A 72,089-nucleotide genomic window follows, 5' to 3' on the forward strand; every position below is an offset into this window, starting at 1 on the left:
TGTGATTACTGTCTGAAATGGGGAGCTAGTCTTTTCGGATTGAGCCCCTAAACTTAGGGCTGTGCTGACTTCAGGTGCTTAGTGCCAGAATCGAATTGAACTAAATGCCTGGGTGATATCCACAGAGAACTGGAGGATTACTTGGTGTGGAAAACCCACAGTTTGGTATTAGAAGTGTTGAGAGTAGAGAAGTAATTTAGCCTCATAGTCAGCAGTGGCCAAGGTTCTGGGACTCACCAAAACGACCCAGAAAGGAGGGGCAAGGAAGGAGAGAAGGAAGAAAAGAAAGAAAGAAGGAAGGACGGGGAAGAGGGAGGGAAGATGGGAATGATGTGTTTCTTGATTGTGGTTATGGTTACACAGATACACAAATTTATCAAAACTCATCAGTACGTATACTTAAAATGGATGCATTTTGTTGCATGCAAATTATACCTCAATAAAGTTGATTTTTTAAAAAAATTAACTCTTCTAGGGAGCCTCCTCTGACTTCCCAGACAGATCTAAGCATCACCTCCATAGAACTTCCAGTGGTCCCCACGTCTCTAGTATAGCATGGCTCATACTGCTATGATTATCTACTTGGCTGGCTGTCTCTCACACTATTTCTGTGAGTCTCTGAAAGGCATGAACTATGTCCCACTCAACCTTTGTATCTAGAATTGGTGCAGTGCTCAATGTATAGTAGACAATTTCGTTTTAGCTCTGTAAACTGGAAATTTCATGTGCAAGATTAGAATATGAATAAGTAGCATAAATTAAGAAAACTTTGAAACCTAAAGTTGTAGGTTATACTAATTGCAATATTCTGCCTCACTTCTCCCCACTCCTCTGAGGGTCGGTCAATACCCTGGGAATGGCTTTAGCTTCCTACAGGTCATGGAATATGAGGAAAAATTAACTTCACTCTGATTTTAAGGGGTAAAGAGATTCCAGTTGATAGCTGGGTAGTTAATTCGAAATCGAATTTAGTTCAAGGCAAAGGAGTGGAGCCCAAAGAGCAACACATTAACTTTATGTAAATGAAAATGGAAAGCTTCTTGGAAGAGGCAAAGGCTGAGCTGGAACAACCCCAGAACAGAGCAGAGAAAGGGGACTTCCAGGTATTGAGATCAAATAAGGAAGTTAATTCATTAATTGGCTTTAAAACGGCACAGTGTGGGTGGGAAACCACCATCAGTTTGGGGCTGCTGGAGGGTCAAGTGCAAGGAAGGACGTGGAGGAGGAACTGAGAAAATTATCACGAGGCACTTAATGAAGTTCGCGGTGCAGGTAGGAGCCTTGGGAATTCCTCAGGCTTGCAGCAAAGGCTCAGCCGTGGGAAGAAGGCGTGTCCAGCCCTCCTGCGTTCTTTCTTTCTTTCTTTCTGTGGGGCAGGAAGCCTGGACATGCTTTGCAGAAGAGCCAGCAGCCCTCAGACTCCCTCCCTCCCAATCCCACAGCATCATCCAGAGTCCTCAGTGGTGTCTCCAGCCGAATGCAGTAGCCAGGGATACGCCAGACTTCAGCTGATGGTTATTTTCCTAATAGTGTCATCTTACCAACTGCCTTGAAATATTTGAAGAGAAAGCCCTTCAGCTGCATTTTATCCTATGACCATATTGCCAGACTGACTTTAAAATCTTTCTCTAACAAAAAAAAGGAACTTTTCCCCAAATAAAATATCCACAAAACCTCGAAGCACCAAAAAAAAAAAAAAGATAAGATAAATAAAAATAAAAAAAGATAGCAGCTTTGCTGAATCCAGGTGGTGGGGCCTGGAGTTCATTCTACCCCCTCCTCCTCCAAAGCTGACCCCTTGTCCTTCCTCCCTGACTTTCACAAGGTCCCCGGAGACACCTCCAGAGAGCTCCAGGGCTCTACAGAGCACAGTCAAAAGCCATCAAACAGCGGTGACCTCCAGGACAAAGGGTCTGTGTCTTCGTGGTCCCCAGGACCTGGAGCCTGGGGGAGGCGCAATGAGGGGGACCTGTTACTAAGATCAACTGTGGGTTACCTGGCTTCTCAGGCTGCACACACATCCTCATCCTTGTCCTTCTCCCTGGGTTTCCCAATTGGGAAGTAAATTTCCTTGGTCCCTGTCTGCTCCTCTCTCCCTCCACATGTGGTTCCCTCCTTCCCCACAGAAGTCTCACCATTTTCAGTTTCTTCTATACTCAAGCCCTCTCCATCACCCCCAGCTGTCCTCTGTCACCCAGCCGGCTTTAGGAGTCTCCTGGACACCTTGTTATTTGAACCCATCCCTCCACTGGAGAGCCTGGGCGGTGGATGCATTTGTCCCCCAAGGTCCTCGTGTAATTAAGATAGGCATTGGCCGGGTGAGGCCAGCACAGTTGTGGGGAGGTAGGGTGATTGCCCTCAAGTGAGCCTGGGGACAGGGCACATCAGCCCCATCCGATGAACGGGCACATTTAGGAGCTCAGCCTCTCGCTCAAGTGAGAAAAAAGCCTGCTCCCGCAAGGCACTGCCTTCCCAAACCTGGGGCCCCAGGGATCACGGAGGAAAGAGTTAAGTGAGCCACATGGTTCTTCGTAAGGGATTTGCTTTCCGCATCTCTTCTTTTATGAAATGCAGATTGAAATTTTATTCCTCCTCTCTAAAGCTCATCATTCCTGGATTTTTCTTTTCCTCCTTCGCACACAGTAACACCGTATGTTGGAATAAGTGAAACGAGGGCGTGAGTCTCACTCTGCAGATTCAGGTGTGCAAGCTAGTTGCACAGTTTCCTTCTCTTTAAACCTGACTTCACCGGACTCCGGCCCTGAACACCGGCTTGCAGGAAATTCAGTCTTGGTCATTACTGCTGTCCCCTGCCCGGCCCCCAGGGTTTCCTGGGGGCTCCCCGGGGTTCCCAGGGTCCTACGCACTTATCGTAGGCTTGGCTTCCGATCCTCAGAAACCCTCTCCCTCTCCCTAAATCGAGAACCTGCACTCCTAGGGTCTCCTAGGCCCCTCCTGAGGACCCCAGGTCTAGTCCCATTTCTCTCTCTCCTCTATTATTATGAGATTTTTTTTTTTCTGGCCAAATAATAAAAATAGAGACCATTAGTAAAAAGCTCGTGTACCCTTCACTCACGACATTACCTCATTTACACTTCACAGCGGCCCCGGGCACTCCCAGGTTGGAACTGGGGTTTTCAAGTATTATCTGCTTCATTGTGTAGAAATGGAAGTGGAGACTGAAGAGGAGAAATAATTTGCTCAAGGCCATGCTGAGCACCCTGAAGACTTGCCTGCCTGTGACCATCCTCCACCCTCTCCAGCCTCGCTCCACCCTTTGATTTAAGGCCACATCACCCCATCCCTCTCAATGTCCCTCAGCATCCGGGCCATTTCTCTTGCTGTGGTTCAGTCCAAAATATTTTGGTACCTTCTTACTTCTCTCTCCTCTTTCCTTTCTGCCTACCCTCCCCTCTTTCTACTGAGTCCCTTCCCAGACCCCCTGCCCACTCGCTCCCAGCCTGTGCCATCTGACTATAATGCCAAGCCCCGCTTATTCTCCAAGACATTTATCCGCCACCATTCAAGCTGCACACTGTCTCCTTCCAAATCCGCCTGATGGAGCAGACAGCTTGCCCAGCTGGGCCAGGCTCTTCTGCAAATGAACACACAAACCCTAAGTTGTAGAGTTCGGGAAACATGTGAAATCAAGGATTCTAACCTTCTTGTTTCACAGAAAGTGAAATCAACTGAAGCTCAGAGAGGGGAAGGGAGGTACCCAACGTCATCTGGCCAGGAAGGGTCAATCGGGATGGAGCCCATGTCTGCACTCCCACCTGGGTGACCTTACTTTCCACTCCATGCTGGCCCTGGGGAGGGCGGCCAGATCCCCACTTGCCCACTAATGGGGCATCAGCCAAGGAAATGAGAACCAGGAATGCCCCCAGGACCTGGAAATGGGATGACAAATTGGAACCCCCAAAACATTTCCTCTTTACCAGTAAACACCCAAGTAGCCAGATCTATAACGATGTATCAAGTTAGCTCAGTTACTGCTGGGTGACAGTTCAGACCAGGAAAAAGAAAAAAAAAGAGCTTCATAACAAATTTGCAGAAATTCTAAAATTGGAATTGGTACACAATATCAAACTAATAACATTTCAACTAATCACAGAGACAAAGTCAGCACAAATTCTAGATGAAGCTGCCGTAGGATTGACACACATATAATTTATTTGACAAGCAGAGACTTTTTAAAAAGAGAAAACCACTATTAAATGTTACCAAAATCACTTTCGATTTGGAATATGACAGCCCACTCATCACTTTCGAGGCGCCAGCTACCCAGGGCCCCAGCACTGCCAGCTGCACTCCTTTTCCTGGGGCCCCCAAACCTTTCCCCTCCTGCAACCCCTCCCCGTCAGCCCTGACTCCCCTCCTCTGTCTGCCACAACGAGTACAAGGATGCACTGGGTTCTTCTGGCCGAGACTCAGCACTGGAGAGAGCCTTCAGTTACCGCATCCTTACGTGGTGATGTACATCTTGTTCAGTCCTCGCAGTAACACTATGTGGCAAGTTCTTCTGTTATTTTGTAAATGAGGAAGCCAAGACCCACAGAGGATGCACACCTGCCAAGGTTCCTCACCGAGCGGTGGGAGCCATCAGACTCCAGGATCTCCGGTCTTATTCACTTCCCCATAATACTTACTCCACATGGGTGGATGAGGGAGGATTGATTACAGGAGGCAATGCAGCCAAAAAGCCTGCTGCTTAATACATGTCAGCCCCCTTCCTGCTGCTGCTTCTTTTTCTTAAGCTCCTTTGTTTTGGGGTGGGGGAGGTAACCAGGTTTATTTCTTTTATTCATTTTTAGAGGAGACATTGGGGATTGAACCCAGGACTTCATGCATGCTAAGCATGAGCTCTACCATTTGAGCTATACCCTCCTCACCCCTTCCTGCTTCTGATTGACATATATATCAGAATATTTGTATCTCCCTCCCTTTCCCACTACACTGCCCTTATTTTTTCTATTAGATATATCTCTTGAAGTTTTTAAACAAGAGGGTTTTAATAATGCCAGGGATTTGTGCTTGCGCATTATCGCAAACTTATCAAACATTTTGAAATAACTACCAGAATTTAATGTCTCTCTTTGGTCCATTCTCTAGTGTCCTCAGGTCACCGTGAACACAAGTACAATCTATTTTGTGAATAGATTCAGGATTCAGGGTCCAGGAATACAAATATTTATGAAGATGGAATTCCATGCACCGGGAATGGTGACCTTGGTGGGGAGGATCTCAGCTCATCCTTTGTGGGACTCTGAGGATCCCTGGGCTTTGCCAGGGAAAGCCTCTGAGTAAATAAGAGGGTTAGGCCAGACTGAGTCATCATTAAAGTCCATTCGTCCATCTTTTCCATGAGCCCATGTGCACCAAAAGCCTCATGCAGGAGCCCAGGGGCTCTGGAAGGGAGCTGCCTGTGACGTTAGCATCATCTGGGCAAGTGAGTCAACCTCTCCAAGTTTCCTCATCTCTAAAACTGGGATAGGATAATAACACCCTCACCACAGGGTTACTGTAAAAATGAAATGGAACGATTCATTGAAGCCTTATCTCTGTGCCTTGTACACTGCCCTCTGTCAAGTCCAGCTCTGACTGTCATTAGTAGTAATATTATCAGCAGCTGCAGTTGCAGTGGTCACGGTTGTAGGAGAGGCATGTTCTCAGCAGGCACTGCCCAGCCACGCAGACAAGATGTGCAACAACCCAGCTGAATCCTGAGCAATGCTTTCAACTTGAATTGATCAAACAGCTTTCTGATATACCTTCTATTCATCATTCCATCCCAATTTACTCCTCACTAGCATTTAAGATGTTACAATGAGACACTGGTGAATTATAAATAGAAAATTGGAAATCATGTTGCAAAAGGAGAGAGGCAACATTAGAAACAATTGGGATTGAGCCTCACCTTCAGTTCTGACCTTCCTGGTAGCCAGGACAAAAGGGAAGCCAGATGGGCTATGACATACTCATTATCTGATGTTTTGTACGTATCAGTTTAGTGTGAATCCAGATTAGCAAAGTTATTTTTCTTAGAATTTGCTACACAGCAGTTGCTACTGACAGAAAGTGATTTCATCAGATAGCTTTGCACTGAGCATGTCTATTTCCCCCCACTGCTCTGTACATTCCTCCTTTGACAGGAGGAGCTGCTTTGAATTCACATTTGTATCTTCTGAGCACACTCCCTGTCTTTGGCAGGTGCTTTAAAAAAATCTGGACAGTGAAGTATTGTATATAAATTGCATAGCCCTCAGCCTTGTAACTTGATTAGTGTTTAAACAAAATCACAAGCAAAATCTGAGTCCTGGTCTTTCTGATCCTCAAAAACTGTACCTTTTTCTAACTCTCTACAGTTCTAGTTGTCAATTTCTAAATTACAGACTATGCCAAAACCAACTTGTTTCCCCAGTAACCATATGCTTAAAAGGGTGCTCAGTGTCATTAGTAGTCAGGGGTATGCAAATTAAAGCCCTAATGAGATAGCACAGCACACCTCCTAGGATGGCTAAAATGAAAAAGATAGATAATATCAAATATTGATTGATAGTATCAATTGATATTGATTGATTGAAAAAGATTGATAATATCAAATAAGTATGTGAAGCCATGGGAATCTTCATGTATTGCTGGTGGGAATATAAAATGGGTATAAAATGATTCAACCACATTAGAAAAACTTTTGGCAGCTTATTATAAAATGGACTGTCCTATGACCTAGAAACTCCACTTTTAAGCATTTATCTAGTAGAAATAAAAACACACTCTAACAAAAACACTTGTAGAAGAAAGTTAATAGCAGCTTTATTGATAATAACTCCAAATTGGGAACAAACCAAGTGTCCATCAATATGAGAATGGATAAACAAATTACAATGTAGTCATACAATGGGATGCTGTTCAGCCATAGAAACAAGCTACCAATACACATCAAACATGAATAAATCTCAAAAACATGATGTCAAGTGAAAGAAGCCAGACACAAGAGTATCATTCAAATGAATTCCAAAAGCAAGAAAAATTATGTTGATAGATTTTTTTGTTTGTTTTTAAGAAAGTTGCAGGTGGTACTGGGTGGAGGGAGGAGACTGGCTGGTAAGAGACATGAGGGAAATTTCTGGGTGATGGACGTATTGTCTGTCTTGATTAGGTAGAGATTATATGGGTGTAAACTATTGTGAAAATTCCATGGAATTGTAAACTTTAGATTTCAATGTTTTCTTTTTAATGTACCTTCAAAACCCTACCCTAACGTGGGCAAGAAAAAGAAAAAGAATAAAAAAAAGCTCAAAAGATAGATCAGGCAGAGAAATAGAAAGCATATGGTAAGACACTAAATTTAAACCCAAATCCAGCAGCCACTCTATTACATGTAAATATACCAGATGTTCCAATTAAGAGACAGAGATTTGTCAACTGGATTTTAAAAATTCCAATGATTTGCTGTTCATAAGAGACACATCTAAAACATAAGTTACAGGAAAGTTGAGAGTTAAAGGATGGGAAAAATTATCTATGCAAATGTTAACCAAAGAGAAGCTAGTGGAACTGAATTATTATCAGTCAGTGTGGACTTTAAGGCTAAAGAAGTTCCTAAGTGAAAAAAGAAAAAAAAATCATAATGATCAAGGTTTCAGTTCACCTGGTAGAAAACAGAAATTCTAAATACATACACATCTGGCCTCAAAATATTTAAAGCAAAAGTTAAAAAGAGAAATAGATAAATCACAATCATAGTTGAAGATATTAACTCATTTCTTTCAGTAGTTGACTGAAAAGCAGCCCCTCAAATCAGTAAGAGTATGAGATATTTTAACAACACAAAGTGTAGATTTGAACTAATGGACAAATAAAAACTGTACCCCTAAGCTGAAGAATACAAATGTATTCCAGTGTTTGTGAAACATTTGCAAAACTAATCATATATTGAGCTACAAGTCTCAATAAACTTCAAAAATCAAAATTGTGAATACATACTTGGACAACAGAGGAATTAAGCTAGAAATCAATTATTAAATGATAACAAAACTTGCTGTATGTGTCTTTAAAATATACATTCAAATAATCCATAGTTCAAAAATTAATCATACCAAAATGAGAAAATATTTTAATTGCAAGATAAGAATATGACATACTGAAACAGAATGCAGCTAAAGCATTGCTTAAAGGGAAATTTATACTTTAAATGCATTTAATAGAAATGAGAATTTTTTAAAAATCAGTGATAAAAGTAATCATTCCAACAGGTCCAACAGGTCAGAAACAAACCCCAACAAATTAAAACCTAAGAAAGTAAGAGGAGTAAGAGGGAGGAAGTAACAACTACAAAAAGATAAAGGCAGAAATTAATAAAATAGAAACAGACAGAAATGGACAGGAAAATCAGAGACAAAAGCTGGTTCTTTCAAAAGAGTTATAAACCTGATAAGTCCTCAACAAGGCTGATCAAGAAAAAAAGAAAGAGCAGGTACCAATGTCAGGACTGAGGGTCAATCCTTACATTTCATACAAACTTTAAGGAGAGACTAAGAGGATGAGTAGCCAATATATTTGAAAACATGATTCAAAGGGCGAAAGTCCTAGAAGAAACACAACTTACCAAAATTGACAAAATAAAATAATTGAAAATATAATTACATAATTATTTAAGAAAGTAAATAATTCATTGAAAATCTCCTCCAAGGAAAATGTTCCCAGACCCAAGTAGCTTCACTAATGAATTCTGTGAAATGTTTAAGAAAGAAAAAAAATGCCAATCTTACATAAATTCTTCCAGAGAAAAATGATTCTCAACTTATTCTATGAAGCTTATTCTACATAATTTAATACCAAACCTGACAAGAACATGCTGAGAAGGAAAACTGCAGGCCAAATGCACTCAGAACACAGAAGCACTAAAGATTAGCAAATGGAATTAGCAATGTATAAAAGAATAATGCATCAGATTGAACTGGATTTATTCCAGGAAAGCAAGGTTAGTTTAACATTAAAACTTCAGTCAACCTATAACTCAATAAAAAAAAAGTTTAAAAATAAATAAATAAAATAAAATAAATTTTAAAATAACTCAATAAAAAATGTTTAATAAAATAAAAACTTCAGTCGACCTAATTCACAATAGCAGAACGAAAGAGAATATTTGTATGATAATCTTAATAGATAAAGAGATAACAATCAAATTCAACATCCATTCTTCATGAAAATAAACAAAAATCCCTTAGTGAAGTAGGAATAGAAGAGACCTCATTAGCCTGATCAAGTAAATCTACAACAAGCCTATAACAAACGTCAGACATTTTTTTTGCCCCCTCCACCCGCCCCCAACCAACATCAGACTTAATGATGAAATGTGGAAAGCTTTCCTTTTGAAATAGAGAATGAAAGATTTGAACAGCACAATTAGTCAGCCAATTGCATCTCTAGCTAATATGAGCTGATGATTCTAGACAGAAGAGTGAGGCTAGGGGAAAAAAGGCATAGGAATGAGAAAGGAAGAAATAAGAGTTCTTGCATATCTAAAAAACCATAAAGAATCTGCAAATTGTATTTACAGATACAAGGTCAATATACAAAAATCAATTGATTTCTATCTAGTGAAAGGATGGAGTTCAAAAAAATTTTTTAAAAGTTAAGATCTATGATACCATGTACAATATCATTAAAAGAACCAAATATCAAGGAATAAAGCTAACAAAAGTTGTGCAAGACCTTTATGCAGAAATCTCTTCTAATATTATTGGAGGAAATGAAAAAAGACTTTTAAATAAGTAAATAGATGGGAATGGGTCATGAAGTAGAAGACTCAACATTCTAAAGATGTCCATTCTTTCCAAATTCATATGAAGAATCAGGGGAATCCCAATCAAAATTACAAAAATTTTTGTTTGTTTGTTTGTTTTTTGTGGATCTGACAAGCTGGTTTAAAAATTCATAGGAAAAAAGAAAGACCAAGACGCTTGTAGAAAAAAGAACAATGTGGAAAGAATTGCTCTGCCATAAAGCAAGACATATAAAATCCGACTGGTTAATAACAGTGAGGAATACAAGTGAGGTAGAAAGACAAGGAAATAGACCAATGGAATGAAATAGTCCTCTAGCCCCAAAACAGACCCACAGCTAGAGAGGCACTCCGCCTTTGACAAAGTCACCACTGCAGAGGGGAAAAGATGTTTTTGTCAAGAAATAATTTCCCCTATCAGTTGGATTTGGGAAAACATTTTAAACTTGACCCCTCCTTCACACTGTACACAACCAAATCATTATTAAAATAAGATAAAAGACATAAAATCTTAGATCTGAAACAAAAAACTGTAAGGCTTCTTGAAGAAAATATAGAATATTTTTGTAAACTTGTGGTGGTGAAAGATACCTTGCTAGAAAAAGACACACACAAAAAGGCACTAAATAAAGGAAAAGATTGATGGATTGGACAAATCAAGAACTTCTGTTCAGCAAAAGATAGCAATAAGAAAGTGAAAAAGCAAGCACACGTGGGGAAAGATTTCATAACACACGTAACTGACAAAGACCTCACATCCACAATGTAAGATGTCTTACAAATCAATAAGGAAAAGATGGACAACCTGATGACAAAATGAGGAAGAATCACCAATAAGAACATCACAAAAAGGATATTCAATTACCCAATAAACATACGAAGAGGGAGTCAAACTCATTAGCAATCAGTGAAACAGAAAAATAAGCAAATTGAAGCACAGAGCACAACCCGGAATGGCTAAAATGAAATGACCATAATAAATACTGGCAAAGAAGTGGAGCAAAGGAAACTCAGACAGAGCGGTGGGAGTGAACATTGTTATAACCCTTTGGGAGAACAATTTGGCATTTCTGCTAAAACTTGAAGCATGCGTAGACCCTCGAGACCCAGCGATTCCACAGGGACACCAAGAGATGTGTTTAATAATGGTTAGAACAGTTTGTTACAGCCCCAAACTAGAAGCAACCCAAAGGACCATCATGTGCAGTATTTCCATACAAAGGAAATTGATACAGCAGTGAAAATGAATGAACTCCAGCCACACTACGTGTGAATCTCATAAATAGAAGGCTGATCAAAACAAGCCCGACACAAAAAACTCTATAAACTAGAGTATTAAGAGATGCATGATTGGGGGGAAAAGGGGGTTAAATGTAAGTAAGTGATTACCGCAAACGTCTGATCACTGGTTATCTCTAGGAGGGCAGGAGGGAGAGGACCTGAAGGATGCCTGGGGAGGCATGGTCATCATGGCTCTCAGCCCAAGGTGAGCATGAAGAGCCACAGTGAAGGGGCACATTGTGCGGGGAGGACGGAGGAACAAGAGCAGGAGGAAGGGCCGGTGAGATGGGAGAATGGAGGCAGTGGGGCCAGAGCTCGCAGCTGGGTTCCTCCAGGTAGCACCTGCTTACAGGTCCATTTAAAGAGGCTGGGATCGAAACCGGAGCAAGAGGGTGAGGTAGGTTGGCTGCAGAAATGCCCACCGATAACCACCCCTCCCCCACCCTGTAGCTGTGGGCTGCTCTTCCGCTCAGGAAGCAGAGTCCAAATCCTCTTCCCTTAAATCTAGGCTCATCCTGTGACTTGCTCTGACCGACAGAGTACATCAGAAGAGATGCCGCATGACTTCCAAGACTCTTAAGCGGTCTTGCAGCTTCTGTTTTCACCCTCCTGGGGTCCAGACAACGTGTAGTGAAAGTCACATTAAACCGCTCAATGAAGAGAGGCCACGTGGGGAGTAAGAATGGCTCGGCCAGGCCCTGCTGTTCCAGCCACCCCCAGCTGAGGTACCAGGTGTGAGTGGAGCCACCGGGGCTGTTCCAGCCCATCCCAGCCCCCAGCAAACAGCAGCTGCATGAGGGACTCTGACCACGTGGAGTCGAACGGCCTGGCTGAGCCTGGCCAACTCTCAGGATCACAAAGATACAGTAAATCCTTGCTGTTTAAGCCACTAAGTTTGTCCAGCTTTTTATAAACCAATAAACTGAAACAGAAGGTGATTCACAGCAGCCGCTTCGAGATGGTAAAAGGCAGCTCAGTGAGCAGCACTGATTCGCTGGTTTCATAACCTAATGCTTATTGATCTTTGGCGCTTTTAATAAAACTTCTGTTTTAAATATACACTGCGGCCAGCATGCTTGCAAGTGGGAAATTGGTGCCAATAGCCGAGACTTCCCACATGTGTCTAATCAAAGATGAGCCAAGAAAAGTGGCATTAAGAGTGATGAACGTGATCACGTACTGAGCGCCTCCCAGGGGACAGACCCTAAATGGGGGGCTTTGCGGTCATTATGTCACTTCATCCTCTAGAGGTGGGAACCATAAGGTGTCTCAGCTTGCAGATGAGGAAACTTTGAAGGCTACAAAGTAGAAGTGCACGCCCAGGGCTGAAGCGCGTGCCCAGGGCTAAAGCACAAAGGAGTGGCAGAGCCAGGGCTTGAACTCGGGGCCCGGAGGACTTGATCTCCAAACTACAATGCCTTCCTTGCGCTAGGATATTCCAGCTGTTCCTCGATTCAGCTGCTCCTTCTGATTGTCGGCTGGGCGTTGGGAGCTCACCGAGATGATTTTTGGTCATTTCTCATTCTACCTCTGGGAGAGGTTACTGGTCCAGGAAGGCTGGCGTGGAGGCAGGGGTGAGTGTATTTTTTGGGGGGCCACTAGGAGACCTCGCATCTGAAGGCGCAAAGCCTCTCTCCCCAGAAGCAGCACAGTTAACATTATGCAGTTTGACAATCTGTCCTCATCATTTCTAAGAATGGAGCTTCCCCCTTTGAAATCCATGAGTAGCCCCAGGCCACTCAGAGCTGGCGCTCTGTGGACTTTGGACTTTCCCCTTGTCCTAAAAGGAAGGAGCTTCATTTCTGCCCCCCTTTAATCTTGGAAGCCTTCCTGGGAGAGTTTAGCTTTGAGCTCTGCTTTGGAAGAAGTGAAGGAGGCAGTTGGATGCATGCTAATTAGGACGTTTTTAGTTTGAACAGCAACTCTTGAGACACTGTGGTGAAAAATCTCTCAGAGTCTCATGGAGAGGGCAGACATAGTTCATATGTAGGGCAGCAAATGACAACTCAGAACCCGGTTGATGGGTTTCAATGATGGGCCACAAGCAACATGATAACCTTTAGCAGAAATAAATGCAAACTCCCAAATGTGGGTGCAAATGACCATTTTTAGAATTCTAGGGTGGGGAAGCAGACTTGAAAGCAGTCTATGGGAGACCTAATTGGGGGTTTGGTGGAACACATATAAACTCAGAATACTCCAACACTGCGATACAGAGATCTGCTAAGAGATCTAAAGCAACCTTTAGTTATATAAATACATGTTTATTGCGCCTTGACTCTAGGTTAAGAAAAAGTAAAAATGACCAAATATGAAGCCTGTGCACCGTTCCAGGTGACACTGTTTTAAGTAGAGTTTGGGAGAGGACTAGATTGCTGGGCCCTTGCTCCAAATGTCCCCCACCCCCAACTTGGATTGTCAGATTCAAGGGCACCTAATTGAGTCATGTTTTAACAGGATGAAACTTTCAAAAAATATTAGCATGTCCAGGCACATGAGTGTTGTCCCTCCCTTTTTGACTTCCGACTCTCTTGACCAGGGCCTGCCGCAGCCATCTCTCCCTCTGACTCTCCTCCTCCTCCTCCTCTTGTCTTGGGACTGATTTCGGGCCCAGGACCACTGGCGCAGCCTGAGAAGACCTGGGCCATGGGGCCAAGACCATTCTGCTCTTCACATCAGGAGAAACCACCTCTCTTGTGTCTCTGCTCCTTTTCTCCTGGTGCTGTGTTTTGGGTTGGAGCTGCCATTTCCCCTGTTGAAGGCTAAGACCTGAGGCTCAGTTGTGGCCACTGAGAAGGCCCAGAGCCAGGCAGACTGGGGGCTGCTCCAATTCTGGCTCTAGGTTGACTCTGACTGAGGCCTGGCCAAAGGAATTCTCTACTGTGTTGGCCCAGCTCTGTTGAGCTCTGCTCTGGGGTTTGGGGATAGTCCACTAACTAACAATAACTCTCCTCTTTGCTACACCTACATTTATATTTTCTTCTGGAAAATACTGTGGTTGGAATTGTGCCCTTTGCGAATTCATATGCTGAAGCCCTAACCACCCCCAAGGCCAATGTGATGGTATTTGGAGATGGGACTTTTGCAGCAATGAAATTTAGATGAGGTCATGAGGGTGGGGTCCTTACGATGGGATTAGTGCCTTATATGAAGAGAGCTTATAAAAAGACCCTTCTCTCTCTTCCTCTCCACCTCCTCCAACCCACCACCATGCAAAGACATAGCAAAAAACAGCCACCTGCAAGCTAGGAAGAGGGCCTTCACCAGGAACCAACTGGCTGGTATCTTGATCTTAGACTTCCCAGCCTCCAGACTCATGAGAAATAAATGTATTTGAGCCACCCCATCTATGATATTTTTCATTATGACAACCTGAGCTGACTAATACAGAAACCTATTATATCTCAATTTTTGCAAAAAAAAAAAGAGTTTAGTTTATTAAAAAAGGAAAAATAAGCAAACAAACCAACCTGTGGAGGTAAGAGACTGCTTGAAGGCAGGATTTGGGTATTGTTATGTGCTGGCTTAATCTGCCACAATAATGCCCTCCCAGAGCATCAATCCATTATTACTATTCCTGACACTGCTGGGCTGGAGAATGAGCAGAGGGAAGCTGCCGGGCTGGAGAAGGGACTTGAGACCTTGGCTTGTGAGAATGGTCTGGGGATCTGGGCTGCTAACCTCTCCTAAGAGGAGGGTGGGGCTACCGGGAAATCCCTGCAGTGATGCGATCCCTTAGAGATGAATGCAAGGGCTGGGTGCTTCCCCATTTAAAGCAGCTTGGAGAAGCCAACTGCCCACCTGAGACTACGGCACACCTAATAACAATATATTCCAGAGTGAGGCACCTAAGAAGGAAGAGTTAGAGGAAAGGGGAGTGTTACAAACCCCACCCTCAAGAAAGTAAAACCTAGTCCTCAATGAAGCTCTCAGTTATCATCTTGGCAAGAGAGGCAGCTACAGACAGGGGACCGTGATGTACAAAAAGATGATCAGATTCAACAAATTCATCATTTTTGGTTTCTTGGTCACCCCTGGTCAAGGAAGCAAAGTAACTCCTCCTTCCTTCTGCAGCCCTAGCAGTGGGGAAGGTACCTGAAACACAGCAAAGGGAGTTTGAGAGATTGGGTTCCCACTTCCTACTGACTGGATTTGGGGCAAGAACGTGCCATCTAGAGTGGGCAGAGGTCCTCTTGGAGAGGAGGGAACAGGCTGAAGCCTGGGACACAAGGGAAAGAAGGGATGAACTGCAGCATCCAAGAAATGGAAAGTGTCACCAGGGTAGAACAATCACTGGGGCGACAGAAAGACCCAGTATCATCCCATGTGTCTACAGGGCCATCTTCAGAAGGTGGTCCCAGCTGGGAGAGTCTAGACCAACAGATCAAGTCACAGGAAGGACTTTTTGGATTCCTCCTGGGAAAGACATTGTGATCCCCCCAGAGCTGTGCAGGACAGGAGGCTCTGCCTCTTGAGATGCTGTGTTCCTTGCCCCTGGAGGAATGGAGGGGCTGAGCACCCAGGAGGCTGGACGAGGTGCTCCCAACTAGCTTCTGCAGAGCCCCTCCCAGCCACGAGCAGGGGGAAACACCCTCACAAAAACCCAGCAGCCAACCCCGGCTCTCTGGAGCAGGTACGGGAAAGGAACTACTGTACAGCTGTAGGACAATGATAATAAATGCCAGAGAATATTCAATGGGCTGTGACTGTTGACAAAATCACTTTCTTTCCAGCTCATCTGGAGATGAAGTCACCTGGCAATTGGACACGCATGTGGGGCCCGCTACCTGCCTGGCCGGCTCTGCCTTCCTGGTTCTGGCCAATCCGATGGATTCCTCTGCAGGAATCAAGAGCAGGATGGCTCTGATACGGAATGAGAGGAACAATTTTGTTTATATGTAGATGGTGCCCGAGTCTTCTCTGCTCCGGGCGCCACACCGTGTGCTGGGCATGCAGAGAATAAAAAAGCCCCTGCCTTCAAGGAGCCCACAGTCCCTGTGCACATAGACAACTGGAATTCAGTTATCTTTTGAGAGATGTTGGTTGAGCGTGAGCTTCGTGCCAGGCACTGGAGATTCAGCAGAGACAAGAAAGACGTGGTCTCCACCCTTGGGGAACATTCCAGGACATGCCAGACAATAGGCAAGTCACACATAAAGGAGATCATGTCTTGTACAAAAGGCCATGAAGGAAATTAAAAATGTGAGGGAAAAGAGAATGAGAAGGGAGCACCTGCTGTAGAAAGGGTGGTCGAGGAGACCTCTCTGATAAGACAATTAGATTCCCACGGAAAGCTTGAGGGGCCAGCTGATGGGGAGTACAGAGCAGAGCATTCCAAGTCAAGGGAACAGTTTCCATGAAGGCAGGGAAGGTCCTGGGTTGTTCAGACAAGCAGAAATCACTGTGGCAGGTGATGGCATGGGATGAGGTTGGGAAAAGGGCAGGAGGACGCTTCAGAGGGCTCTGTGAGATTTAAAGGAGAATTTTATTCTAAATTCAGCTCAAGATCAATATTCCCAGTTTGGGGAATGCAGTAGTGAGGATTTTAAAAGGACCAGCGTCCAGATCGTCTAGGATCCCAGCTGCCAGGATTCATGCCCTCTTGTACATTTAATGGCCCCTCCTCTGCCCCATCTCCTGGCTCTGGCTTGCCTTCATGGAGGAGCAGAAAGAGGCAGAGTCTTCCAGGAGACAGAGGAGCATGGACACTCTGGAGACTGTCAGTAAGGGTCTCTGAAGGAATCAGAGGTGGCTCAGGAGACCAACAGTGAAAAAAAAGCAGAGACTCAGGGAGATGACGTCCAGGACTCTGTCATCTGGCTACATCCTCCTGAAAGTCACTGATGGGGCAATTTTCTCTCTGTCTCTCCTTCAACCTCTGGCCCCGCCAACCTCCCCAGAGGAAAGAGAGCTGCAGAATTCCTCCATGAAGGCTGCTTTCTTGGAAGACCTGGGCTTTTCAGAGCCAGAGCTCTTGCAGTAACATTTACCGCAGCAGTTCTGGAAAGGACGCACAGGAAGCTGGTCCAGGCAGAAGGCCGGAAACTTGGGAGCTTCTCTGGTTCAATCTTTTCTTCTCTGTTTTATTTTTAAAAATCCACTTTGCAAAGATCTATGGTCTTCAAGTTTCTGAAAAGGGAAGCAGCAAAGAAACTCCTTCTGGTGTGAATGAAAAGAATTACATAAACCACAGTAAATTTAGTATGAAATTACATCGCCAGCCCCAGAGGAGAAAGATGCTTTTCCATCCTGCATTAGCCATGTTCAAGGATCCATTATCCTGAGTTCCCAGTCGGCTGCACATAAAGAGACTCAATGGCATGTAGGTCTAGCTCATCCCTTAGGATGGAAGCTGCTAGAACATATAAATTATCAGATTTTCCTTAGGGCATGGAGTTTTTACAGAAGTCCCTCCTTGGGTTTATATTTGTCTCTTCTTTACTTTCTAAACTGGGACTCGGACTTCTGCTGATTCTTGAGCTCCGTTAAATCAGAATTTCTTTCCTCTTGGGGTTTTTCACAGTTTTAAGAGGTCCTGAAGTCCTGGGAGGCCCACCTCTAGGCTGAAAGGAGAGAGCTCAGGGCTTCAGGTGATGGTTTCAAGTCCAAGCCAACTTCCGGCTGTGTGATTTGGGTCAAGTGACTTAACGTCTCTGGGCCTGTTTCCTCGTCTGTAAAATGATGACAACAACAACAGAAACCTGCCCACTTACCTCAAAGATTTGCTTTGGAGTTCAGTTGAGGAAATGGCTTTGAAATGCTTTTGACACAGTACCTGACCCACAGTAATTTTTCAACAAAAGTTAGCTACTTTTAGAGTCAACTCCTCTTTCATCTGCTCTGGAAACATCTGTCGTCTCCCTCTGAGATGCTAATTTTCTTCAAAGGATGCTAAATGGCCTTCATAATACGCAGTCCCAGCCAAACAGGGTCAATTCATTCGTTCATTCATTCAATAAAAATGGACTGAGCTTTAACTATATGCCGGTGCTGAAACAGAGTCTGCTGATAAAAAGAAAAATAAGCCAATGCCTGCCCTTCAACATGTGATGACATTGGACAAGACAGACAGACAGACAAGCCGCCTTGCAGGTGGAACAGACCACAGCACGAGTGGGCAGAGGGAGACCCTAAAGTCGGGCTTTCCTGACTACCCTTGGCTCCTGGGTGGCAAAGACAAGACTTAGAAGGAGCCAAGCGTCCTCTGTGGAGTTTCCTGTAGCAGGTCACCATGGACATGAGGGACAGCTGTGGGTAGATTCTCAAAAATAGGAGTCACGACTTGACCTTGGGGAGTCCACAGCACCAACAGAACCTGAGTGCAGCCAGTGTGCCTGGGGAGGCAGGGAAGCATGGGTTCTGACCAAATCCAGAGAGACAAGCTCATAAATTACACAGATGCAGACTTGGCTTCTGACCGTGGGCCATGACTGGACAAAGACCAGCCATGAGGGGAAGAGGGTGGCTCTGGGGAGCTAAAGGAACTGGAGAAATTTGAAACTTCTCCTCCGCCAAAAGGTTGCATAAAGCCCCCTCCTTCCCTCCTCAATCTTAGGGGAGGAACGGGGAGAAAAAGGAACAGCATGAGAGATGGAGCACCTTTCGTTCAGGAGACCGGCACTTCCTAAAAGGACTACGGCGTTATTGGAGGAGCTCAGGCTCTAAACCAGACTGGACCTGTGGTTACTTTTTCCCACCCTTTCCCACTCTTTCTGGAAAAGAAGACTAGACTCGTTACAGATAACAGAGCTCATTTTGCCTCACACGTGAGTTGTCATATAATTAAAGTGTGTGACCCCTTCTCCCCCGTGTGTACACTCAGTACCCAGCACAGCGCCAAGCACCGAAGTGACACTGCATGGATACAGCAAGTCTGTGTGGGAAAAAAAGTTGAGGGACAACAGGTCCTATCTGGGGCTCTGGATCCCATTTCTGAAAGCTGTAATCAAGTCAATATATATTTAAAAAAAAAGAATACAACCCTGGACCCTTGGCCATTCATTCCTCATTCCTGATGCCCAGACCACACTCAGACCCCCACTGCTCCAGAGATCGGGGGGAAGGCCACAGGCTTACTTGGACCTGGTGCGAGTATCCATCCTGGGCCTGAGAACTTAGTTTATTTTAAACCAGTTTCCATTGATGGACCAATTCCATGTCTCCTACAGGTCTGCACCCTGGCCACACACACACACACACACACACAAACACACACACAAAGACACACATCCAGAGAAGCACACAGCTGAGTTAAGATGCCATGTGGGTGTGGGAGTTTTCAGCGTGGAAGGATCTCGGCTGGTTCTATAATGAAGAGGAGGCAGGGATGGGTTGAGAAAGAGTAGCATGTGAAGGCCTCACCTCACTCCTGGGGAGATGCTAAGCTGACACGTGCAGCCAGAATGGACTGTCCGCATTGGGAGGGCAGAGGCAGGTGGGAATGGATAGTTCCTGACCCTGATTGGAGAAAGATTTTTTTTCATGCATCTCATGATTAAAAATTGTCTTGGGGTGTGCAGCAGTCTGTGTCTCCTGCCTGGGCAGGTGGAAACTTGGGGGAGGGGAGGTTCTGGGGTGTGTGGATGATGTCACGGGAGGGGGAGCAGGAGCGCTGTGATATCACAGGCGTGTGGGAACTTCCTGGGTGAGAAGTCTGGAGGAGGACTGAAGCGCTCTGGATCCTATTTCTGGCTTTAATAACAGCCCTGGTGACAACCAACCACATGAAAAGGGTGCAGGCAGGCGGGTCTGTCAGCGAGCAGCAGCACCTCCTGCCTGGAACGAGGGTTTTCTCTGAGGTCCTGGTGGCCTTTAATGCAGGGGTAGGGTTGGGGGATGCAGGATGCATTTGGAGCTGTGAGAAGGCACAGATATCTGAGAAAGGATGCAAAGTGGTGGGAAATGGATGCCACAACAGGGCTTCAAAGGAGTCACTGAAATACATTTGAGGAGGCTGTGGCAACAGAGCAGAAGCCCTGCCACCTCCTCACTCATGTCCTTGACTGATCTCCTTAACCGCTCTGGGCCTCAGCTGCCTCTTCTGTAAAATGGGGATAGTCATAGCACCTTCCTTACAGGCTGTCAAGACTAAATAAGTTCATTCTGACTTGGAAAGATCTTAGGATGATACTTTGCATGTAGTATGTGCTCAGGAAGGTTAGTAGCTATTGCAGTGGAAGGAGCACTGGAGGAGGAAACAGAAGACTGAGTTTGAATGTTGACTCTGCCAGTGACCAAGTGAAGGCCTCTTTGGGCCTCAGTTTCTTCATTTGCAAAAAGAAGATGATGGACGAGATAAACTCAACCTTCTCTTCCAGCACTAACATTCTATGACGTTGATTCTAAGGCCATATGTACGCTCCATGTAGAGCTGATAAAGTCCACTTGCCCCAAGTTCTCTTGGGCAGGTCAGTGTCTACCACTCCACCACTGGGGAGGAAAGCTTTTGAGTTAGGCATGTTTTGAACTCTCTTCTCCCTTCTTCAGATAAAATAGGTCCTGGGAGTGATTGATGGGTATTAAGTCAGTAATACATGGAAATGAATTAATTCCTCCAAAAATAAATGGTCCCTGGGTAACATCAAGTCACACAGCACGGCTCAGAAAGAAGGGAGATGGAGGAATCATGGATCTAAACTTCTAGTGCACGATTTTGTCCTGTGTAGGTCCTGCCCTATAAGAAAAAATGAAGATAAAAGCAATTGTAAGATGAAAAATCTAGGTTAATTACAAGTACAAATCCAACTAATAGCACGTGAAGGGAATGAAAGCCTTGAATGGGAAACTGAGGGAGGTTGGGAGCAGGCAATGGACTAGGTGAGTTCGTGAGGTTCTGTCAATCACTCTGAGACAGGCAGGGGGTCCTAGACTACCTGGGGTCCTCTGGGAGTGCACCTCTGTGTGTCCCCTTTAGAACCTGTCCTTGCTGGGTGGGCATCTTGGAAATTCTGTGACTTCTGGAGTGAATGCTTCATTGGCCTTCCACAGAAAGCCCCGGGGAGGGATCTGTTGCATAAAGATTCGGTGAGGTGCTCACTGCTGGACACTGCAAATGGAGCTCAGAGGATGTTTGAAGTGATCTACAGTTATCTGGCAGAAATCGGAGAGACTCAGATGACAGAATTCTTGTCATGCAAGCCAGAGGCTGAGTACTTAGCAGCTGGTCCAGAGAGAGAGGAGAGGGGAGTGGGTGGGAGGGAGAGGGAGAGGAAGAATGTGGGAATTCCAAAGGGTTATCACTGGATGCCCCCTCATCACAACTCAAGCCCAAGAAGAGAAACCAGTGTGGAAGGGGATCCTGAGGTCACTGTTCAGATGACAGAGGTAGAAAGAAGTCAAGGGACCTGAGATTCTCTTAAGTATTCATGGTTTCCTATGAATGAAAAGAAATCTAGGGTATCGGAGGGTTTTCCCATGCCCACCTGCTGCCCTCCTGCAGTCTGGTGCTGGCCCCCATCAACGGATAAGGAGCTGTCCCACCGGAAGACTCTCAAAAGAGGGTAAAGGGGGAGGAGCGTTCATATGACCATTCATTCATTCATTCATTCATTTGTTCCAGGCTTCTTGAGATTCTACTACATGCCAGATGTCGTACCATCTGCTTAGGACACATAGAGAAATTGAATACTGTCCCTGCAGGGGATACGGCCACAAAGACGAATGGTCACAAGACAGCAGGGTAGCGTGGATGGACAGAGGAGGCAGCGAGTGTTGGCAGAGCACAGAGGAGGAGCGCCAGCCAGACCTGGGGCTCGGGAGACACCATGCTCATCAGAACCTTGAGGTGAGTAGGAGTAACCTAGTGGGCAAAGAAGCTGCGAGACAGCATTTTGGGCCCAGAGAACAGAAAGGAAAAGGGGTGGGGTGCAGAAGATCACAGTGTTCATGAAGAACTGGACACGTGGGGTGCAAGCAGAGTGCTGGGAGGTGAAGCTGGGAAGGTCTTAAAGGGCTTCGTGAAGGACCTGTGCGACATGAGGGAGAAGGGTCTGGGCAGGAGATGGAGTCGAGGTTCTGCTGCAGTACAGGGACTGGACAGGAGGGGGCAGACCAGAGACCCAGAGGAGGAGCTCAACTAGGGAGGTGGGGACAGAAAGATGGGGGATGGAGTCGCAGGAGAAGTGGGGGAGCAGTCAGCAGGACCTGGACCCATGGGATATGCGGATTGAGGGTCAGGGAGATGGGAAACATGGGCGGGACAAGGGAGTCGGGAGGGAATGCAAGGAAGTGAAAAAAAGTTTATGGAGGGGATCTTGTCCTCCTCTGCTGGGAAACGGTGCTCATCAGTTCTCAGAATCACTGCCTCACTGTCTGGATTGAAAGAGACTCTCAGGGTGACTTGTTCTAACCTCCCATCCGGTAGAGGCATCTCCTGTGGGGCCCCTGCTGGTGCTCTGTCATCCTGCTTCTTCACTCATTCCAAGATTCAGCACAGAACTGTGCACTTGCCACGTGCCTGGCGCTGGGCTGGGCCTTGGGGATGCGGTGGTGGAAGAAAGCTAGTGGGGAAGGACGAAGAGTGGCTAGAGAACAATGAAAGGATGAAGACATTTGGAAAACAAGGCCAACAAATGAAGGCTTAAGGAGCAAGAGTCACGGCCCACCTTCACGTGCTTTCCCCGGGAGCTGGGGCAAGGAGGCCAGGGGTCCATTCGCCACTCCCCTCCTACGTCAGTCAGTGGATTTGAGCTGCCCCTGGAAGGAAGTGTGACCTTGGCGAGGCCGTGTGCAAAGGGCTGACGGCTGCGCTCCCAGCAGCTGGGAAATGAGTCCTGTGCTACTAACGGGAAATCTGGGCGATGCAACCAGTGTCTAGCACAGAGTGTGTCTGGGTGTGCCCTGAGTGAACTGATGTGTGTCCATCAGTGTGTGTGTGGGTATCTTGTGCGTGCGAGCCCACATATATGCTGGTGTGTCTGTGTGTGGCATTGTTCTTTCTCGAATCAGGGACTGTGACAGCGCTACAGGAGGCTGGGAGTTAAGCCTTACCTTCTGCCGCCCGATTGCCCACACTGCTTTGGTGGGCCCTCCAATTTCTTCCTACCCCTTGTCCAACACGGGACAATTTGTGAAAAGGTGTGAAATATAGGATTCAGGGGTGAGGGTAAGAATCCATTTCAGTCCTAAGTTACAGACAGGAGGGGAGAGAGGGCTATCCTATAAGGCTCTCTTGTGCAAACTAGAAAAGGGCACCCCTGCTAGCAGACCGCATGTGAATGCACCACCTGGCAAGCAAATTAGATAGATTCAGCCCCACTAGGCCCCTCTGCTGGGCACCCTCAAAGTTGCCTCACCTGGGTTATATTTCCTGACCCGCAAGAGTGCGAACTGGGCCATGTCTCTCTGGGGAAAACTTTTCGATCTCCAGGACCTGACCCTTCTGTCACACTGTTGTCAGAAATTAGGATGACAGTACCTGCCATGAGGCCAGACTCCTGGGGCAGACTCCTCCCCAAAGACCCTTGGAAGTCTTGAGTCCCCAAATTCAGGGCAAAAGAGGACCTCAGGATGGCCTTGGGGAGAGCTGATGCAGGTAAGAAATGAAACATCTCCTGGAGGTCAGTACCCACATCTGTCTTCCTCATCAAGGGACATGTGTTCAGCACAGTGTTCGCACATAGCACATCCAATGAGCAAATGGGCTTTGGAATAGATGCCGGCAGGGATGAGGGTCTATGACCCAACCTTGCAGAAGTGGGAAAACCAGGTCACTGGATGCTCTGGACCTTCTGACATTAGATCCAGGGCGGATTCTATCCATGGGTCATCCAAACTTTGTAACTGGATGCTTCATCAAATACTTTCTCAAAGAGCGGGTGGGTCACCGTCATAGAAATAAAAACCCTCTGTTTTAAAGGTTTATGTTGTCATGTTATTTTATACATGTAGTTACCGGCTATGGCAGACTAATGCCACCGGGAACAGCTTAGGGCAGAGTGACAGAAGGTTTAGTGTCTTTGAATTCTGGAGTGCTGGAGGAACCTTGACAGCATCTCATCCAGCACCCACAGCTCACCGCCCGGGCAGAGTTCTGTCCATCACCTTGTTCGAATCAGTCCACAAAACGAACACTGAGGATACGTTTATACAGGGCATGCCCTCTCCAGCTTGTCTCCTGCGGCCAGCCTTCTGCGTTCCAGCACCAGCTGAAGCTCGCTGGGCGACGGTGACTCGCCCAAGATCACACAGCCGCTCGGAGGCAGGATCAGGACCACGCGCCCAGGCTGCCAGGGCAGAACAGGCTCTCTTAGGCCCACGAGTCTCTGGTTCTTTTGATCTTTGTGGACAGGAGATGCAAAGGAATAGGATGAACTTACTGGTTACCTCCATGAGGCCACAGCTTGCACAAGACCCCCATCCCCCCTTATGCATGCACACGCGAACGCACGCACGCATGCGCGCACATGGGCTCCTAGACGACCGGAAGTGTCTCAGTCTTACTCTTTCATCATTTTGAATTCTGCCGAGCTCGATGCCTAGCATGTTGGTGTTGCACAATAAATGCTTGCTTTAATGAATGATGAATATTAATAGATGTTTTCCATCCCAAGATTCCTGTGATCTTTACCTTGATTCAGAGTCCCAATTAGACTGTTTTCAGATGCGAGCGGAGAGAGCCAAGAAAAGAAAACAAAATATTTCTCGGTACTATGCCAGGCACTTGAGTGTATTTCATCTCATTTTAAAATGAAAAATCTTAAGGAAGCAGACATCGCCCCACAGAGGAGCGACCCCACCCTCCCCCGGTGCCCGCACATACCGGCTTTAAGAACGGGTGCCTGACACTTTTGCATCAATTTCTGCTTCTGCTTATCCCCAGAAGATCTGAAAAAGGAAACAACATCAGAACTTCTGAAGACCAAAAGCTCAGCATCCTAAGCTTGCAGCCTTCCCCCTTTGTGAGACAGAGAAGCGGAGAATATTAAGAGAAGTGAGAGCAGGAAGCTAAAAATATCTTCAAAGCTTATGTAAATCCAGCCAGCAGAGAGAGAGGCCTGGCCTTTGGGCTCCAGCTGCTCCCAGGACTGACTTAGATGCCCTTGACATGGAGAGCCAGACATTCTCAGAACCCGCCTACCGTTTGTAACCTTTTAAAAATCTTCCTAATTGTGTTCCGTGTTCTTTAAATTTATCACCCTTGGGAGTTGAGCTGCGCTATGCTAATGAGGCCATTGAAGAGCCCCAGACACCCCTCCTCCCCCAGCCTCTGGGGAGAACAGTGCGAGGTCAGAGACATCCATCGTAGGAAGAAGAGACGCCTTTGAGAGGGGCTGTACCCCGAACCATTAGCATGTTAATAAGGAGGGAATCAAAAGATCACTCAATCAACACCCAGTGAAGGCATCGTTTCAATCAGTAGCGCAGCTCATAAAAGTTCCCCGTTGCCACTGACACGGCATAAAAACAATCCCTAATTGAGAATTAAACGAACTTTCATTTGATGCAATTCCGAACTTCAGCCTTTAAAATAATGCCAAGTTCAGAAACACATTTGGCTTCATGATTCAGTCTGGCGGCTTGTACACATTTAATGGGTATTTTTCCCTCACAGCTGACACTTTCCCCTCCTGATTTGCATTGGGAAATGAGACGGGTGTCGCCTCCTCAAAGGCCACGGTGCTAAGTTAAGTGGCACTGGGTAGGAAGGGAGCTCTAACTGAGCACATTTTGCCCTTAGGTAACCGAGAGCGGGGCTGGGTCCTGTTTCCCTGTTTTGTAACCATCACCTACTAAGTTCACTCTTAGGTACTTAGGATGCTGGCTGCCAGACAAGGAGCCAAGTAGCTTTTAACGCACTGATCATACAGTCTTCTTGACATTAGAGGCATGGCCATGAACCAGGTGGCCAATTAGTCTCAGACAGAACAGCTCGATAGCAACTGTGCTAAATTCAAATCGTCATATTCGGCAGAAGCTATTGAGCATCCAGCTGGACATGAGTGCCTACCTCTACTCAAAAGGGCAATCCATTTCATTACTTTCAGAGCCCTCCTCTAGCCAGCTCATCCTGGTGGGCTGGGGAAGACCAGGTCCTGGCCAAAATTAAGTGTGTTCAGCAGGAATAGTGAAGTAAAAGCAGGAATTCAAAATTTCCAAGTCAACACCATCTCATCCTCCCATTAGATGGTTAGAACTCCTGAACTTTCCATTGAAAATTTGGTCAAGCTTATGAACAAATCCAAAGCAGTTTTGGGGACCAATCTTGGCTCCGCCTGTGAACAATCTGGGAACCTCCACCACGTTGCAGAGCCGGGATGAACTCCCCAGAGAAGACGGTGTGGTTTGACCCCCTTAATGCTCACAGCTGAACATCACCTTTGCCTCCTCTTCATTTGGTAGTTCACGAGTGCGGGGCTCCTCTTCACTGACCCCTGCAAGCATTTTCAGCTGCAGCACTCACCTCAATCCTTCTGCAAAATATGTAGGCAACACACGGGTAGGGGTTGTCCGAGGGCCATATTAACCACTGCTTCCAGACATCGCAAGTCAATTGCCAATTGGCTGAATTTAGCCACAGATGTGTGGGCAGGGTCTTCCCCACACCCATCTCACACACACACACACACACACATACAAACACATACTTCACTTTCCAGATCACCATAATCCCCGCCTCCAAGGGTTGCCACATACATGTTTGATTTCGCTCATTTACCTTATCTCCCTGGACCCCGAAAAAGTTGGAGTTTGTAAAATCCTGCCAGAGTCTACACATTTTAACCCATATTATGTCTTTTCACCCAGAAACATGTATATTGGAGGAACGGGTGCTTCCTTCAGGGGACACATGACGGTTATTAACCTCAGGCCACCCAGTTCCTTTCCTCTGGATCAAAAGGTTTGGGTGGAGCTGGAGGAGGTGTTCTAGGGGTAGTTGCAACTCTTATCGTTCTGCAGCTCTGTTCTGACAACGTAGACTGTCCCTGGGTACTTGATTCAGTACTGCATTCATCGCCTCCAGCTGCCAGAACAGAATACAGCAGACTGGCTGGCTTAAACAATGGAAATCTATTTCTCACGGTTCTGGAAGCCACAAGTCCAAGCAAGATCAAGTTGCCAGGGTTGGTTTCTAATGAAGCTTCCCTTCCCGGCTTGGAGACCACCACCTTCTCGCTGTGTCCTCACGTGGCCTTTTCTCCGTGTGGAGACAGAGAGCGAGCTCCCGTGTCTCTTCCTCATGTTCTGAGTCCCATCAGATTAGGATTTTCCTTGTCATCTTATTTAAGCTTAATTACCTCCTTAAAGTCCCTGTCTCCAGATGCAGCCACAGTGGAGGCTGGGGCTTTGACACATGAGTTTGGGACAAGGGAACACACTTAAGTCCATGAAAAGTACCCGTGTGCAATTGTTGCTGTTACATTAACATCAAGGCTGGCAAATATGTTAATATTCATTATACTGATTAATTGTATTTATGACCATTAATATATGAATGTGGATTATCACATTAATATTAAGTATAGGAATCGATTCTATCAATTATTCTGAGCCCACAGCTATGACAGACTTTTCTATTTAATAATGATACCTTTTCCTATTGGGCCTGGATGGGGCCTCAGAAACTTTCTGAACACGGTGTTGAGGGAGCCATTACCAACCGACTGAATTTGGTACGGGGGAGATGACCGACATTTCTGACGCTTGTACTCCATGGCCAGGCCTCCTCCACCTTGGGTGCGGGTCTGGAAACTAGAGGCAAATCAGGAGGGGCTGGGGCTCACTGTGTTGTGGAGCTGTGACTTCCCATGGTGCTCGCGTCTTGCCCAGAACACCTGACCTACAGGGACTTCTGACTGACGAACTCCTGGAAACTCCCTTTCCTTGATTCTATCTCAAGCAATCCATCCTCTCACAGCTTTTCCATTTTTAAATCTATTTTATTTTATTTTATTTTATTTTATTTTATTTTATTTTATTTTATTTTATTTTATTTTATTTTATTTTACAGAGCTGTAAGAAGCCCTAAGCAACAGCTAACCCTCGAAGTTATCAACTTTGCTTCCTGAGCCAGGGAGGGGCTGCTGTCTCATAATTTGTTGTTTTCTGTTTTTTTCAGCTTTTCCTTAAACACAATCTGAAAACGCTTTTTCTCCACTTTATCTGGAATTTGATTCTTCCCCACTAATCTGGACTGTTCCCCAAGGTCTGCTGTCCCTGGAGCTAAACTTCCCCATTTCTGTCAGTTGAATGGCTTTTCTGCAGAAGAGGCAAAAAGAGCGGATTAGCAAGGGGTAAATGATACCACACTGGATTTTTGCAGAAATGTCTTTAAAAAAATTATGAATTAGTTCATGAAAAATAAAAATGAATATCTAAGTGAGGAGATTATAAGCTTAGTTTTAATTAGAAATATGTTTATATTTCAGACTTTACTGTGTTAATATCTAATGGACATCGGCATTGTGCCATTTACTGTACCACGAACTTAGCTTTGAGCTTTGGGTTTTATGAGCTTAGCTTCAACCAGAGAACAACACAGAGAAGGATATTTGGTCTTTTACAAGGTGGGTCTTGAAGATGTTCTTCACATTATTGTTTCTTGAGTTTCTCCTTGAATTAAATGTAGGGAAACAGACTCTCCCTCCTGATAAGAGGGGCAATCTGCTTCCCTAGCATTTAATTCAAGGAATAATAATAAACCCATCATGTTTGCTTCCTTTCCTTGGCTGCCAGTAAACTCACAGCTGCGTTTTGTGCTCAGGGGTAGTTATTCTTATTAGCTGGGAGTTTCTGATAAATTATCTTTTCCTTTCATTACTGGACTCTGCTACTCATCCTTAATGTGCATGTATCTTTCGTATGAGACATCTCTTCCTTTAGGAAGTGAATGGGGGTACTTTTAATAAATAATACATCAGTGGCTCAGTCAGAGACATATCACTGGGGGACTGGCTTTAACTCCAATTCAATCCACCAGTCATCTGTTGATCCCTATTACCAGCTGGTCCCCAAGCCCTCTTCAAATGTTCTCCAAGAAGACATGTTGAATCTTTGGAAATGTTGAAAGAGTCCTGAGTTTAAAACTGAGCAAAGGCTTGTCAATAGCTGTCATGCTCACTTTTAGCACAGTAACAAATCCCAAGTCCCCAGACTTGCATAATTTAAAATATGAGAACCCCCACGATCTCAGCTTCCCCTTCAGTTTCAACCAGACCCATACTTCCAGTGATGCCATGGACATCCCTTTTTGAATATTCCAAAGGCACCACGCACCTAACTAACAGGCAGAACTGAACTCTACCTTTCCACCCTGTCCTTCTACAGATTCATTTTTTTCACTGTATTCTAATTTTTAATCAGTGATATCACTGTCCCCTGAGATTCCCAAGATAGAAGCCGTGATGATTTTGCTTCTCACAGCCAATCAGTCTCCAAATGCTCCAGAATAAGCCTCTGAACCTGCCCCCTTCCCTAAAACTCCACTGTCACTGTCTTGGAATAAGGCTTGCTTTTCTCTCCCCTGAAATATTGCATCAACTTCCCAAGCATTCTTTCTGCCACCTCGTCTTTTCCTTTTCTCTCACTGCCAGCAGGGTCATCTTCCTGATCATTTTGTGCTTAAGGACTTTTGATGGCCTCTCAATGCCTATAAAACAAACACTGAATTTCATAAAGTTGTGCACAAGGTCTACTGCCATCTAGCTCCAGCCTTCTCCAGCCTCATCTCTCACTTTCCATTAGGACTCTTATGTTCCAGTCAAATTGAATTCTCATCCTTTTTAAAACAAGCTAAGCCCTTTCATGACTCTATGCTTTTGCATTTGTTATTTCTCCCACCGAGAATGCTGTTTATATAGTCTACCTTTCTACCTGGAAATTAATTTTTATTTTTCATGAATTAACTCAGTTATCAACAATATGCCAGCCTCCTACCTTAGAGTTAAATCTTTCTTGACCTTTCTACCTTTCCTTAGCTGCTTAAAAACAAAAATCTTACCTAGAAATTATCCAGGTATATTAAAAATCTTTGTTCACAGATTTCTCTCTGGCCATCACTCTGGGCTAATTTAGGTCAAGAACCATATTTTTCATAGCCCGAGTACCAAGTACAGTAAATGGCACAATATTGATGTTTATTAGATATTAATAAAGTAAACATTGAAATATGAGCTTGTAGTAGGTGACAAACATGGGATGATAAAAGGTGTCCACTGAGCTCTTCTCCTAATGTAGGATCCTTTATTTAATGGCTGTGGACTCCTTGAGATACAAAGCAATGAAGAGAAAAGCGAAGTCTGTTCTAGCTCACGTTATTTTAGCAAATTCAGGAGCTCATGCTGAGGTGGGAAGCCCCATAAAAAAGACCAGCAGGAACCTCAGGCAGGGCCACTACTCTCCTGCCAGCACCATCCGGTTCCCTGGCCGAGCGACTCTGTCTCACTTTTTGCCTCTGAAACAGCTTACTTCTAGGAAAGTGGAACTTACCCCTAAAATTCTGTTGGTTCCCTGAGCTCACTCCTGATTGGTTATTTCCTTCACTCCTGATTGGTTATTTCCTTCACTCCTGATTGGTCCATTTCTACAAAGCTTGTTCCTAATTAGTCAACTTTTGTTATACCTTATTTGCATATGATGTTGCAAAGTGTAAACTGGCAGCCTATAAAAGCCCGTGCAAACCTACAGCCGGGCTCCAAAGCTTGGAATGTTAACTCCTCTGGGACCACTGGTGTAATAAACCTGAGTTCTCCAACTCTCTGAGTGCTGCTGCTTGGTGTCTCACCAGGATCCAAGTTGCTGTCACATCCGAGTTGTAACACCTAGCTGTAACACGTTTTTCTGCAACAATGTTACCTTCTACTTTTCACCATTTCCTTACAGTATTCCTCCTCTGCCTTCACCAAAACAACACTATCTTACAGTATCTTAATGTTATAAGATATTATCATTCTTAGAAGATGCAGGAGGGACAAGCCCAATCATTCAATTTTTGCTCCCAATATGGAGTCGATGTCACTAGTTTTATCTTATGAGAGTGTCTTCTCATGGGCCTTTTGTATCTGCTGGTAAACCTCACGTGCTCACAAGCACTGAAATTGTTATAGATGTGGTGGAGTGGTTATTCCAAAGGTGGCTGCCTCAGTACCTCCCATCTCCTTTGCTCTTCTATAGTGTGACCTTGCCTAATCCCCATCAAGACCTCCCTGCTCTCTTCCCCTCAAACTTGGGCAGGCCTGTGATTTCTTTGCTTGATAGAGATGAAACAGCCTTGAGGAGCTATTGAGGAAAAGGACAGGACTGGGAAAAAAAGATGACCCTTGCTATGTAGTGGTAGACAGTTTAGCAACATTTTGTTTGTTTTTTTGCAATGCAATTGTTTTTGCAATGACATGGAAAATAAAAAATAAACCTAACGCACTGGTGGATTTGGTCAAAGAGATTTCCAAGCAGAATGTTGTATAAAAGGAACCATTCAGTATTTACAGACAATTTAAAGGAAATATAAAGCATCCAGGACATGTTGGATTTGAAAATAAAACTATTTCTCATCTCCATTCTCTCACAGCAGAGCATTGTCAAAAACAAAAGACCTCAGGCTGAAGATCAAATCCAGGATGCCAAAATACGAAACTGAGATGAGAAAACATCTCAGGGTAAATATGGAGCCAGTGCTGTGGCTATAAAACTCTTTCTCAGGACCTTCGATAGATCAAAACTGATCTTCCAAAGAGACAAAAGAACTCCTAAGTATCTTAAGGGCATTCCTTGCAGATCTTCTGCTAAACAAATCTAAGTCACTTAAGAATGCTGTCTGATAGCAGTCTCAGAGACACCTCAAGGTAAAAAAGGGCTCATCTCAAAGAGATTTGTGGGTGTGGAGTTTAACTGACGAGATAATGTTATGTTAATATACAAAATGCCCATACATTTTTTAAACATTTTTACTGAGTTATAGTCATTTTACAATGTTGTGTCAAATTCCAGTGTACAGCACAATTTTTCAGTTATATATGAACATACATATATTCATTGTTGCATTTTTTTCGCTGTGAGCTACCACAAGATCTTGTATATATTTCCCTGTGCTATACAGTATAATCTTGTTTATCTATTGTACATATGCGTGTCAGTATCTACAAATTTTGGACTCGCAGTCCATCCCTTCCCACCCCCCCAACCCCTTAGCAACCACAAGTTTGTATCCTATGTCTATGAGTCTGTTTCTGTTTTGTATTTATATTCTTTTTTTTTCAGATTCCACATATGCGCAATCTCATATGGTATTTTTCTTTCTCTTTCTGGCTTACTTCACTTAGAATGACATTCTCCAGGAGCATCCATGCTGCTGCAAATGGCGTTATGTTGTCATTTTTATGGCTGAATAGTATTCCATTGTATAAATATACCACATCTTCTTTATCCAGTCATCTGTCGATGGACATCTAGGCTGTTTTCCATGTCCTGGCTATTGCAGGTGGTGCTACTATGAACACTGGGGAGCAGGTGTCTTTTTAAAGTAGGGATCCTTCTGGATGTATGCCCAGGAGCAGGATTCATGGGTCATATGGTAAGTCTATTCCCAGTCCCTTGAGGAATCTCCACACTGCCTTCCACAGTGGCTGCACCAAACCGCATTCCCACCAGCAGTGTAAGAGGGTTCCCTTTTCTCCGCAGCCTCTCCAGCATTTGTCATTTGTGGACTTTTGAATGATGGCCATTCTGACTGGAAAATGCCCATACATTTTTAAAAAGAATTGTAGCAGCCTAGACTGAAAGAGACAGAGAAAGTATAAAAAGAACAGGAAACTTTAAATCTGTAAACTTTTATGGGCACCAAGTAATCTGAATGGCTACTTAGTTGAAAACATGGAAGACTTCGTATAGAAATAAAGAATGACTCAGAGGATGGAAATAAGAGCCCAGAAGGCAAAGCCCAGAGTCCTGGAGGATGACTCCAGGGAGTAGGACTGAGTCCTAACTAAGAAACTGATCCTGTGTAATTGGCTGGATTTCTGAAAGTGACTAATATGTGCCTTTGATTTTTTCCTCTTTTCAAATAGGAAGACTATAGTGATTATTCTGTTTGTCTCACCTGGGGGCGGGGGGTGGAGAAGACAGATAACTTGTATTTTTTGTTCATAGATTTTTAGAACAAAAAGAACTATACTCAAAGAATTGGAGTAGAGAAGCCCCACTGTCACCTGGTCCTAATTTAGTTGACAAAATAGGTTTTGAACTGATGCCACAGTGGAGTGAAACTTTGAAAATCTTGGGGGAAGCAGTGACTGAATTTATGTGAAGGTAGATGTGAATTTTTGTGGCCAGAGGCAGACTGTGGCAGATTTTATTTTCCAAAGGTGACCCAGACAGCAGTATCCCACACCTCACATGCACTGCTATGATGTAACCTTGCTAGTGCACTGTTAAGAGATGGATCCTAATCTCTTTCCTTTGGATCTAAGTGGCCTTGTGACTATTTTAACCAGCAGAGTAAAATAGAAATAATGATGTGTGTCTTCCAAGGCTATGTCATTAAAGGTGGTCCAGTTCTGACCTTGTTCTCTGGGACATCATGTAAGAAGTCCAATCACCTGAGGTCACTGTGAGAAAACCTAAAGCTCAGGGAAAGACTGTGTGTAGATGTTCTAGTTGATGGCCTCAATGAGGTTACAGTTGACAGCTGGTATCAACTGATAAATATGTGAGTGATGAGGTCTCCGGATGATTCCAGTGCCCAGCCTTTGAGCCACAGCCAGCCCCTGAGACTTCCAAGCCCAGGTGCTGGACATCATGAAAGAGAGATAAGCCAACTCCACTGTGCTCTGTATGAATTCCTGACTCACATAGTCCATAAATATAATAAAAAGTTTTAAACCATTTAGTTTTCAAGTAATATGTTATGCAACAGTAGAAATTGGAATACATGGACATAGGCTCTCTTGAAATTTTATCACTTGTGATATTGCTTAAGTCCACCCCTTGCCCAACATCAATAGAACAGAAACAATGAAAAATTATATAAATCCTATACACAAACTAAAATAAAGGAGAAGGCAAAATTCTATAAAAGAATGAGAATGTGTATTATTATTTCTGGATATGTCTATTTATTAGATAAAGAAAATTAGAAGATAGTAAGTTATCCCGAGGACTAAGTTGAGTGAAATATTAACCTACACAGAATTGACTCCTGAATGCTGGCACCTTAGGTGGTATAATTTTCCTTTAGGCCTTCAATAGTTTTTCCTAAATTTAAAAAAAAAAAAACTGTCAAAAAGACTTCCACTTCTGGCAAAGATGGAGTAAAAAACACCAGAATTAGCAAAATTAATTCTAGACTAATTAATTCTGCAGCTCTGGTGCAGCCAAATAAATCTTAAAAACAAGACTAAAAAGGATCAAAGTGTTTCCAAGTAACTGAACTTTCTCCCACAAAAAAAGGTAAAGAATATTTGTAGGAATATATCAATAAATATCCACCAGCACTCACCAAGGTACAATTCACAATGTCTGGCATCCAACCAAAAACTAATAGACATTAGAAGAAGTAGGAAAATGTGACCCAGAATGAGAAAAATCAATCAATTGAAACCAACCCAGAACAGACACAGATGTTAGACTAGCAGAAAAGAACATTAAAACAGTTCTTGTAACTTACTTCCATATGTTCAGTAGGCTAAGTAGAGATATGGGAGATATTGAAAAGACTCCAATAAAACTTCTACAGATAAAAACTAAGATGCCTGAGATAAAAACTATACTGGATGGAATTAACAATGTATTAGAAATTGCAGAAGAAAAGATTAGTAAACATAAAGACATAGAAATAGATTCTATCCAAAATGAAACAAATAGAGAAAAAAAATTTATAAAATGAGCTGTGAGACAGTTTCAGGTAGTCTACTACGCATTTAACCAGAGTCCCTGAAGAAGAGAGATGGGAGACAAATATATTTGGGAAAACAGTAGCTAATTTTTTTCCAAATTTAATGAAAACTATTACAAGAAACTCAATAAACCCCAAGCAAAACAAACATGATGAAATGTACATTGAAGCACCTTGTAATCAAATTGCTTGAAGTCAATTTTGAAGAGAAAGTCTTAAAAGCAACCTGCAGGTGGGGGTTGGGGAGTCATATTACATACAAAGACCCAAAGACAAGGATGACAGAATATTTCTCATCAGAATCAACAAAAGTGAGAAGTGAGTGAAGCAACATCTTTAAAATCATGAAAGAAAAAAACTGCCACCTGGAATTCTATACCCAGTGAAACTATCTTTCAAAACCAAAGATAAAAATAAAGACATTTCTTAGAAATACAAAACTAGAAGAATGCATCAGCAGCAGACTCAGACTACAAAAAAATGTTAAAGAGAGTCCTTCAGGCAAAATGAAAATACTGCCAGATGGAAATCTTCACCTATAAAAAAAGAAGAGCACTGGAAATGGTAACTTCATAGGTAAATATGCAAAATTACTTTCTAATTATTTAAGTCTCCTTGGGAGATAATTGACTTTTTAAATGAAATTCATAACACTGTTATAAAATTTATAATAGATATACAAGTGAAATGTATGAGGACAACAGCCCGAAGAGTGGAAGAGGAGAAATGGAAGTACAGTTGACCCTGGGACAACCTGCGTTTGAACGACTTATATGTGGATTTTTTTCAATAGTAAATACTATTGTATTACTACATGACCCAAGGTTGGTTGAATCCACAGATAAAGAAACTTGGATATGGAAGAACTGCAGATATGAAGGAATCACATATACAGAGGCCCATATATAAGTTATACATGGATTTTTGGTTGTGTGGAGGATTCGTGCCCTAACCCCCACGTTTTTCAGGGGCCAACTGTGTATGTAGTACTTTAAAGTTCTTATACTGTAAGTGATGTCTTATAATATCACTTGAAGGTAGTCCATGATTAGCCAAAGGTACATATGATGAACCATAAGGCAAGAAATAAAATAACAAAACAATGATGACTGAGAGCTAATGAGCCAAACATAAGATATAATGTGATTACAAAAAAATACTCAATCCAAAAGAGGGCATAAAAAGTGGATAAAGGGAACAACAACAACAAAAACAGATGGGACAAGGAGAAAAAAACAGTGAGATGACAGATTTCTATCCTAACAATATCAGTAATCACACTGAATATAAGTGATCTAACCCCGAGATCAGCAAACTAAGATCCATGGGCCAAATCTGGCCTGCAGCCTTATTTCATATGGCCTTTGAAGAGGCAAAAATCATATAAGCTTGGCCCATAAAACTTTAAATATTTATTATCTGACCCTTTACAAAAAAGCTGGTTGACCCCTGTTCTAAACACAAATTAAAAGGCTGAGTATCAGATTAGATACAAACATTAGACCTGACTCTATACTGTTTATAGGAAACACGCTGTAAGAATACAACACACAAAAAAGTTAAAAGTGAAGGAATGAACATTAGTTATCACAGAAATGCAAATCAAAACTACAATGAAGTATCACCTCATACCGATCAGAATGGTCATCATTAAAAAGTCCACTAACAAGAAATGCTGGAGAGGGTGTGGGCAAAAGGGGACCCTCCTACACTGTTGGTGGGAATGTAGTTTGGTGCAGCCATTATGGAAAACAGTATGGAGATTCCTTAAAAAACTAAAAACAGACTTACCATATGATCCAGCAATCCCACCCCTGGGCATATATCCTGAGGAAGCTCTAATTTGAAAACATGCATGCACCCCAATGTTGATAGTAGCATTATTTACAATAGCCAAGACATAGAGCAACCTAAATATCCTTCAACAGATGACTGGATAAAGAAGTTTTATACATACACACACACACACACACACACACATACATATATACTACACTATGTATATATACTACAGACATAAAAAAGAATAAAATAATGCCATTTGTGGCAACATGGATCGACCTGAAGTTTGTCATACTAAGTGAAGTAAGCCAGAAAGAGAAAGAAAAATACCATATGACATCACTTAAATGTTTTACTCAAGTAGTACTGCTTTAGCTATGTCCCACAAATTTTAATATGTTGTGTGTTTTTTCCATTCATTTAAAAATAACTTTACTCAACCAATTTGACCTAATTGACATTTATAGAACATAGCATTCAACAAGAGCAAAATACACAGTCTCTTCAAATGAATACAGAATATTTACCAAAATAGACCATAATCTGGGTCATTAAACAGGTCTCAATAAATTTAAAATCTAAAAAGTATTCAAATCATACAAAGTATGTTCTTGGACCATAATATAATTAAATTTCAAGTCAATTACAGAAAGCTCTCTGGGAAAATCCCCAAATATTTGAAAACTAAATAATACACTGAGTCAGAAAAGAAAAATTTAAATTATTAAATTAAATTATATATAGACACTTGACTTTTTACAAAGATGCAAAGACAATTCGACAGAGAAAAAGATACTCTTTTCACCAAAAGGTACCAGACTAGTTGTATCTCTATGTGCCAAAAAAAAGTTTTGACTCATACTTTATATTTTAAAAAGTTGACTCTAAATGGATTGTAGACTCAATATAGAACCTTAAATTATAGAAGGAAACATAGGTGAAAATATTTGTGACCTTGAGTTAGACAAGGATTTCTTAGATGTAACATCAAAATCGTGATCCCAAATAGAAAAAGCTGATAAATTGAACTTCATCAAAAATTTTAAACTTCTGCTTTTCCAAAGGCACTGTTAAGAGAAGGAAAGGACAGATCACAGGGTGGGAGGAAATATTTGCAAAAAGGTATGCTTTTTTGCAAGTATTTGTATCCAGAGTATATAAAGATCTCTCAAAACTCAGAAATTAAGTAAGTAAGTAAATAAATAGATAAATGGCAAAAGAGTTGAATGGGCACTTCATCAAAGAACACACACAGATGACAAATATGCACACAGAAAGATGCTTGACATCATTATCCTTTAGAAAAATGCAAATTAAAACCAAATGACATGCACTATCCACCTACCAGGATGACTAATACTGAAAAGACTGATCGTATCAAGTGTGGGTGAAGATGTGGGGGGAGACTCTAACTCTGCTGGTGGGAATGTAAAATGGTGCGATCACTTTGGAAAAGAGTTTGGCAGTTTCTTTAAAAAGTTAAATATATACCTACCATATGACCCAGCCATTCCACTCCTAGGTATTTGTCCAATTTAAGTGAAAGCATTTGTACATGAATATTCATAACAGTTTTATTTATAACAACCTGGAACTGGAAACCCAAATATCCATGAGCATGTGACTGAATAATCAAATCCATATACCCATACAGTAGAATATCACTCAGCAACAAAAAAGAATTAACTCTTAATACATTCAATGACATAGATGAATTTCAAAATAATTGTGCTGAGTGAAAGAAGCTGGTTGGTAAAAAAGAATACATAGGGAACAGAAGTAACTTTGGGATGTGGTAGACAGGTTCGTTATCTTGATTTGTGGCTACAGTTACATATGTCAGAAGCTATCAATTGTACACTTTAAATATATGTAAATAATTATATATAATATATATATATATATATATACCTCAAGAAAAGTGCTTTACAACTTCGAATGTAAAAAAACTGTCAGAAACATATAATTTGCACCCCTCTGTGGACCTAGAAATGAAAGACTTAAACCAGAAAAGGCAGGCTGTTGAAACACAAGGTCCTTTCTAAAAGATGAAGGGAGATAACAGAAAACCTTGGTCTGTGAAGAAACTGCTGGGAGCAGAGATGGTGCTCAGTGTGTCAGGCATGTGGAGGTAATTAATGTACTTCCCTCCCACCCTCTTCTGCTCCTGTCACTCAGCTTAAATGGGGGCTACAGAATCTCCCAGGAAGAGCAACTGTAGGACCCCATCTATGTAGATAAGAGATCATCGGACACCCCATGAACCGGGGGTTTCTCAAGAGAAGTGGGAAAGAAGATGAGGTCCATGAGAGGAGGCTGTCTCTGGGAGCCAGGACTAAAGAAGGGAGGGGAACTGGTGACTCCAGATGCGTCTTGCAGCTGTTGTGGGAACCCAGCCCAGCCAGCAGCCAGGGTGCGATGCGTGCCCTCAGGGAGAAAAGGGGCAGTGTGTGTGCGCTGAAAGGACCGATTCACAGAAGTCAGTAGCACTTTGGGATCCGAGCCACCCAGCTGGGACGTGCTGTCAGGCTGAGTCACAGCATCCTCCCCACTGAGTGTAGCACCTCCTTAGAGGAGCTGCCATGTCCTGGAGAGCACTGAGGGCATCCTCTGCCTTCTGCAGATCTCCTTTAGGGGCCACCCTGTGGTGGAGCAAAGAAAACTCAGTCCAGCCCCATGAGATGGACAGCGGTGTCCTGAGCTGCAGAGCAGTGAAAGGGCGCATGTCAGAGAAGAGAGCTGGGCCAATGGGCTCTCACAGTGGGGCCCAAGCGACAACCCTGAGCCTGCCTCCAGCCACAGAAGCCCTCCCTTGGGAAAAATGTAGAGAAAACGAGTATTTCCCCTCTTTCTTCCCAAAAAAGCATTATGGCTCAGGGTAACCCAAAGGTGACCCGCCCTGTGATGGCCGTGACAGACTCACAGCTCTGCAGCACCAAGGCCCAGGGATCTGGAATGAGAAGCCACGGTGTGGATGATCAGAACACAGCATTGCTCTCACCAGCGGTTCAGCAAGTGAGGACCGAGACTAAATCTTGATGCATTTAAGGCAACCTCTGGAGAATTCCCGAAGACACGGAGAGGCAGGAAACTACAAATCTACCCATGCATTTGAGATACAAATATATGGTGACTATCAAATTAAAGTTTCAGTATTAATATGACGCATTTCTATTCATAGGCTAGGAAATAACTGAAATTAACCTAAATTAGTATCTCAGTTAATAGCAGTATATTTTCCTCCTACAGAAGAAAGGGATAAATAACAGCAAGAAAGCCCTCTCAGTATGGTGGTCCCTATTCAGAGATGTATGCCTGGAGATCAGAACAGATTCAGACCGATCTCCCACAGTGATAATTCTGCAAAATGTACCCCAGATCGGGTTATAATGCAACATCCGCAAAATCAAAGTTAACAGCACTGTTTAGACAAAGACATTTTCACAAGCATTTTCACTGTGTGTTTTTTAAGAAACGTTTTTCTCTTGGGTCCTCAGCACTTAAATGACCCAGCACTTCCCAGTGAGTAAAAGATCTTCTGTGCACGGATGTTGGTGACTGAGGCAGATCTGTCTCTCTTGATAAGAGAATAAGACGAAGCTGAATGGAACTTTAGCAGAAAGGATTTAGATTAGACAGCAGGAGGCATGGAGTCCTGGAGTTGATGTCCAAGTGACATTTTAAACTCCCTGATGCTCGGGAGTACCTGTCCGACAGGGACAGAACCATCTCCAGACATCCTGACAGTTCAAAGAAACATAAACAGCAAAAACTGACACAGTGATACATTATTCTTGTGCTGACTCTTTTATCCCTAAGGCTAAATATTTTCAAATATCCATTTGATGAGCTAACAAATGAAGGTAGAGTCCATTCTTTCCGTAAACAGATCATTTTATAAAGAATTTAAATCAGACATAGCAGAGTCTCCCCATCTGCCGATTGCTAATGCATCTTAACCATGACTTATATTCTTACATGTTCCAATTCAGCAACGTCTCCTTCTCTTAGCTGGAGATGCCAGGTTTGGACAGCGTCTGTTTAATCTAGCCAAGAGAACATATTTCCTCCCTGAAACGCGGGCTTGACAGCGAAGCAAAGTGTGATTAAGTTGTGTCACAAGTAGGTGTAGCGCAATCCATCTGGCAAAGGGGAGTCTGTGCTGCCTAATTAGGAAATTTAATGATCTGATCTGATCAAACATCCATTTACAGTTTTGATAAGTGAAATTACCCAGTTAGATGACTGCAAAGAGTGTGAGCTGGGTCTCCTAACAGAACCCCGGAGCTAGGAGTGTGGACCTGGGGATCGCGAGATTTGCATACATTTAGGTCAGCAACACGTTGTAGCAAAGGAATGCCACACGACTTTCTGAAGATTCTTGGCCAGTAACTTGTGAAACGCCGATCCCATTTGCTTGGAAATTTTTTAAATAATTGGCTCCTGCTGGCTGAGGCCCCATGCCAACACCGCATGGTAATTCATTCGTGACATTCCTAGAAGAGAGAATTTGCTGGAAGGGCAGCAGGAATGTGCTTAGGGAATAATCATGCCATCCTCCAAATAGGATGCAGAAAAGGAAGCAATCAGCAGGGAGGCCTCCATGTTTCCAGGGAAAAGATTCTCAATTTAAATGGAAATTGTAGGCCTCTTTCTCCTTTCTTCATCCCCAGGCTTCAAGTAAGAGAAGCCTGAACTGGCCGGGGCCATCTCAAGGGTACAGTCCCAGAGATGATTATTTAGGTCTCCTGGGCTTGAACTGATCAAAGCTCTAGAAATTGTGATGGTGACTTTGCAAAGAATCTACTTGAGGCGTCATTTTCTGGGCTTCTGTAGATGTCACTTGATTCTTGGGAAGCTTTTCAAGAAATACAGGCATGCTTGGGGGAGCAAAGGGAAGCACCAAGGTAATCTAACCCTTCTGGAAGTGGTAAGGGTCGTATGGTGGCTCCGAGCTAGAGTAAGGGACTGCAAAGAGGACATGCAACCAGCTCCAAGATCACGAGAAAGTAAGCAGTGGAATGAAGGTTGATCTCTCATAATTGTAAAAGAACGAAAGGAAGAAAGGAAGAGAAGGAGGGAGGGACAAAGCAAGTTTCAAGGGAAGATTCAAGGGAAGAGGCGCAAAGAGGCCACACCAGAAACTCTGAGCAACAGGACGGTCTAAGACGGAGCAAAGTTGTTCTGGTGCCACATCGAGTCCCAGGACACAGAAAAACAGCTCCATCCCTATTTGCCATGAACCCAGAATGGAGATGGCATTCTTCAGGAATTCATATGTCAGGGAAACCATAAGAGGCACAGTAGAGACATCTGGAGCCAGATACTGGTCTGGACACTCCGTGGTGTGAACAAGGCTTTCATGCCAGTTACTCTTAACAATTCACTGTTAGATGCCCATTTTTCAAATCCTGTCTCTTGGATTTTGCCGTGTGCACCAATGCAGAAAAATGGCATCAGTAACCAGTGGTCTAGGAGTATGCAAAGCAAGATGAAATTCCAAACCTAGGAACTGTCAACAAAACAGCCCACTCTGACAATGTCCTAAAATAAATGTGAGCCTGCTGGAAGACTAATACAAGGAGAACGAAGGGATGGTGATTGAGAATCTAGAAAAAGCTGGTAGGAACTGAGGGTTGAGTGGACTGGCCAGGACCAGCAATGACCTCCCAGTTGTAAGGGGATGCAATAAACGCCATCATCTGTTTCTCAGGGTCCAACCTAATGGGACAGATAGGTGCAGTGCCAGTGGCTTCCAGGAAGGGACAATTCTTGGGAGAGGTAGTTTAGATGACACGGATTCTGTCTGAGTTAGGGTAGATGTTGGGCTTCTCAAAAGGAGAACACAGCAATCGGGGAAGAGAAGTCCCCCAAAATTAGGTGACTGGAATTAGGGTCCAGGATTACCGACCTGGGATCAGAGCCCAGCTCTGAGACAAGGGCCTGGGAGGAAACTGGGCCCGTGCACAGTGATGTGGAAACGAGGGGCTAGAGCCGGTTGTTTATCTAGTGCTTGAAGCTCTGATAATTCCTTTTTGAAGCCAGGTGGTCTAACCTAGAAAATGGAATGCCTCCCCTCACCCCAGGGGAAAGCAGTTCTCAATACAACACGAAGCCTGGTTCTCACCGGTTGAAGGATTGGATAAGGCTGAACACGCAGGGGGCAGGTTATTACTGCTGGCAGATGGCTGCGCTGATTCAGGCAAGGAAGCTAATACGAATCTACACACCAGGAGTCTCCAAATTCCCCCAATTTGTAGATAGTTTCTTTTAGAGATCAAGTTGAGATGTATGCAAACAGGACCTGTGGTCTAACAGAGACTTATTGATTTCTAAATGCAATTGCATGAGAAGTATTACAAAAGTATAAAAATCAGATCATGTTCAATTATATATCTAAAGGATAAAAACATAATGACGTGAAATTCATTCCATCCAAGAAAAGCTAAGTTATATGGAGTCCATACCAATAGATCCTCAAGAAAAAAAAAAAAAGCCTGAAATGTCATTAATTAAGCAAAGAATAAATATTTATTGGCCATTATGATGTGTTAAATATTGTGCCGGCTTATATGGAAGATTCAAGAATAAATGAGATGTGGTTCCTACAGTTTAGGGACTTTTAAATTCATGATCAGGAGGTGGGGGTGGGGTGGGCAAGGGAGGAGCTGACACATTTTAAATGCTGGAGATTCTGCCTCTGCCTCTTGGACCTTTTGAGCTGAGGCTGGAACCACACTGGTTCCACTCTGCCCACGTGTGCACCAGGCGAGCATCGCCAAGGAATAGCCCCACCCCCACTCCCAGGAGCAGCCCTTAACCAGCGTCTCTCTGAGATGTATTTATATCTCAATTCCTTTGCCCCTCAGGTGGGATAATTCTAAGGCATGTGTTTTGAACTGCTTCCAATAGATTCCTCATGGGCTTAGGCTCCAGCCAAACCCTGTGGTCATGGCTTAATAACTCAGCTTTTATCGTCTGCATTCCCTTCTCCTCTTCACTACTCGTAACCCCCGCACTTCCCAAATAAATGACTTAAGACTGGAATCTTTGCTTCAAATTCAGCTTCCAGGAGAATACAAACCAAGACCCACTCTGTCCTACGTACTAGAGTGGACAATTTACATTCATTATCTCATTTAGTCTCTGTAGTAATTGAATAAAGAAAAATATTATTTCATTATGCCATCTTACTGCTTAAGATTCTGCATTAGTTCTCTGTTACATTCAGGACTTTTTTTTTTTTAAAGTGTATCATTGTGAAATGGACACAATTGCTGCAGACCCCCTGACCCTCGGTCATTCCCCGGGGGTCTACCACCATGCCATCAGCCCCTCCTTTGGGTCCTTGCTTCTCACCCATCTGCAAAATGAGTTTTTAAAATGGGTTGCCAGTCACAGAATCCTGCTTCCAGTGCGTGCAGTGTGGACATGTGACTCAACCTGGACAAATCAGAATCTTTTCTGGGTATTTTACCAAGAAAAGGCAGCCTCTTTCCCTGCAGTGGTGAAGAGATAAAAGTTGGGTGTCTGGGAGCGTTCTGACCACATCTCCAGGCTCATGAACAAATTCCATCTTCAGAGGGGAGGATGGAACCAACTGAGAAAAGCAGGGGTGGCAGATAGAGAGCAAGGAAGTTTGAACTGCCTTTTGACCCTGGAGGCAGACTGACCCCTGCCCTTCCCTGGAATTCATTACAGGTCGATGATATATCTTTCTTAATCAAAGTCAGATAAAGTTGAATTCCCACCACTTGCAACTGAAAGCTTCCTACCTAATGCACACAGCGTGCTTGAGACTGGACTGGCTTGCTTAACATTTATCCCAACGTGGTATAGAAGGCAGAGGTAATAAAATCATACATTTCCCAGGGTCTCTTGTTGATGGAGCTCTGATTATGACTTAGATTTCACAAATCAGAAGAGCTCAAGTGAGCCTTTGTTTCAGAAGTGGGTCAAACGAGAAGAGAGGCAGGATGCAGAGCATCCAGCTTCGGGTGCTGATCAGGCAGAGGTCAGGCTGCTCTGCACTCAGTAGCTTCCGGTTTTGAAAGATGCTTCCTGATTTGACAGCTTTCTGCGTGGGGGAGGCAGCTTTCCTGATCATGTCAGCAGCTGAGTGCTTCTAAGACCTGAGCTTCCAGTAATCTTGCAGCACATAACTCCCTGTATTAAAACCCTTCCTGCCTGCACTAGAGTGGTTCTATGATTGGTACCTGAGCTCTGACTCATACACCTGGCATGCGTGGCCCTTCATGGCCTCTTGCTGTCTACTTCTTATTCTTTTGCCCTCCCTCCTCCTCCTCCTGCTCCACATTCCAGCCACACTCAACGACTTGATATTTCACCACCATATCCACGTGGTGATGCCCACTGGATACTCAGAAATGCAGCTCTACCACTTGGAAGGGAATTCCAGGCTAGAGAGATTCAGGAACCTTCAAAATTTGGTTGCTTCTGGTACCAAAAGATGTGGGAAAACATTAAGTATATGTTTACTCTGGGTTCTGGGAGGACTTCTTGATTTCCTGGGGCAGACTACCCCCACACGTGGGATGGGGAGCAGGTGTGATGGACGACACCCACAGGAAGCCACTGCCTGATGACATTTGGAAGCGGTTATCTTTAACATCACAGGCATGACACTTTGGGCAATACAGAGATGCAAAAATAGTTGAATTTAGAAGTCACAGTACTGGCTCTGTGTAATAAAGGAAATATTTTTAACTTTAAAAAAATACATAGAGTGATAAACAAAACAGTTGGTGTGGATGGACTTTATTGAGAAGGAGCAGAGAGAAAGAGATGGCCAAAAACCAAGCTTCCGGGAATGTCGGCATCTGCATTTAAGGGGCAGAAAGACAAAAGGAGCAGCTGAAGGGAGCCCTGAAAGAGGATCCGAAATGCTGGGGGAGGGAACACTGCAAGGTCCCAGACATCCATGCTACATAGAGAGGAGCAGAGAACTCAGAAGAGGCGCTCAGCATGTGGGGCAGATTCTTCGTGACATTCCTGACACAGCGGTGGGCACAGAAGCCCAAATTAGGAGGCTAAGGAGCGGGTAGGAAAGGAGCAGAGATGAAGGATGGAGTGAAGGGAGAAAGTGAGCATGTCATCATAGATTTTATTATTTTATCACAAGCCAGTGCCCTCTGCCAACACTTCACCCCTCATCGACCTCAGCCTGATATACTTGCGGAGTCCCACCTTAATAGTTTTAACCTCTGTGGCATGTGCTCCCACCCCCAATAAAAAAGACAAGAGGGGGGAAAATAAGAGTAGAAGAAGAAAAAATTTTAATGAGTTAAAAATAATAAAATTGTTTAAATTTTAATAAATTAAAAAAAAAAGGAAGAGAAGGAAGAAAGTTCAGACCAGGTTCCAGTTTCCCCTCCCATCTCTAGTCTCCAGCCCTTTCTGGCCCCGCCACTCTCCAGCATCCCCAAAAGACCTTCAGCTCCAAAATGCTGCACACTCTTGGGAAAGTCACAATTACCGCGTTGCCGTCTTGTGTGCTGGTACCCGAAAGACCACTCCCCTGTGGGTGGAATCATTCCTCCTGAACAGGGAGATCCTGGGGTCAACCACAGGGGAGAGGTGGGGTTCAGATGGGAACCGGGGTTCAGATGGGAACCAGCGCTCAGGGGTGGAGCTCCGAAGAAACTTCATTCTCAGTCTCAGCCTCAGACCCCCAGTCTTCCGAGTCAGGCAGACTGAGCCTGAACCTCTGTTCCTGGCAGGCACAGGTCAGAGGTGGTCCCTGCTGCATGGAGCAGGGAGGCATCCTGCAGTGGACCAGAAGCTAAAGATGCTCTCGCTGTATCTGCAGGGCGGGTCGTTTCACTGTCCTTATTCTGTTTCTCCTTTCTTGGTCCCCCTTGTCTCGGCCTTGAAGCCAGGCTCCAGGAAAGGGTTCTGCATCAGTCCTTGGGCAGCTGTAAGAGGCCAGATCAGAAGCCTCCAATCTCAGCGGCACTTCCAGTGCCGGATCTGCCCCCTCCTTACTCTTCTTCCAGGCATCGTCTGATGCCACAGCATTTCTCTTCCCCAGCGCTGGGCTTGCTGCTCACCCCCTCCCCAGGGCCTGCGTGGGGAGAGCCATCTCAGTCATGCACGCGTGGGGGTCTGAGTGACTCCGCCTCCCATAGATTTCGTACCTGCATCTGTTTAAGCAATTATTCCTTCAACGTGTATTTGTTGAGTTTGTTCTCTGTTCAAAGCACTCTGTTAGGCACCGGCACAGAATGGCATCAGGACACGTTTCCTCCCTCGAGAAGACTGCAATCGAGTGATTTCCTAGCCTGTGAGACTAGGGGAACTACAGTAGCCTCGTTCATGCGTCAAAAACCTGTCTCTACAGAGTTGTTTTGAATGACGGGGGTGAAAGGTGTGCAGTCAGTGGACCCTGTGCACTGTTCCCGCCTCCCTGGAGCCCATGCACATTGGCTTTGGGGTTGTTTTGGTGTGACCCATCCCCACCCACGCCCTCCTCCCCAGGCTGCACTGCCAGGGGGTCTTTAGGAAACACCATGAAAAGGTGTGTAAAAAAACCCCTGAGCCAAACTGAGACTCTTCCTGCTGATGGAGGAGTAATGAGGGGTCCAGGACAGGATCCAGATCACACAAAGCGAACATGAAAACTACAGTGTTTGTACAACACTTTACAATGTGAGAGAGAAAGAAGGTCCCCACTGAGTGGAAGATCTGAGGTCTGTGGGGGGATTGGGCCCAAGTAGGATTCAAGGGAAGCTTTGGAGAGAAGGAAGGACCCCTCTCCCCCGAGAAAAGGAACAAGGGAGGAGGAGAAGGATGATTAGGACAGACTGTGATGAAAAGAAAAGAGGTGTTACAAGAACTCAGGCACAAAGGCATAATAGATGTTGCGTCCTCTGACCGCCCAAACCCCAACCGCCTCTCTAGTTGGGGGGTTTTCCTTTGTGTGTGGAGGTGGCTCAGACAGTGCACCTCCCCCCCGGAAGAGAAAAAGGGAAAAGAGCCTCCCTTCATCTCACTCTGTTCCACTAGCCCCCAGAAACCAGGGTATGACCCATGATATACATTCAATCAGAAGCCCCTTCTAGGTCTTCTAATGTGGTCAATGTGGCCCAAAAGTGAAGAGGAGGTGTATTTGTTACCTACTGCCGCATAACAAATTGCTCCCAAACCTTGCGGCTTAAAACAACAAATGTGTATTTTCTCAGTTTCTGTCGGTCAAGAATTCAGAAGTGGCTTAGTGAGGTGGTCCTGACTCAGAATTTTGCACGAGATCTCAGTCAAGATTTTGGCTGGGCCTGCAGTCACCTGAAGGCTTGACCAGGGCTGGGGACCCACTTCCAAGTTGGTTAACTCACATGACCATTAGCAGAAGGCCACAGTTCATCACTGGCTGCTGGTAGGAGGCCTCAATTTCTCTCCACAAGGACCACTCTAAAGAGCTTCTTGAATGACCTTACGGCATGGAAGCTGGTTTTCCCCAGAGCAAACAATCCAAGAGAGAGAAAGGCAAAAACCACAGTGTCTTTTATAACCTACCTGCAAAAGTCACACACTGTCATTTCCACAATATCCCAGGAAAGCCCCCTCCAGTGCAGGCAGGACAGCCAAGGGGTGAAGATTGTCAGGGGCCATTTTGGAGGCTGGCTACCACCGTCACTCACGGTTGGTCAGCTGTCCAGCGCCAGTGTCCTGTATTGGTGGCAGTAGTGTCAAAGCTAGCAGCCATGGGGGCATTCGGTCATCCCCAGCCTCCAGACCCTCTGAGTCCTGGGTATTTTCCAGGCTTGCTCCTTCAGCCTCCTGTGGATTCTGTTGTTCTCCACATCCTCATAAAGCCCAGTTTTGCTAAAGACAAGGCTGGTGTCAGTTGTCTGCAATCAAGAGCCCTAAGTGGGACAGACAATGTTGATTTCCAGGAAGTTGTTGACAAGCTTATGTGATAAGAGGAAGGGTGAAAACAGAGCTGAGGTTAGAAGCTTAGAGAAAGTGAAGTTTAAGAAGAGATGCCAAGTGGGATACGAGCTGGAGTATCGAAGAGAAAAATGTAAGAATTGTTGAGCAGGCATGAGGACCAGCAGGGACTTATGTCAGACCTGACTGAGACATCAACGCAGGGCAAGTTATTCTTTGTTTTATTTAATTCAATAAAACACCCTCTCCTTTTAGGATAGGTCCCACTGGGTCCCTGAGGAATTACAGACTCAGGAGCCCAGACTAACCCAGAAACTTAGGAAGTTTCGTATTTTTATCAATTTATTTATTTTGGACCTCAGGTGCAGAGGATTGAGGAAATCATTCTTCTTTTTTTTCTTTTGAGGCCTCCCTCTTGTTTTATGTATTATGTGTTCTTTTTTATTCACATATCCACCTCCCCACTCTCATCCCCACAGTCACTCATTCTAATGGTTCAGTGTGTATCTGTTTATTTGCATGTATTAATGCAAATGGGGGTTGTTTTGTATGCATGCATTTTTAAATTGTGTAAATGTTGTGTTATAGATCTCATTCGATTTCTTACCTTTTTTTCATGAGCTCCGTTTTTAAGATTCATGTGTGCTGTTATGTTTACACCTTATCGGTGATTTCTGACTGCTGCGGGGCTCCCACGGTGTGTATCCACCGCATTTTCACCTTCCCATTCTCTGGGAAAGGATGCCTGGGATCCATTTACCACCTCACCATCACCACCAATAACTCTGTTGTGAGTATACTTGGCCCCTTTGCAAGAAACATTTAAAGTGGGACAATAAATTACACACGATGCTTCTGATCGGGGGCACTGTTTACTGGGGAGAAAAGGAAAAGGGGAGGAAATTGTTGTTCCTTAAGGGAAACCTACAGTTCCTTTCCTCTCCCACCAGTTTAGTCAGTAGACGAGGTAATTTCACTGGAGGTTTTAAAGCGACTCTTTCAGGTCCCCTGGGTAGAGACCAGAAGAAGCCGCTGCTCTCCATGCCCCGCCGTGCACACACATCTCCAGCAGTTCCTGGGGCCCCCCAAGGGTGCAGCCTCCCTGGACCCCCACCCGTGTTCAGAGAGAGGCAGGGCAGGGCTTCCAGGCTGGGGATCTGCCGTCCACACTGAGAAAAGGGAGATGAAATACACAATGGTTCTAGGCTCCCCGGGCAGCAGTCTGTTCCAGAACAGCTGCGAAAAAATTCTGTCTGATTGTAGAGACAGAAGAGCCCACCTGCTCCGAAGATGTACAGCGTCGTGTCAAAGCTCCTCCCTGAGCCCTGGGGAGTCAGTTCAGGTCCAAACCCTGCTGTTTGTGACGCTGCCACACATGTCCCGCTCTGGGGACTGAGGGGGAGGATCCTTCTCGTGGTTCCCTCCAGCCCAAGGGACTGTGGATGCTGAACTCTGAGCTCTGACTTCTGACTACTCACTGTCTCCCAGCAAGATCCCTGTGGTAAGAGATCATCTCAGGCATGAATAACCACTCTTGAATGTCATCTCCAGGCTCCTACGGTTTTAATGATGAGAAAGAACTTGTCCAAGAGGTGATGCCAGTGTTAAGTGAAGACATGTAAAAGAGCTTAAATTAGATGTAGAATTCTGTCTGGATCAGCATCACCTCCATGCCAGTGATAAAGACTGCTGGGTAATTTGGTGGTCGTGGCTCTAGCATTAAGGTTATACGGCCCTTGGGAGTGGTTTGTCCAGAGGAAGACACCATTGACCACCAAGCTTGAAAATTATGCTGTCCTTGTGCCGAAAGAATACACCTGCCCTCTCTACAGGCTGGGAGTGCCGTCCAACCCGGGCCTCCGGAAGCATTACCACCGAGGACGGGATCCCAGTGGGAGGCAGCCGGAGCGCAGGTGTCCTGGAGGATGGAGGGATCCCTGGTGGTAACGCCAGCCTGACAAACTCTCCTGCCCACTCCCCTTTCTGTTTCAGCTTGGCTTTCTGTAAAAGAGAGGGCAAGGAGAAAGAAGGTTCAGTGCATCAACTTTTCAAGAGTTCTTTTGCCCTCTTACCCACTTCCCATCAGAGACTTTCACAATGTCAGTCTTTCTCTCTGCTCCCTGGTCCCCTGCTTCCACGTGGTCATCTGAAATCTTCACTCGGAGGATATTGGTAGCTGAATGTCTTGATCATTAAGATTAGTTACTAAGTGACTTGCTAAACTGGCAAAGGCTAGTCTTGCCAAGCAAACCCTCAGGACATCCAGAACCATCCACTGGGGGCTTCGGCGGGGCCTGGTAAATCCTCACATCCCTCTCTGCCTCTTCTGCCCCCATCTGACCCCTATCCTCGCTCTCAAACAGGGCAGAATTTCAGCTCAGTGGTCTTGGGAAAGATTTGGATTCAGTGGTCCCGCTGTGCAGTCAAGAGGCCATGAGAGAGGCAGACTCACTCCTGAAAGTCCTACACAACCCGACTGCTGGTCCCCGAGACTTCACTCTGTGCTGCGGACACGTGGACCTTCCTCCAGCTCCCCGACCATGCTGAGCCCTCGCCCTTCTCGCCCTGTCCACTTTCCCTGGACATTTGTTACCACTGCTGTTTGCACGGCCAGTGGGTTGGCTTACTGGGACTGCCACAACAAAGTGCCACGGACCGGGTGACAAGCAACAGAAATGTAATGTCTCGCAGATCTAGAGGCCGGACGTCTGAGATCAAAGCGTCAGCAGTGCTGGTTCCCTCTGAGGGCTGTGTCCTTCTGAGGCAGCCATTCCACGCCTCTCTGCGAGCTGTCTGTGGTTTGCTGGCAAGCGTTGGTGTTTCTTAGCTGGTCGAAGCCTCATCCCGGTCTCTGCCTTCACCCTCACGTGGCATTCTACCTGTGTCCCTGTCTGTGTTCAACCGCCCCCCTTTTATAAAGACACCAGTCATATCGCGAAAAAGGGCCCACTCCACTCATGTGTGTGACCTCATCTTTACCAGTTACATCTGCAATCACCTCATTTCCAAATACGGTCACATTCTGAGATGCTGGAGGTTAGGGACATTAGGCAAGATGTTCATTTTGAAGGGAGGCAGTTCAGCCCCTAACAGCAGGCTCTTTCCCATCCTTCAAGTTGTAGCAGATGCTTCACATCCCAGACAAGCTCCTTTAACCATCCTGTCTGAAGCATCTCCACCACCGAAGCCCGCCTGTCTCACGGAGCTCAGCTGTCAACCTCTGATGGTTTACTCGTCCGTTTCTCCGTCTCCCTGGGATTGGAAGCTCCACTAGCGGGGAGCGGGGAGCACGTCTGTCCTGCTCCCCCCACCCCGACCTCCCAGGGCCCAGCACACTGAGTGGTGTCTGCATTCTGTGCTGCGTGAACCACACTGAAGCCTGCGGCGGAAGGAGAATTCAGCACCGATCTTAACTTCATGTCAATATTGGCTATTTTATTCATGAAGGATTTTTTGCATTACTTTTGATTTTTAAAATATTATATCAAAATAGCATTTACCTTGATTACTGAAGGTTTTTTTTTGCTGCCCCCGTATACTTCATGCCAGAAGCAAGTGCTTCATTCACCTTGCCCTCGAGCGGGTCCCACGTCTGTCTCATCGGAAATGAAGGAAGAAAGGAGGCAGGTACTTAATCCGCAGAGACTGAGTGATTCTTCTCACTGTGAAAGGCAGCAGATGGAAGAGACTTCTCCCCAACAAAGTTGGGTGGCAAAGGACTTGAGGGAAACTGAGGCAGGAGTTGGATCCTAGCCACCCAAGGAAGACATGTCACCCTTTTCAATTCCCATTCTCACAGCAAAAAAAAAAAAAAAAGAAGAAGAAGAAGAGGAAGAGGATGGGGAAGGGGAAGGGGGAAGGGGAAGGAGGAGGGGAAGGAGGAGGGGGAAGGAGGGGGAGGAGGAGGGGAGGGGACGAGGAGGGATTAAAAAAGGTTGTTCTTTGTCTAAATCTCTAGATAACTCATTCTCCTCCTCCCTCCTGGCCTCAAAGTTAGTCCAGGGCCCAGTGCAAAGGTCACCCCATTTTGGCTCAGCCTCAACTCCAGAGAGCCACCTGGGAACCCAGGCTCCCGGGCTCAGGTCTTTGCGCCCTGTCTCCCGGGTGCTGACGCCCAGGGTGGGGCCAGGGTTTCTGAGACGCCTGTATTACTGAGTGGCAGGGATTTCCTCAGAAATGTTTAAGGATTGTTGGGTTTCCAGGCGAAAGGGAAGCTCGACACTTCTTTGGGCTCCGGTTCTTGAGCTAGTAACCACACACCGCCAATTTCTCCCTCTGCGGGGCCTCTCCGTCTCCACTCGGCGCCCCTTCCTGCCTCACCTCCCCCCACCATCTCCTCACTTCCCTCCTCGTCCCTCCCTTGCAGCCAGAATGAGACATGGTGCCTTAGGGACAGGTTTATTCTTCCAGCTCCCCACAAGAGTCATTTCAGTGTTAAACATCTCTCATAACGCTGCTTCCAGGTGATCAATTACCCGGAAAGGCGAAAAGTGAGGAATGCTACCTCCCTGATGCAGAGTGGGGCTTCCTGGCAAGGATGCTGGGAGCTGAGGAGGGTACTTCTCTGCTAAGTCATTGTTGGGGGAGCGGGCTCTGAAGCCACCCCATCACTTAGCATCAGAGATGCTCACATAGCAGCCTGGGAAGCTGGTACCCACCCCCCACCCACCAGGCCTGCTTGTGGAATAACTTGGCAGCCCAGGGGGCACTGCTCCAGGTGCAACAGCTCTTTTAACACTACGTTGGTCTCCTTGCCTGGAACCAGCAGTTCCTTGAGGACGCAAGGGCCTGTGGCTGCTTCCAGTGAATGAGTTGTGGTGGCAGACAGGTCTTCTTAGAGCAAGGTCCTCTCCCACCTGGGAGGAGTTGGGAATTTGAATCACTCAGTCTTTGAAGCCCACGCTATGCGGGAGCTGAAGGGGAGAAGCATCATGGTGCCCTGGCCTTGCTTCTCTCTTGGAAACTCAGTTTTATTGGCTCTCAGATGATAACAGCACCACCTCTTCTGAGTTGCTGTGAGGGATAAATGTGTGATGTCCGTGAATGTGCCCAAATGTGAATCACACACACACACACACACACACACACACACACACACCCTCCAAGGGAGCCAAAGGGAATGGTCACATCACGGGGGCCTGGCCCATCCTGAGCCTTTCACTCCCACGCCCAACCCAACCTGGAGGGAAGAGTGTGTCCATACCATAAACCCCTCTCCTTGTTTCTCGGCGGGACCACTTTGGATGCGGCCTTTCAGAGCCGGAATTCTAGACATCTCTGATTAAGAACCACCTGCCTTTGCTGGGCCTTCTGCCATGTTTGAAGCAAATGCATTCAGTGGCCTAAGCAGGCCCAGGAGAGAACTGTTTAATTTTCCTTTTATATCATAAATCAGCTCACAACCGACAGCTGATTGCATTTTATTTTTTTCAGATTCTTGGCCCATTAGGATTCCACTGCCTGACTGGTCAAGGGAGACAGGCTGGGAGAAAGGCTTGGAGAGTCTGGACTGTCCAGGCTCCAGGAGGAAGCTGAGTTTGACTTCAAGGGATCAAGGCATGAAATGAAGAGAGATGGATGGAAAAAACACTCGAGAAACCCCTCCAGGACCAAGGGCACCTCCCTCTCAGGTCCTCAGGGCACAGAGTCAGGAACTGGGACACACTTTCAGAGTCGGCCAGCCAGCCTCCTCATCCAAAGTCCAAAACTGTACATCATTCACTTACTCATTCAACAGGCAACTTTGGCTTCTCTTATCTCTGCTTGGGCATTTGGTGACAGGAAAGGAAGCTCGCCATTTCCCATGGCCTGATCTTCAAACATGAGTGAGAGAATCTGGGCTCATCAAAGCTTTCCCCTAGAGCATAAATTCCAGGAACTCAAGGTTCACGTGTGCTCTGCTCCCAGCTGCATTTCTTGTGCCTAACTCACGGTTGTCACGCAATACACATTTGTTGAATGAATGAATGAATGGATGGAAGGATGTTTGAATGAAAGACCCTAATGTCAGAAGACAGCAACTTCATACCTCCAGGGCTCTAGGGGTATGACCTGAGGACTGAGTCCAAGAAAAACACTGGAAGTCTCCATTGTTTTCTTAACCATTCATGCAAAAATTGTACTTTACATCAAAATATATCCTTGTTCATTTTACTACAAAAATGATGTTTCACAGGTCGCGGTGCTATTAAACGCTATACCATTGCCAAAGCAGTTAGCAATTATTAAACCATCAGGACACGCCAAATCTAAGACTATGGAAGCTAAAAGAAATTGGCCACCAGGCAAGCAACTTTAAATCATCATTTTATCCTGTCTTGAGAATGTCCATTGCTCTCTGTTAACCCTGCTAACTCAATAAAGCGTATATTTTTTCTACAGGCTTAAAAAAAAATGATGTTTCAGCTGACTCACCAGACAGTATAATTTGTGCGTACCTTGTAGTTTGGCCCCAGGCACACTGATGCGTGCTCCTGGCGGTACACCCTAGCTGGTGGTTTGAGAGACTGGTGCCAGGTGATCTTCTGATCCCACACCTGCATCCCGTTGCCTGCATCCTGCATCTGCCGTCTGACGCCTTCCCATTCCATCTGCTACCCCTTGCTCTAGCCCACCCCAGGCCTGGATTCTGCTCTCAGGCAAAGCTTCCTATGTAGCAGCGGGAGGTAGCACTCCTCTTGCTGTTTTTCATTTCTTTCATAGAACTCTAGGTGAGGCCATAAGTAATTGGTTCTTTCTGGAGAGGGATGGATAATCTGTCTTTCTTGGAGCTGTTACTAGGCTGGCCTGGCAAATGGACAAGTGTTAAGAGGAGAAAATGGGGCAGTGGCCAGGGGAGGGAGTGAGCTCAAGATAATGGAGTCGAAAGCCACAGGGAGGTCCCCTCCCGGCCGCCAGGCTATGATTCACATCAGTCCTGGAGGAGAATCACCGTTCATAGCCCTCCTATGAGGGCTGCTCTGCACGGCTGCCTCAGCTCAGTCTAGACCTGGGCACTTTGATCTTGCTGCGGAAGAGGTCTTGCTCCAGGGTATGGTGGACACACTGCCACCCATGAGGGCACCTGAAGTCCCAGTCAACAGCACCTATCTGAGAATCAGCAGCTGTTGCTGAATTTACCATGAGCCCAGCACAGTGCTGGGCCCTGGGGGTTGGCCCCAGCCGTCCATCAGCTCACTGCCAGAAGCGTGCACATCCCGGGCTCTGACCCGCACTGGCATCCCTCAGAATCACTCCTGTGGTCCAAGACGCCCCATTAGACCAGAAGTGTGCTACCCCAGGAGTCGAACAATCCGTCCTAGTCAGGGCATCGTGTCCCTCGTTTGCAGAGCACTTTTATGTTCATGATCTCATTTAATCCTTAGAAACATCTTGTAAATTTATTTTAGTAATAGAAACTTAAATGAGAGATTCCTCTAAGGTCACAAATCTGAAAAGTGGCAAGCCGCAATTCAAACCCAGTATTTTCTGACAACAGAGCCTTGTCTCCTTTCTCTACTCTGTACCCGAGGGGGAAATAAACACTGACATGATGCGAGGGCAGGGGCTGTGTGCGAAATGGGCCTGAGAACGGGTGTCGGTGGGGCATGATGTTACACCATGGGTGGCTGTGAGTGACCTTGTGACAGTCCGAGGGCCCTGGAAGCCACTGAAAAGGGAGAAGAGATGCCAGCTGAGTGTCGGATATGTTTGTCCGCATTTCTTCCCGGGGCCAAGCCTGGTATCCAGGTGTGTGTAAGGGCCTGGGCACCTGGGTAGCAAAGACAGAGAGATTAATCAGGTGGTATTTGTTTCGTTTGTTTCATTGGATGTGTATGCAGTGACACTGAGCTTCACCACGCGCAGAACTGGGTGCCTCGGGTCCTTGGAAACCTGTGATCTAGGAGCTGGCTTGGGTCTTCCTTGTGTTGTCTTTCTTCCACCTGGGGAGGCATCAAGCAGCTCCCCGCTGTGGTTAGGAAGGTAGGTACCCCCAATAATCATAAACTATCCCTCTGACAAGGTGGTTGATTGATCAAGTGTCCCATTTGCCTCAAGGACAAATAGGTGACCCAGAAGAAACAATACTGGCCTTTCTCAGGTTCACTCTGCTTATCTGTGCCATGGAGGGGTTTCCTATTTCCCATTGTTTAAACCCTTTTTATGCCCTTCTGTTTCATGCTCAGTTCTCTCTTTTGGTTTGGTTTTCCTGGGCTGCTCACCATGGAATTGCTGTCCTCCTGATGACAAGGAAGGCGCCCTACAGTGACCTGCTCATTGTTGTGCTGTGTGTGTGTGTGTGTGTGTGTGTGTGTGTGTAAAAGAGAGAGAGAGAAGAGAGAGGGAGACTGTGTTATTCCTATGCCCTCAGGCTGAAATATGAGAGTTTCCTCTGAGACCCTTGAAATCCACAAGGTGTCTTCCTATGAGGTTCTTTAGATGTCCAAGATGGAAAGACAATTTCACACACACGCACACACACGCAAACACACTCCAAAGATTCTGCACAGTAAGTGTGCTAACATCCCAGCAGGACCAGGATTGGGTGTGGCATTGGTTCTAAATTCCCGGCAGCGCTTTCTTTCCCCAGCCTATCTCTTATGGGGAAGACCTGAATTCTGTTTCCTTGACAACCAGACTCCCTCTCTCCCCATATTTTTTAATGCTGTGGTGATAAGGTGTATTTAAACCCAGCAGCCATGTTCCCATGGTGATAGAAGACCCCCAGTAAGTTGCCATGGGAACAGGAGATGGTTTTGAAAGAGGATAAAAGTAAGTCGGCTTTGCCAGTGATGACAGCAAAGTTAGAAGCAGAGACGCTGAAGAGCATGGCTCAAGAAGCCATCAGGTCATGGGCAATGGGCCGGCTTAGTCTACTGGAGCACAGTGGGGGGTCGTGGTTGGGGGGAATGTGACACAAAGCTTCCCACTCTATTTACAAGAAGACTCTGAGCAAAGCAATGTGACTGCTGCAATTTAAAGATGAGATCTCCCGATTTGCTCTGATTCGCTGTATTCTCCTTTGTCTCTCTTCTTCTGAAAGGTTTTTAGGAAACAGGAGAACTGGGTGGGGCAACTGAAATGCAAAGACCAGAATGACGAGGTCATTTGTACAGCTGCTCCATGACATGGAAAAAACAGCTTCCTCTGAGTTCTGAGATCTGGTACCCCTAGAGCCAAGCAGCATTATCCTTATTTTGTCTTTTCCCTAACATTTTATTATTTCCAAACATACACCAAAGTTGAAAGAATTTTACAGCTGACACAGAAACACCCATCACCTAGGCTGCATCATTAACCTTTTACTACATTTCTTCTGTCACATATCTATGCATCTGTCCATCACTCTTTCCCTTGACTGATTTCACAGAGCTATTGGGTGAACCAGGATTCAAACCAGGTCGGTTCCTTGCCAAAGCCTCCCTCCTTTCCATTATACCACATTTAGAATGTCCAGCCAGTCCAGTTTGCCTGGGACTAAGAGGGCTCCTGGGACTTAGAACTTCTGGTTTTAACATCAGTACAGTCCAAGGGAGTTTTATCCTATAATCCCTGCATAGTTTGTTTTGAGGAATTAAAGATGTAGTTAAGGGGGAAGGGACCCGGGTTAGCAGGCATGCAGCAACTTCACATGCAAACAGCTACTAAACACAGAGACAAAACTGTGTGTTGGGGAGCAAATGGAGCTACTGGAACTCTTAGGCATTGCTGGTAGGAATGCCAATTGTTACCACACTTTGAAACATGAGGTTTGAAGTATCTACTAAAGATAAACATATATATATATATATGTATGTATATACACATACATACATATATCCTATGACTCAGCAATTCCACTCTTAGGTGTATTCAAAAGACATAGCATATGTCCACCACTGCCACCAATACAAACAAAACCCCAACATGTAAAAGAATGCTCGGAGCAGCTTTATTTGTGTTAGCCCAAACTAAAAACTCAAATATTCATCAACAGAGGAATAGATAAACTCCGTATATTCCTATAATGAGCCACAGAGCATTAAAAATAAGAAACCTATGTGATATATACAACAACATGGGTGAATCTTAAAAACATAATGTTGAATGAAAAAAGCCAGGCACAAAAGAGTACATACTGATGATTCCATTCATATGCAAGGCAAGAAAGAACAAATCTCACGTACAGTGATCACGGGGTTAGGTCCAGGCAGGGAGAGGGTGTTGTGGACCGGATGGGGGAGGGCGCTGGGTGGGTGATTACACAGTGTATTCGCAGATCAGCATTTAGTGAGCTGTGCGGGTTAAGATCAGTGCACACTTTATTCAGTGTAGATTATACCTTGATTTAAAAGTTAAAAAAAAAAAAAAGGCAGACATTAGAACTCCAAAAGCAAAAATAAAAAGTATAGAGAGAAAGCAGTAAATGCTGAAGCTGAGAGAGAAAGCTGCAGTGTGACTGCCAGCAAGCCCACAGGGGGCTGGAAAACTCTAGAACACGTTACCAAATTACTCTTCCACTCCGGAAATTTGATCTGTGAGTCTGTCAGTACCAGGAATTTCACATCACACTACAAAGAGCCAGAGCAAGTGGTTCGCAGTGGGAAGGTGCTATATTTTAAGAGTAAAAAAGTCATCTTCTGTCCTTAAACAGGAAGAAGCAAAAAGGTTTTCTCTGCTGTCTGAACTGGGGGGTTATTTTGAGAGGAAAAAAAAAAAAAGACAGACATTACCTTTGGGGCGGATTCTAGGAAATTAAAATCTGGAAATGAAGGCAAAGCTCTTTCTGTCTTTTCCACTCGCAGGAAGGAACCTAGTCTGGGAAATTTCCGTCCCCTACTGGGGACAGATACGTGTGACCTCAGATCGCAGTCTGAGTCACCTCCAGCTCCGCGTGTCTGCAGCCAGCCCCGAGGGGGGTGGAGGGCGGGAATTGCATCTGTGCCTTCTATGTATGCATGCCAAGCTTTCCACTGATTTCCAGGTGCCCTAGAAAGTCAGGGACAGCAGTTTGAAGGCGCACTGCCCAGAGACTTCTTCCCTGGGCGTCATTCTGCTCCTCAGGAGTGAAGGGACATCCAGCTCACTCTGATTCTGGGAGCCCCTGGTTCCCGCAGCAACCATCCCCTCAGACAAAGCCTCTCCTCTCCCACAGAGGGCTGGGGGCGGGGGGGACAAGGGCAGGAGACAGGTAGCTACTTCCCTGCCCCTGGCCCCTCCATCCCGGATACCTTGGCTGCAGCATTGCATCCTGTCTGCACTGATTTTGCTTTGGGGCCTGAGTCTTGCTTCCTGCCTGGGTTCCAAAGCACGTAAGTAGAGGAGTCCTCGGGAGAGGATCACTAATTGTTAATACCTTTAACATGCCTGCTTCTGACAGTGAGAGCAGGAAAAATATATATTTTCATATTACGTCTCTATCCATCTATATATTTTTAACATGCCGTGTGCCGCTTTGTAGAGGATTGTCATTTTAAGTGGTGGTTTGGCCTCACTCCAGGGCTTGATGCACCAGGGTCAGGCGGCCTCTAAGGCAGCCAGGAGTTTTATGCTGAGCTCTCGGAATGCGCGGGGTTCGCCGCGGGAGATTTCGCCACATTGCCGAGCCGGAGTGAGTGGCTCTCCACGCAAAGGGCGTAGCTTTTAAAGAGGAAAAAAGAAAATGTCTTGTCCATCCCCCCTCTCTCTCTCTCCTCTGGTAGGGAAGAATAAACCTCCGCCTGACTGAGGGCTTATTGCAGAAAAGACTCAAGAAACTCTCATGCAAGCACCCCCGACCAAAGATCCCCGGGACACAGTTCATTGGAGTCAGAAGGCGAATGGAAACGCAGCCCTGAGTGTCTGTGCACCTAGAGGTGAGTTAGGATTGAGGCCAGGTGCTGCTTATGGGCCACTGGGACCTGCAGGTGTGTCGGCCCTACCCAGGTAACAACCGCCTGCCCGCCTGCCCGCCTGCCTGTAAGGAGGCAGCTCCGTGACTTCAGTGTGGGAGCATCAGGCATCCTCCCAGGTCCCAAGCTTCTTTCTGGGGCCAAAGGGAATGATCCAGCAACGAAGAAAGTAGATAAGGGATTGTCCAGACCACAGAGCGTCTGGCCTTCAGACTACGAGCTAAAGAAAGCAGAAATATTCCTCTATAAAGGGGCATTAGCAGAACCCCCTCCCTCTTTCTCCTCTCCTGAACTTGGGGGGCCAGGATCCAGATCCAGCTTTTCCAAGCTCCCATCTCCCTCCTCCCTCCGGGCAGGCCTGAGGCTCCCAGCTCCTGGGCAACTGTTCCTGGCCCCTCGGACCCTCTTCTATGGCACAGTTCCCCTCCCTCCCAGTGGCTATTTAGAGCCAGGGAGAGAAATGGAAGGAAAAAAAGGTCTTGTTAAATATGTGTATTTCTGCTGTCCTTCTGGTGGGATAATCCCTAGCCGACCACAGCTGCAGAAGACCAACTGAGCAAATAACGGGAGGATATAAATATCTAGAATTACTGTATCTTGAATTCCTTTTTCCTGCTGCAGCCCCAAAGAGCCAGATTTCATTTCTCGAAGAGACCTGAGAGAGGAACCTTGGGCTCCTGGCAAGGTCGACAGCAGCATTGCCCTGTGGCTGGAGATGAATATGTGTGTCTTTGCACGTGTGCCCTTGAGTGTGTATGTGTGTGTGTGGGCGGTCAGGACGAGGAAGCCTGGAGAGCTATGAAGACGAGCTTCACCACTAAAAGTTCTGATTTCTACATCCTTGATATAGGATGTTTGTTTACAGGAGAAGGTGGGAAGGGAAATTAAACAATGATTTTCAAATCCCTCGAGAGCCATTATGCAGCAAATGTCATCCAGCTGTTCTCCACCCCCTGCCCCAGTTTCCCATCTGCTCCTGTTTTAGTCGGGGGCTTCCAGGACAGGACCACTGACTGTCTTTTGGTTGGCAAAGTCCCAGATAGTTTGACATGTGGGTTCTGTACAGACTGTCCCCTTGGAGATGGATTTGGCAGGACCTGGCTTTTTCAAGTGGACTGGAATCTGAGTCTATACCATCTGGGTGGTAGGCCCTGCATAGCGGGTGCCTGGACCCAAGGCCAGTATGAATAGTGCATTGGCCCACTCAGGGCACAGTGCCACGCGGCTTGTGCCAGATACCAGAGTCACTCCCTGGGTCCCCTGGGAGCAGTTAAGAAAAGACCAAGACTGGTGATTTGGAAGACTTCCCAGTAGGCATCTGGCCTCTAGCCATGGAAACCAAATCAAATCTTGGGCTGGAAGAATATGGTGCATGCATATGCAATTCATGCATCCATTCAACTCATATTTACAGACCTCTACGAGGGGCAGAGTGTCTATCACAACTTGCTGGCTTAGGTTTTATTGTTCCCTATGTTTGCTCTGTAGTCATCCTAACACTGGGTGGCATAGCCTTAAAAGTTATGAGTACTTTCCTCTTCTGCTGGATTTGAAAAAAATTCCGCTCCTGCTGCCATTCCTCAGCCCCTGTGACAGACCTCTCCACTCTCAGGTTTGCCTTTAATTTTATTGGGCCAACCAGTAAGCCAGGCTGAGGGACTTAGAGCCCAAATGGACGTGGCTCAGATTTGAGGTCATGTTTCCCATCCTCCCTGGTTCCAGCACTACCTCTGGCCAATGACACACTTGGAAAGCAACCGTTCTGAATTTTGGTACCAGAGCTGGAGGCATTAGATGATCTGCACACTCGGGGACCAAGAGAGATGCTGTGTGTATATTATTCCAATCACCTCTCCCCCATGCCGTTTATTCTGCTTCCCTGGAGAGTTACATTTATTAGTCATCCTGTGCCACCCCGTGCCTAACCTCACAGAGAGTGAAGGGCCCTGGCTCCGTTTTACAACCCCTTTTCACCATCCCTGCTCTGTACTTTGGTCACACATCCCGGACGCAGAAGGGGACCAGCTCTTCACCTGCTTTCATTATTGCTCTCCTCTTTGATTACAGACATTTGTTAACCTAACTTGTTCCCTTCTGAGTTCCCTGAGGTCTGCTTTGCTCATTTCCAAGGTCTAGCACAGTGCTTTTTAGGTAAGGGGAGTTGAGTACGTATTTTTAAAGGAGTGAAGGAATGAGTGGATGACAAAGGGGTACAAGGGGTACCACCACAACACTTTTGTTTAAAAGAAGTCAAGAAGCCAGATTTGCAAAAAAAATGCTACCTTTCCATTCCCTGAAATGAAAGAGAGTGACTCTCATTTTGCATTCTGAGGCCTTTCTAAGTAAGGACAGCAGATACATTTGACCCTAATTTGCAAAACTGCTTTAAGCCATTTCTCTATAAATCAGCCTGAATAGAATGCTTCTGTCTACAAAACAGAAAGGCAAGTAGATGCCAATGGGCTAACTTCTCCCACACCACCATGGGGACAAGTAACATATAGCCCTGCCAGCGTTACTTAAGCCACTGTCTCTGGACCTGATCACATACCCTACTCATTGATCGGAAGTCCAACTCAACCCATCCCAACACACGTGGTGGACTCAGACTGGGTTTCTGAATTCCTACATTTCCGTTCTTGTTTGGCTCCCCTGTCTTGGCTGTCAGGGACCACACAACATCTTGAAGACCCCTAAAGCATGGGAAACATGACATCCCTGGTCTAATGCAAATAGCCCCAGGCCAGACAGATGTGCCTGTGATATTGTCAAACCCCCTGCCATTTGCTTCTGTCACCTTATTGACTTTCCATTTCTTTTTTTTTTTTTCAAATTGAACTATAGGTTGTTTACAATCTTATATATTAATTGCAGGTGTATAGTTTAGTGATTCAGTATTTTTATAGATTATACTCTATTACAAGTTATTGTAAGATAATGGCTACAATTCCCTGTGCTATACAATACATCCTTGTTGCTTATCTATTTTATACATAGTAGTTTTATCTCCTAATTCCCTACCCCTAACTTGCTCCTCCCCCTTCCCTCTTCCCATTGGTAATCACTAGTTTGTTTCCTTTATCTGTAAGTCTGTTTTTGTTTTGCATATACACTCATTTGTATTATTTTTTAGATTCCACATATAAGTGATGTCTTACAGTATTTGTCTTTCTCTGACTTATTTCACTAAGCACAATATTCTCTAAGTCCATCTACATTGCTACAAATGGCAGAATTTCATTCTTTTTTATGGCTGAGTAATATTCCTGTGTGTGTGTGTGTGTGTGTGTGTGTGTGTGTGTATACCATGTCTTCCTTTTAAATTTTTTTAAAAATTTTTTATTGATGTATAGTTGATTTACAATGTTGTGTTAACTTCTGGTGTACAGCATAGTGATTCATTTATACATATATATACACACATATTCTTTTTCATATTCTTTTTCTTTATAGGCTATCACAAGGTATTGAATATAGTTCCCTGTGCTCTACATTGTTGTTTCACATCTTCTTTATCCATTCGTCTATTGATGGGCACTTGGGTTGCTTCCATATCTTGGCTATTGTAAATTGTGCTGACTTTCCATTTCTTTTATTCTCTGCACACATTTCTCAGCTCCATCTCTGAAAATCAGGACACTTAAAAAAATGCATTGAGTGTTTACTGTGTCCCAGACACTGTGTAGGAGCTTCACACATTACTGACCACAACTTTATGAGATAGGCACAATTATGATTTCCACTACTGTGCTGGAATAATAACTTGTTCAAGTCACACAGCTAGTCAGTGTCAGAATCAGAGCTCAAACCGAGGTCCTCCTAACTCTGATGGTTATTCTCTTAACCACAGTACTGTTCTCCAACAACCTGCTCTGATCTTGGAGTAACTTGTTCTATTCCTGGAAATTTAGCTCTGGTAGCATCAGCGAACTTGCCTCATGGGAAGACTAAGAGTTTTCATCACTGCGTCTCTAGTACTAGTGCTCTCCCTATTCCTATCCCCCAAGCCAGGCTTTTCTGGGCATCATGAAACGCATGATGGATAAACAGCAGTGCTGAGCAGATACATGTTCAGCTCACTGATTGGTTGCTAGTCTTCCACCCCAGGAAGATGGGCCTTCTAGTCCTAGCTCTGGACCAGTTTTGTATCCTGGAGGGCCGTTCTTGGGGTTCTTTGATTCTCTGCCTTTTATTTGGTGGGCCGTCACCCACCCACCCAATACGCTGCCCCACCCCCACCACACAGGCACAGCACGCTTCACCCACTCTCCTCTCTGCCTATATCGTGTAAGTTCATAGATGAGAATCTGGGAAAATTAGTCAAGCAACCCCCCTTGTGGGTCATCTCAATGGTCAGCTCACACTGGAGCCCCTTTGCATGATGTGTTTCAGTAAGCACAGCTAGGAGGGAAACAAAGGATCTTGCCGAGCACGTTCTTTTTCAGGGTGAATGTGGCCAGGTTAGGCAGAGTACACCTCTCCAGCTCCTTCCTCTCCCAACAGCACAGAACCTCTCAGGAGCCCAGGACCCGGGCAGCAGCCCTCCCCAGTAGAACGCATGGCCGCATCTCCTCGCACCACCTGACAGGTATCTCCGCACTGGAGGCCGCCTCAGCCTTGCCGTCCCGTGGCTCTGTTTTCCACTAATATGCTCATATTTCATCTGCTTCAGCATTTTGCTTTCCCGAGACTCTGAATCCCTCATACTTGAATATATTTTATGCTGATGAGCAGTGGTGTTAATCATGCCTCTGGGCCATACCTAAAGGGACATTTTATTTCATTCTTTCTTGGGCCTTTGGCCAAGTTGCATTTTTTCCATCTCTCAGGAATAGGGTCTCTCCCCGAGGCTGCAGTATGAGTGAGACATGAGGAAGGACTTCCTGATTAATAGCCTTTTGAGACCCTAAAACTAAGCCCCTGAAGGGAATTGCCTTAAAGAGAGTTTTTTTTCCTTTTTTTTTTTTTTAAGAATGGAGACACTTCATTGTCATGCAACCAGCTAAATGTTTCATCTTGGAGTCCTGGGGACAAACCAGATGATGCATGGCTTCTTCTCCAAGGCTGAGTGTGCACACTCAGAATCCCAGTCGGTTTCTGTATGTTCTCAAGGGGGAGACAAAACAATAGGGGTGAGTGGGGAAGATTTACAACCTGATTGGAATTCATAAGAAGAACTCAAAGTCTGCTGAGCATCCCCTGAAGATTAAGGGTGGAGCCAATTGCCTACAAAGCTTCCATTGATCCGACCTCTCGGAAGGCTTTCCCGGGAGCCACACTGTTCGCCCACAAGCATTGTTTCCCTCAACTTCAAAGCTGGGATTTCGTTAAATTATAAATGCATAAAGCCACAACCTTGTTTTCTTTCAATTTTAGTGCTCACAGAACTAGAAAGGATTGATATGCCAGTAATAGCAGACAAGAGGGAGAAGAATTTATGACCCCAGAAGTGCTGAGGCAAAGCAATAGAAAGAAGCATTTAAGTCTTTCTATTAAAGTAACTCATATTAAAAAGTAATAGAAGCCAGGGTGGCAGGGGCCTTACTTATTTCATCAGTGATGCCAGCAGTCAGCAATTTGTCATGGCTGGAGAACAGGCAACAACCATCTACCCCATGAATGAGCTAATGCTCAGTGCAGCCTGTCAACGAAAAGCTGATCGTAATCTGGGAACACAGAAATAGACAAGTTGAAAGACTCGCGTGGAGGAGCGAGGGAGAGACAGCAGCGTCACTGTCTGATGCTGTAGAGCAGGAGGAACCTGGACTTCTGCCTTAGTCTGTTTGGGCTGCTGTAACAGAGTAGCATGGACTGGGTGGCTTAAACAACCAGCACTCATTTCTCCCAGTCCTGGAGGCTGGGAAGTCTAAGATCTCGGTGCTGGCAGATTCCACTCACGATGAGAGCCCTCTCCCTGGCTTGTGGGTGGCCAGCTTCTCACTGTATCTTCACATGGAGGAGAGAGAGAGAGAGAAGATGGGGAGGGGAGAGGGAAGAGGGGACGGAAGGAGAGTAGAGAGGGAGAGAAAGAGGGAGGGAGGGGGAGGGAGAGGGGGAGGGTAGGTGACTGTTGGATGTAGGGAGTGAAGGAGAAGCAGACTCTTGGTGTCTGCTTTGAGTGACTGGTCTTGACAACTGAAATAGGGAATGCATGTCAAGGAAGGAAGGAGTAAATGATGACCTTAGGTTTGGACAAGTTAAGTCAAGGTGTCTGATGGACTTCCAGCAGGCAGTGGTTGTACGTAAAAGTACAGAGACAGAGCCTGGGACGTCATCAAGGTATAGGACTTCATTATCTTTCATTTCTTATGACAGCAGCCTCTTAATTCAACTCCCTGCTTCCAGGCATGGCCCTTCCAATCCGCCCTGCGTTCTAAAACACGAAATTCATCCTGTCACTGACCTACTTAAGACACCTTACCACGTCCTATTGCCTTCAAGTTAAAGTTTGAGATATACTAGGACTTTGAAGATCTAACCTCTGGTACACAGCCAAGCCTAAGCTTCCCGCCATCCCCCATTTGCTTCCAGTTCACTAAACATGAAATACACTTTTCCGCATTTTATCTCTAGTAAACTCCTATTCATTCTTCAAAACTCAACTCAACTGCCGCTCCGTTGGCGAGGCAGGATCCCCGTTTCTGCCTCTGTGCTCCGCGGTTAGTTGTTCTGACACCTTACAGCATTTACCACACTGGCTGTATAATGCAGACAAACGTGTTCCATCACACGGTGAGCTCTTCGTGGAAAACAGTTTCACTTTGTTCCTCACCATTTCTCCCCCTGCTCAGCAGAGTGCCTAGTACATCGTAGGTTCACCGTTTGTGCTGTTGGACTGAACGAGTGAGCCTTAGCCGGGGCTTTGGGCCTTGACGCCACAGTTCCCCCTTCATGGTTTCTTTGCCAGAGAAGCAAATGAAAGACTAGTGATAAAACAATCCCCAAAGATTCCGGGGGAAAGGAGAGGAAAACATTCTGTGTTCTCATTTCTCCTCTTCTCCCTGCTTCCTAAATACAGATAAACCTCAAGCTTCAATCAGACCCCTAAGAATCTCTACTTTTCCTGCTTGCACAGCCAGAGGTAAGAAGATGAAGACAAATTTCTCTAGGACCAGAGATGTTTCCTTGGACTTCTCTTGGAATTTCAAGCAACACAGGAAGGCTACTGCTGTACTGTGTAGCTTACTGGGATACAAATAAGTGTGTGGGAACCCCTGAGACTTCTGACTTTGGGGATTTCTCCTCATAATGCAATTTAAACTGTTTGGAAAGAGCATTTTGTTGTTAAAGGAGGTATTGTTGTAAGCTTGACTCTGTTCTTGTATAACCCTGAGAAAAATGTTTGCATCACTGGGACTAAGTTTCGTATTTGTAAATAGAGAATAGAGGGGTTGGGAATAAATAATCTCTAACATTTATTTCAAATTAAAAAGCTTATGAGGGCGCCAAGTTCCAGGAGGATAATAGTAGGTACTTAAATCCAAATCAATTCATACATCCTTTAAAAAAAAAGATCAACAGAAGAGTAAATAAAGCCACTCAAAACTCAGCTATAGCATAAGTAGAAAGCCAAGAATATTATGAAATTAAAATCATGCACCAGTCAGGAAATAAACCAAACCAGCAGAGTCATCTGAGAAATGCATGCCAGAGAGGAGAGAGGAACAAGGGTGGGAGAGGTGGAGGCGGGGTGCAAGGACCAGAAAGAGAAAGTACCATCCAGAGTGGGGAGATGATGAGAAGATGCTAGAGGCTTATTCCAAGCCCTGGCTACTGGAGCATCAGTTGGAAAAGACTTGAAGGCACAAGGGGCCAAAGGCAGCAATCTGGAGTAGGTGCTACTTCTGAAGGAGAGAAAGAAGATTTCCAAGAAGCATCATTTGGAGTCTTAATAACAAAGGGAAAGAAAGAACAGGAGGTGGCAATTAATGGTCCTACAGAAACGAAAGAGAAACACCAACTCAGAAGACACTCAACTCCTCTCTTGTTTCAAGCACCATGAGGGAAAGTCACATTTTACATCTTAATAAGAGGATACTCTTGAACTGACAAAATTCTGGTTATTCTTCCCCTAGATAATTTTTGGCTAATCTTCTTCTTCTCTGTCTTCATAAATTGTTACTGCTAGTCTGGGAAAATAAATATTTCAAAATAAACAGAAAATTGCAGAGACTATCCATACAAAGTCACTATAAAGAGAAAAATCAAAATGAGATTTTTAAATATTTCAGTTGGTGAAAATTCTCCCCTAAATCCAACCCATGAAGTCGAAGAAAATTATACCACAACACCTCAACTTGGGTTAAATATCCTTAAATAGGCATTTGCACATACAAAAACCAATTCAATGAAAAAACTGAAAACAGAAATAGACCAAAAACAGAACAATATGAAACAAGAGTTCACTAAACTTAGGAAGCAAATTGAAGAAAAAGACAAAATTGTCTTAGAAATGAAAACTAAATTACAAAGGACGCAAATGAGAATATATTTAATGAGGCATTAAGAAAAGACACAAAACATTCAAGAGAACAAAAATGATGTAAAGAAGGTGTTTTAAAAAAGTAGAGAAAAAGGGATTCCTGTAGAAAGAAGACAGCAAAGATAATCCAATATATATAATTGGACTCTCTGAAGAAGAAAAAATATAATAGAAATTATATTTAAACCTACCACTCAAGAAAACTTTTAAGAAATAAAAGAAGACCAGGATACACATATTGAAATTGCCCACCAGGTACCTGGGAAAATTGAATGGAATGCTTAAGTCAATCCTGTCTTGATCCAACTTTAAACTTCCATGTTTGAAGGAAAGATTTAAAGTCAACCTTCTCAATTTCTGCCAACAACGGAACAGTATTTTCAAGAAACTCAAGAAAAGAGTATGAGCCAAGGATTTTTTATCCAACCAAGTAGTCCTTCAAATATCAAGGCTAGAAGAAGAGTTTTAAACATGCAAAAATAGAGGAAAATCTGTACTCAGCAACATTTTCTGAGGAACCTACTAGAAGTCAAGTGTCTGCTAACCAAGTCTGGGAAACTTCAAGAAAGGAGTTAGAGAAAGTCCTGAATACGTTTAATTGTTGCTCTAAGACTAAAACCAACGTGGGCAAGGGTAGAAGACCACAACGCAAAGGCTGAATATTCTATAAAGGATACAGAATTCAAAGTTTGAGAAGACTGAAGAAGTGAGAGGCAAAGAAGAAAGAGAAATCAACTCACTGTCACATACATAGTAGAGAGGAGTCAAAGGTTACATTTAAACCTGACAACCAAACAGTAAATGCCTAAGTACGAAAAAAACTAAAACGTATTAGGACAGCCATACATATTCTTAAACTAAAAGAAATACAAAAAGGAAAAATAACCAAAGCATAGACAATAGAAAGGAACACCATAAATACAACATAATGTTTATAATTTAAAAGATGTCAAAGTTGGAGCCAAACATATTAGTCATATTAGTAAATGGAAATGTACTTATCTATGAAAGAAATTTTCAAGTTGGCTCAAAGAACAAAACTCAATCAACCATATGATGAACACAAAAGACACGTAAAATGAAGTGAGTCAAAAATGCTAAAAATAAATTGATGAGCAATTTCTATCAGGGAAATGGAAACAATAGGAAAGAAAGGTTTCGATTCTAACATCAGACAAAGTAAAATTCAGACCAGTGATCTGAATAGAAAGTGCAGAAATGGTCCAAGCACACATGGAAGTTGAGCCTATTATAGAGCTGATGTCTCAAAACACTGAGGAAATGATGGACTTTTTAACAAATGGCATTAGAGCAACTGAAGCATCTCTGAGAAAATAATAAAGTTGGCTTCTTTCTTCACCTCATTAGCAGAATAAACTCCAAATCCACAAAAGATCTAAATGTAAAAGAGAGAGAGCCACACAAGTATTAGATGCAGGGAAAGCCTTTCTGACTATGACTGGAGATCCAGCTACAATTTTTAAAAAATCTCATTACTTAACTACATTTAAAAAATCTTCCCTATGACAAAAAACACCACCAGTCTAAAGATAAGCAATGCTTGGGAGGAAAAAAATTACAACATGTAGAACAGATAAAGGGCTAATATCCCAATATATTAATACTTAGAATAAATATTTTAAAACCTTATAAAATTATTCAAAGTTATAAACAAACAGTTCAACCAAAAATACATATGATGTCTCTTCAAAGATATTAACAGATGTTCTATTTCATCCATAATGAAGAAAGGCAAATTAAAACTAGGCTATTTTCTCACCTAAAAAATTAGCAAAAGTTTCAGAATCTTGACAGCCAGTCTGCTGGTGAAACAGTAGAGGAGAAGTCCCCTCTCAGACACCGTTGGCGAGAATGAAAAAACTCCTACAAACGGGACTTGGGCAATATCCGATTCAGCTGCAAACACATTTGCCCGTGGGCTCAGGAATCCCATTTTCAAAAGTTGACCTTAAAAATACTCCTTCAACAATTACGAAATGAAAACAACCACAAGGTTTTTCCTTTGTTGCACTATATGCAATGAAAATTATTGGAAATGATCTAAATCCTCATCCACAGGAATCGGATTAAATAAACAGCAATACCACCACACAATGGAGGACTCCACATCTGTAAGAAGGAATGAGGAAGGTGTCTATGAACTTATACTGAGTGACTGATGTCATGTAAACTAAAAAATAATACAGCAAGATGAGCAAAGCTTTTTACAAGATACTTTTGTGTAAGAAATAAGAGGAGATAAGAAAAAGATATGTATATACATGTGTATATTTATGTATTTGTTTATTTTTACAAAACAAAACACAGGAAGTTGAACCAGGAAATAATAAAAGTGTTTACCTAAAGAGGAGTGAGTAAGAATGAGGTTAAAATGATTAGGGGAGGGAGGGAAAATTCAGAGTACAATTTTTGCATAGTTTTAACAAGCTAATGTTTTATGTATTCAAAAAAATAAGTTAAATAAATCACCAAGGGAGAAAGGAGTTGATTTGCATATTCAAAACATAAGCTAAATCAATTTTTAAAAATCTAAAGTTGAATACAAACAGAACAAATGGCCCTAATTGTATCTCAAAATAATAAAATAACCACATAAGGAAAAAAAGCGGTAACTCAAGTAATTTTTGAACATAATACATTGGCTGAACATCCTCGATGGAATATATTCTAAGGATGAGCAAAACTGTAATGAAATCTTGAACTTTAAATTTGTTACTGGTAGTGGTGTGGATAATGAATTCTGACACTATTTGGTTTGTATTGGAGGAGTCGGCAAATCCTACTTGCCAGGGTGAGAGATACAAATATAGAATGGGGAGGAGGGGATGGGGGAACCCCTGGCATTGGGTTGGAATTGAGCATATCAGTATAAATTCATGATTATGTATGATTTATATATAATATGTATGTATGTGTGTGCGTGTGTGTGTATAATATATATATATATATTTTTTAACCTAAGTCTGTTTACTGAAATGGCCCAGAAAATGACATCTTAATTTCAATGAGTGTACTTGGTATTGTGAGATGAACTGTGTCCCCCACAAAGATGTACTGAAGTCCTAACCTCTGGTACATGTGAATGTGACCGAAGTCAGTAGTAGGGTCTTTGCAGATGTCATCGAGCTGAGTGCATACTAGATTAGTGTGAGCCCC

The sequence above is a fragment of the Vicugna pacos genome, chromosome 33, assembly GCF_048564905.1.
Source record: "Vicugna pacos chromosome 33, VicPac4, whole genome shotgun sequence".
Taxonomy (NCBI): domain Eukaryota; kingdom Metazoa; phylum Chordata; class Mammalia; order Artiodactyla; family Camelidae; genus Vicugna; species Vicugna pacos.